The following is a 72,089-nucleotide window of genomic DNA, read 5'->3' as shown; positions in this document are numbered from 1 at the left end:
GGCCTAGCGAGCTTTTGACTTTTGCCTATTTATTTTTGCCTAGAACCGCCTCCTTAGGTTTTCGGTCTAGCAGGCTACTCTCTAACTTTTGCTTGGAATCGCCCACCCTTGTGGTTTTCGACCCAACGAGCATCTCTCAGGGATAGTAACGCTTGAGTTGATCCAGGTTGACCAGGGTGCTGAATTCGTTGCCGTCGAGGTTGATGCTACACCTTTTATCAAAAAATGAATTCGACCATGCCACAAGATAAGATACTTCGAATAGCGCATTTGCTGAATTCGATTTAGACATTTCAATTCAATCAAGTGCTTAGCCCAAACTAGATCAATTTTCAAAGTGTTGACAAAGTCCACAAGATATGAATGACAAACTAAATTAAATTCATCAACACAAAGAAAATCAATTTGCTCCACATTTAAAACCTCTTGCGAAAATGGAGACTCAGAAGGAGGAGTGACACCATCTAAAGCCGAGAGTATTTGATTATTTAGGGCAATTATTGGGAATGACTCCTCAAAAACTATTGCCAATGACTCCTCAAAAGGCATATAGCCTTCACTAATGACAAGCGGCTCAATTTTCTCTTTTTCTCTTCCATCAGAATTCGTATCCTCAAAAAGTGGTTCTATTTCTTTTTTTTCCCTCGCATCAGAATTAATATCCTCAGGAAGCGGCTCTATTTCCTCTTTTTCCCTAGCATCAGAATCGGTATCCTCGGGAAGCTGCTCTATTTCCTCTCTTTCTCTAGCATCAAAATTGGTATCTTCAGAACTTTCGGTCAACTCACAAAATTGGAGCTTTTGGGTTAATTCATCTAAGAAATCCCAAGCATCTTCAGGGTTTTTATCCAGAAATTCATCAGTGTACCTAAAATCCACCTCGCATATCTTAGGATTTAAAGCATGGCAAAAGGTAGCCAGAAGACTGCCAATCTCACAATTAAAACTCGACCAAGAGAATACGACAAATTTAAATCGCTCCCAACACTGTGACAAAGACTCATCATCTTGTTGAGAGAAATCTGATAGTTCTTGTAAAAGCATATAAGTCTCATATGAGGGATTGAAATGATTGAAAAATTGTATTACAATCTCACCCCATGTCAATCTTGAACTCAAACAATTAAACCAATCTAGATCACTATCACGCAAAGATGCTGAAAATACATGTAAAAGAGCCACTTCATCGCTAGCAAAAGCTTCCTCAAGGTCATGAATATGCGAAAAAGAATTTTCTGAGGCCAAACCATAAAATATAGGCAGTGACACTGAATAATCAAATTGGTTTGCATAACCTCCATAGCGCCTTGCAAAATGAGCCATTTTTTTTGCTTTTGAACAATTTAAAAATAAATAAATAAATAAAATAAAGAACTAAAAAGAAAACAAATAAAAAAATAACTACCCGAATTCTTAACACACGTTACCGTCCCCGGCAACGGCGCCAAAAATGCTTGACGATTTCCTAATCCTAAATTAATGGGTTGCCCCAAGCGTAGGGCGGAGACCGTCGTAGCACAATATCCGGTAAGTCCGAAGTCGAATCCACAGAGATGGTGATGTGTGTTGACTAAAAATTCGGGTTGTTACTATTAAAAACAGGCTCTTAGGTAGCCACCCCTTGTCGGTTGTTTGAAATTAACTAAAACCTAGAAAATTGAATGTGCTTTTTTAGAAAATTAAAAGGAGGTAAAATCGTAAGGTTCATAGCACTTGTAACTAATCCGGATTAACCTACTCTGTTTGGAGTTCTTAGAAACGTTTAATTTTAGACTGAAAAAGATACTCCGCAAGATGCGAGACCCTATGGTCGCAGTATACTCATGCGCAGCGAAGAATGAGTTTTGGACCCCCATTCCCCCGTTCATATGGGCTCTGACGATGCCCGGGTTCGTCCGCGAGAAGTATTTTCCAATCGAAAATCGTTTAATTTAATAGTTTAATAAAAGGAGCAGTGCCCGAATTAGCTACAGTGTGCTAATCACCTCACGACCCTACCTAAACGACTACTCACTAATCATTATGCAAGAAATAGAAGAAACCCTAATTTGATTCATACTTCTAATACTGGAGAAAGAAAATAAACACAAGATCTAAGTTAAACAAGAATCAATGAACAACTTTAATTAAAAGCAGAAATTAAAACGAGTTACCGAAGTGCAAGTAATTGAACAAGACATCAAAAACTTAAAAGGAAGAAAGAATACTAAACAATATTGCCGCAGCCCTATTCTTCGTTTCGTCCGTGGCATGCGTCCGTGCTTTTCTTTTTTTCTCCCAAAACCTGCTGATCAACAGTAGGGTAAATAAGGTTGGTTTTATAGGATTGAATGGATTAATCACATAGTGGTCCCTTGAATTTTGTCTAATATTAAATTGACCACCAAAATTCTAATGCATTTCGCACTTCAATCCAAAACTTTTGTTAACTTCCATCTTTACCCAAAAATCATTAAAATTGAGCTCGGGCAACCTGTAAACATAAAAACGCAAAATAAATACCAATTAACAAATATAAAAGACTAGTAAGTATAAATTGGAGGGCCAAAATATGTATATTTTGGCACTTATCAATCATGGATCGTCCTTTCTCTTAATTTACATTTCTGTCAATCACCCAAGCATGCTAATAACCAGTTTACTGCTTTCCGTGTTTAGAAATGCTTAGCTATAATGTTCAATACTTACTCCTTATCTGTTTAAAAGGGCCTTCGGGGATCCTTCTGGTCATGCTCCAGAGCCCAGATGATGCAAAGCCAAGCACGAGATTAAAGTCTAACTGGCGTACGGTCTCGTATGACTGGCGTACAGCAGTTTGTCCCAAGATCCAGTGGCTGTGGGCAAGCGGGCCCTTTTCCTTCTCTGGGAAAGGATTCCTTTCCCTTCCTGAAGAGGGATTGCCGGTTCGCGGGAGCGCTTTCAGCTGGACGACGAGCGCTCGCGAAAATACAGGGTCGCCACTCGGGTTTTGAAGGTCCGACACCCAAGGAACCGTATTTCGAAGCACTTGTCGCGCTATTTGATTTGAAAAAGTTAAGGAACCAGTCCGTCATAACCATATCTGGGTTCGGGAGGCAGGTTACGAGAGAGGAAGGGTTTTATGGCACCCCTCTCGCCCAATCCGGAGATCGGTCTCTACTTAGGCATTTACGAAAATGTTTGTTTGTGATTCTGTTTGATTAATCAATTTTTTAGCCAATTAGGGCAGGGGAACAGTTTAAGGGGATTAAAACTGTAACAGTTTGGAAGATGTGATAGATAGCATGGATGAGCAGTTAGTATAGGATGAGAACAGACTACTGTGGGAGTTTAAACAAACTGGGAAGCCCCTGTTTTGGAATGACGTGCGTAGGAAGAAACCAGCATGCACTGAACAAGTCACTGCATGCTGTTTATTCCTGTGTGCACAACTCCAAGACACGCGTGCGCCGGTGAGCTCAAACCCACAGCTCTTATTCTCAAACCATCTGGGCTCTGGAAGGACCAGTGCACACCCAGGACAAACCACGCAGTTTATAGCAGCATAGTATACAATTTAAAGGTTGTAAAGCCCTACAAATTAATAAAACATCCCATAACAGTGTGGAGACAAAATAATGACCTAAAACTAAGCTACCCGTGCAAAGCCACTCATTGGTCAGAGGCATACTATCGCGCGACGGAGTCAGTCTGGCGCGCGAGGGTGCGCCCTGGCGCTCTGTCGCGCGACTGAGTGAGCTGGCGCGCGATGGTGCACCCCTGACGCACTGTCGCGTGATGAAGTCAGTCCGGCGCGCGATGGTGCGCCCTGGCGCGGGATTGTCGCGCCCTGGCACAACCAGACCAGTGCTTGATTTACACATTTCTGGGCTCTGGGGCAGGTCCAGAATGATCCCAGGAGTACTCCAAAATAGCAGAAATACAAATTAACTACATACTAGCAGTTTCTAACAAAGGAAAGCAGTAAACAGATTTTTAACATGCTTAACAGCAATCTATATGAAATAAAAGCATAAAACAGTAGGAAACCAATCCCCACGCGGTCCATCGCGCGCTGGACTGAGACAGTCGCGCGCGAGTGTGGGACCGTCGCGCGTTGGTTCCTACCTCGACGGTTTTTGAAACCTTGCCAGCTTTAGGACCTGGACTAGTATTGATTACCAGCCTTGGCCCTGCCAACCCCCCTCAGAGATCAGAACAGAAAATAGAACAAAGGTAAGCTATACCTTTGGTTTTTGAGTTTGAAAGGTGTTGAGCTTTGATGTGTTTGAGGCTTGATTGAGGTGTTTAAGTGTTTTGAGGAATGTAAATTTGGAAGAAAAGCACTAGAGCTTGTGCTTAGCCTTTCAATTTTTTGGAACCCTTTGAATGAAAGACCCATGGGGGTATAAATAGGGAGAGGGGGTGAATCTGGTTGGAAACAGAGGAGTTCAGGCAGTCCACGAGGTCTGGCTGAGGTTGCATTGGTGGCCAACTGTCCTCCTTCAAAAAGGTTGGTGGTAGGTTGAACTGTTGCGCGACAGAGTGAGTCTGGCGCGCGATGGTGCGCCCTGGCGCACTGTCGCGCGATGGAGTGAGTTGGCGTGCGATGGAGTGCCCTGGCGCATTGTCGCGCGATGTAGCTAGTCGGGCGCGCGATGGTGCGCCCCGGCGCGGGATGGTTGCGCCCCGGCGCGGACCAGTAGGGTTTTTGGTTTTTGAAGTGGCTTAGGCTAGGTTAGGTTCAAGGGTTTTGCAAACACTCAAAGCTCAAACATGCTATCATTCCCAGGGTGTTCTTGATCCATTTCATCATTGGGGAATCAAAAACCATAAGTAAACTAATCTGGAAGCCCAGATTTGGGTGTCTATAGTAGCCCCTCTTTGACGGCACTTGAAGCACCATCGACTTGGTGCAAGTAACGTCAAAGAATTCTAGACACCCTTCAAGGCAATCCAGAGCAAAGCATACTAGCAAAGTAGACAAGTAAACTTAAGGAACCTGATTGGTGGAATGGACTGGACGGTCCATTGCCGGGGATGGAAGTAGAAGTGGAAGAGCAAATCGACGCTTGTTGATCGAATTTGGACAGGACAAGCTGTCGTTGCAGATTTGGACGGGACAGGCCGTCGTTGCTGGGGATCAAGCTATCCTCGGCACAAAGTATTCCAACAAACACGGGTAGGTCGTGTCAGGCAGGTTGAATTCCATCTGTTAGGAATCAGAGCCAATCTCCTTATCAAAGACCATCCGAGACAGAGCAATAAGCCTGCTGGAAGATGCACTTGCAGCTAGACTGAGGGTGATTGTTGTTCGGGACAGGCCAAGACGGACTCTCCTGGGGAACAATCAGTTGCGGATGAACGGACCATCGAATGATGTTCTGGTCGTTATTTATGGATTTGACAGGACTGGCTGTCGTGAAGGCGGACGGAGAGATCAATGTGCCGAATGATTAAACCGTTGGGGAACTGTGACAAGAGACGGGCTGATCAGTGTACCGAAAGATCAAGCCATTGGGGGATTTGACAGGACTAGCTGTCATGAATGCGAACGAAGAGATCAATGTGCCGAATGATCAAACCGTTGGGGAAATGTGACAAGAGACGGGCTGATCAGTGTACCGAAAGATCAAGCTGTTGGGGGATTTGACAGGACCAACTGTCGTGAATGCGGACGGAGAGATCAATGTGCCGAATGATCAAACCGTTGCAGACAGGATGGAAGGATCATCAGTATAAATGATCGAACCATTGAAGTCTGGATGGGAGGATTATCAGTATAAATGACCGAGCCGTTGCAGACATGATGGAAGGATCATCAGTATAAATGATCTAATCGTTGAGATTTGGACAAGACCAGCTGTCGTTGATTTGAGATGGGCAGATCAGTATACAAAATGATCGAGCTGTTGAACATTGGGATAGGACCGGTTGTCGTTGAATTGAAAAGGCGTATCACTATACAAAATGATCGAGCCATTGAGAATTGGACAGGACCAGCTGTCGTTGATTTGGATGGGCGGATCACTATACAAAATGATCGAGCCGTTGAACATTGGGACAGGACCGGCTGTTGTTGAATTGAAAGGGCGAATCACTATACAAAATGATCGAGCCGTTGAGATTTGGACAGGACCGGCTGTCGTTGATTTAAAAAGGGCGGATCACTATACAAAATGATTAAGCCGTTGAGATTTGGACAGGACCGGCTGTCGTTGATTTGAAAAGGGAAGATCAGTGCACAGAATGATCATGCCATTGTGAAATGGATAGGACCGACTGTCGTTGATTTGAGATTGGCAGATCAGTGTGCAGAATAATCCAGCAGTTGAGAAATGAACAGGACCGGCTGTCGTTGATTTGAGACGGGCAGATCAGTGTGCAAAATGATCGAGCCGTTGAACATTGGGACAGGACCGGCTGTCGTTGATTTGAAAAGGGCGAATCATTATACAAAATGATTGAGCCGTTGAGATTTGGACAGGACCGGCTGTCGTTGATTTGAAAAGGGCGGATCACTATACAAAATGATTGAGCCGTTGAGATTTGGACAGGACCAGCTGTCGTTGATTTGAAAAGGGAAGATCAGTGTGCAGAATGATCATGCCATTGAGAAATGGACAGGACCGGCTGTCGTTGATTTGAAAGAGCGGATCACTATACAAAATGATCGAGCCGTTGAACATTGGGACAGGACTGGCTGTCATTGATTTGAGACGTGAAGATCAGTGTGCAGAATGATCATGCCATTGAGATTTGGACAGGACCGGCTGTCGTTGATTTGAGATTGGCATATCAGTGTGCAGAATGATCATGTCGTTGTGGATTAGGTTGATTTTTGATCCCCCAAAGTGCATTCGCAGTGCCAGCAGAGTAGGATAGCGAGGTTGTGTGCTTGACGGTTGCCATGGCAAATAAGATAAGGAAAGTGGCGTGTGGCATTCCCCCGTACTTGCACTATCCCACATAAGCGATTCCAGCATAGAATTTTCCTGCTTTAAACTTTTGATACACACAATATGAGATGATATGTATACAATACGAATGCACAAATTGAAAATGCAGACACAAGCTAAGGGCGGCTCCTAGGAGGACAACGATGCTTAAGGGCTATCACTGAGCCCCAGTACTTTACTGTCTTTTGCTTCTGAGATGCGCATCCAGATAGAGAGACGCTTGAGCGGGCCGGCGTGCCCAGTTGACATACAGTGGTGTGGCATTGGGCCTGCATGCCCTTTCTTCGATGCTAGGGCGGATAAGCCCCAGAGATATGCTTTGCTTGGCCTTGGGCTAACGCGCCCTTGCCGTCCATAAGATCCCACAGCTTGTGGATTACAGAAGCAAGGGTAGCAATGTAAAAATTGCATTTTTCCAGTTTATTGACATATAAACCATGCGCTAATATCTAATTTGCATTGACAAGTGAATTGAGTCAACACACAGACACACGTTCATGTACAAACGTGCCTAGCTCGAACAAAAAGGGAGAAAGACCCCAGGATACAATGAGGATCCTTAGACATATGGAAAATAATGAAATTTTGGGTATTAACGTGCCAAAACTCACAATATCCCTTTAAACAGGTGAAACTGACACTTGTAAGGTCAAACATATGTACGGTGACCTAGACGAACAAATAGAACTGAGACTAGCATCTCGACATGACAATGGATTGAAATCTAGAAAAATGCCACAAAAACGGACATAAGACACAGATAAAGACACATATAGGCCCGGACTGAAACCGACACCCCTGTGCAGTCACATTAGGTGTGCACAGCATGACAAAACTTGGTAAAAGCCCCTTGAACAGGACTCGAAGGCAGTAGCTGACTGCTATTGATCGCTGCGCGAATTGAAAAAGCGCGCATGAGGTTGAGACCAACGCACATAACCACAAATAAGTGCGCGTGAACCTCAAACTAGCGCACATGACTGCAAAGCTACTGCAACTGCTCACACCAGACTTCGCTGAACTTAGAATAAACTGTGAGCCGTTAGGCCTCGCCAGCATTTCATTCTGTTTTTGATGCTTAAAATCTTTTAAGGCTTTATGCTCAGCTTTGAAATTGAATTAATAGTTTGCAATAAAACTGAAAGACAAAAGGTTTTCCCCCTTTCAGACGCCTCCCATGCAGCTTGATCTTCGATCCTTTTCGACCTTTGATGTGTACCAAACGTCAACCATGGATCCAATTGATAGATTGTGACCGAGTCTCAAAGAGAGACTGTAACGCCCCGAGCAGACCACTGGCCCAGTACCCTGATTTTGATCCACAGGCCACACCACATGGCCCAAAAGCTTAAGCACAAGGTACTAGTAGTAGCCCACAAGGTTTGTTATATGCCCAAGATCATCCATGTAGACTTCCGATGTGGGACGGGGTGTTACAGAGACTGCCTACGTATCCCAAGCTAGGGAATCAGGTCAAAACGTAGTTCAGGCCAAGGTTCACTCGAGTATTTTACCTTACCTTTTACGCTCTAACTTTTGCCTAGAATCGCCCATTCGGGTTTTCAGTCTAGCAAGCTTTCAAATGTTGCCTTTACTTTTGCTTAGACCTCCTTCATAGGTTCTTGGTCTAGCAGGTTGCTCTAACTTTTGCTTGGAACCGCCCACGCTTGGGGTTTTCAGCCCAACGAGCTTCTCTCAGGGAAAAGACTTTTGAATTGATCCATGCTGACCAAGGTATTGAATTTATTGTTGTTGAGGTCGATAATATGGCCGCAGCCCCAGATACAATGGCTTTGATGACGCAGGGTCAATAGTGCTTCAGCTGACATGCCCTGCTCCAGACCACTTTTGAATTTTTCCAACTTACGTTTGGCGGAACGCTGTTCCTGCAAACTTGAACATGGTATGAGGCACTGGACCTTCTGAGCTTTGCTTTACATGGTTTAGCACCTGATAGCAACAAGATTTGATGTTCCTTTATATCAGGGTCTACGTTAGGCATGTCATTTGAGAGACCATGCCAAAACATTGATGAACTCTTCGAGCCGGCCTGACCAGGCGCAATGCTCCTCTAGGGACAGTGTTGAACCAGTTTGAACCATTTGGAGGTCTACTTCATCTTTCAAGTTTATTTGAAAACTACTATTTCAATTAATAGGCTGAGCATGCCTTTTGTCTTCCCTTTCGGCGAGGGAACACATTTCCTTGGGGATGATCCCATCAAAATCTATCCTTTCGTCGTCAGGGTCGACACAGTTTGTTCAAGAGCCAGCAAAGTACTTAGAAGCAAGATAATGCATATCATAAAGAAAGTCCCTCGGGGTTGCCAAGTACAGCAAAAGACTCGAATAAAAGCTACGACATGGAGGGCCAAGAGGCACAACCTCCGACTCAGAGCTAGACTTAGACAACTTGACAGATACTGTGTCAGACTCAGACAAAATGCCAATGCAAACTAGACGCGGTTTGAAAATGCAACTTTTATAGCTACCCTTGACTTCCACAAAAAGAGGTAGGATCCAGCGGGTGTCAGGCCCAAGCAACAGCACTTCGGCTTCCTTAGCTTCTTTGACCAAACCTACTTGGTGCTCCCATGAGCAATGGACCTCAACCGGCCAGTCCGCTCCTTTGTAAGCTCCTCATTACTGTCAATCCAGGTGTCGGCAGTGAAGACCTCAATTGCCCAACCTACAGCCATCATGTTAATCTCCGATTCGAACGGGATGGGTACGATTGGTTTGGGTTGGCTCTCTGGGACGATATAGTGGCTGGGGTTGAATATGGTGGAGCTCGGGTTGATTTGAGTGGAAGTGATAGATATCTGACCAACCAGAGGGTCAGAGTTGTGTTGAGGTAAGGAGTTGGAAATGACGTTGGGCTTTGGTGGTACTTGAACCGTGCCATTGTCAATGAGATCTTGAATCTCATGTTGAAGACGATAGCATGCGTTAGTGGGATGGCCAGGCATTTGGTGGAAGGCACAGAAGAGGTGAGGTTTGTAACCAGAAGGTAGAACTTTTGGGGTCAAAGGTTTGAGATGCCCAGACTTGATGAGTTTTTCCATCACTGCGGACAGAGATGCCTCGAAGACAGAGAAATTCCGAGGCTGGGTTCGGGCCTGGTAGCTTTGGGCATTTTGAACCTGGTTGACATCGGCAGCACGATTGGAGTCAAAAGTCGAAGGATCGCTCCCACTTATAGCTGTGTCAGAGTAGTTGCTATCACCAAAAAGTATGCTACTATTTCCAGAATAGGTCCGCGGCTTCGCTTTCTGTGAGAAGGACTCTCCCCTAGGCAGAATTCCACTCTGCAGTGCATCCTCAATGGCCAAACCAGATTCGAAGAAAGTCTCAAAGTTTGCAGATGCTTGAACCAACACAAGGTGCTTGGCGAAGTCAGGCTGGAGATTGCGGGAGATGATGCGAAGTTGATCCCTCTCGCTCGGGCGATCAGTCATCAATGCGGCTTTGGCTCTCCACCTCTTAACAAAATCCGCAAAGGACTCATTTGCTTCCATTTTGGTGGACTCCAACTCACGAGTAGTCATCTTGAGCTAAGAGTTATAATTGTACTGCGAGACAACGGCAGCCCCTATGTTTTCCCAAGTTCTTCTTTTGGAGATGTCAAGCGATAGAAACCAATGGAAGGCAGGCCCAGAGAGAGTCTGTGGGAAAAGCTGAGACATGGCCTCACTTTCCACACCCAACAGCTTCATGGCAGCATGGTAGCCAAGGAGATGAGTCTTGGGATCACCGCTCCCATCGAACTTAACCAAGTCGGGCATCTTGAATTTGTCAGGAAGCCTAGCATTAGGGTACAGGCAGAAATGATCTAGGTCAATTCCTCCTGCGCTGATCTTCTCAGATTTTGAAATAGCTTCTTCCAACTTAGCCATTTTGGCCATAAGAGCAGCTATGTCAGGGTCTTGAACAGGCCTAACAACAGCGGGATTTGGAGTAAGCACACGAGCCTCTCTAAAAGTGGGCTGAACGATAAGCCGACCTTCACGGTTTGGATCCTCAACAAAGACGGGTTCCACATGAACATCCTCATCGTCCTTGCCTTCCTCTTTGGCCACTGGTGGAAGACGAGTGTTGATAAGGTCATTTAGGCGAGTGATGTTAGCATCTGTCTGAGTGGCCCTCTGTTGCATAGCAGTGATACTATTCTGGAGGTTCATGAGCATGGTTTCTAGAGTGAGCGGTTGATCTGTCATTGTAGGTTTTTCAATGGAGCTTGATGAAGAAGCTGAAGATGGGGAAGCCGGCAGCGTGACTTTTTGCAAAATGGATGGCGAACCTGACTGTAGGGCGGCCAACAGTGATCCTGGAGAAGCCTCCGTTGTGACTGACTGGGAATCTAGCCTAACAAGTCTTTGAACCGGATTCTGAAGACGTTCCCAAGTAGGTTTGGCTCTTCCTTTCGGTACTCTCTTGTTCGGTGCAATGGTTCCAAACTAGACAACGAAGTAATTGAAAGCTCACTGACATTCCTACAGCAAACTATGTACAAGAATAATGCAATGTATGTGTCGTTGTCGGTGTCAACCCTAGACTCTAGAAGTAGAGACAAGTCTGTCTCATGATGTTCGGACGCTACCAGAATCCTCAGAATTCTTTTTGAGGGTGTATCTTTTGAATAGATCAAACTGATCCTAAGAGATGTCAAAACAGACTAAGTCTTCGACTAGTCCCATTTGAAGATTCAATTTTGAATTAGAAACAACTCGGTATTGACGGCGTGACACCTTAACCGGGGTGGCGTGAGCAACGCTGTGCTTTAGCCGAGGTGGTTGCAAGTGACAAGGCACTTGTGACCTGAATGATATCAATGTCACGACATCAATACTTTGTGGTTCCTTATTGTCGGTTGAATCCTTAATCGGGCATGAGCCAAGGACTTAATAAGGTTTGATTTCTCAAAGTCTCGCTGATGTAAGGACTTTGAAAAAAATTAACAACGTGCACCATCGAAATGCACGACTCTTCATCGGGTCTAGCAGCGTCCTAATAAGCATAAGACAGACTTGAAAGAGAGAGACAACCTAGAAGTCGCCCTAAACATGCTCCTACGCAAAACAGAATGTATGTATGTACAGTTCCAGAGACGAGTTTGCCTCACGAGTTTCAGACGTTGCCGGAATCCTCAGAATTCTTTTTGGCGATGTGTCCTTGGGTAAATCGACAGATCCTAAAAGAAGTCAAAATAGACTAAATCTTTGGCTAGTCCCTTTTGAAGATTCAACTTCGAACTTGGAATAACTCGGTGGTGATGACATGGCACCTTAACCTTGAACATGGCGGTGTATAGTGACTTCGCACTTCAACCTGGGTGGCGCCAGTAACATGGCATCGCTACTTTTATTGTTCCATATTTTCGGTTGAATCCTCAATCGGGCATGAGCCAAGGATGTAGTAAATTTTGATTTTTCAAAGTCTCATCGAACTAAGGACTTTGCGATTGATAACGAACATTCAACAGAATGAACGACTCCTCATCGGGTCCAATAACATCTTTAGACAGCGTAAGACAAACTCGAAAGACAAAACAACCTTAAGCATGCTCCTATGGATGTACAGTACATGCGATAGGGAAAGTAGTAACACGTAGACAGTATATGGGGGTTAGATGTAAATAGATCTTACCCTGTAGGTACCTGTTCTATTTTGGAGAGTTCTAATGCTTTGTATATGCAAAGGCTGGTTTTGGCTTGTAATGGGTTCCTCGGACTAGGGCCAAAGATATACCTCCCATTGCCCGCGTAACCGCAGAGCAACAGTCGAACGGTAGAATGACCCATCATCGTCGGAGGTTGTTGGTCATTCGGGGTCCTCGAGCTCCGGTAAACCGTGCCGGATTGCCAAAACGATCCAACGAGGCTTATCCCACATCGATGCAAATGAGAATGCTAAAGAAATTGATTAATGAAATGGAATCGCAAATTCGCAAATGCCGTTTCAAATTAGGCTCTCTTTATTTAATCAATACTCAGAGAAAACTACACGAGAAAACAATCGGAAAAAGTCCCAGATCGGATGGCCGGACACGAGGTCCTATTAAATCACCAATCCTTTCTTTAGCAGCGCGAAGCTCACTATTTTGACAGACTTTTGTGTGATTGTTCTCAAGCGTATTAAAATCTAAGTATAGACCAATATTGATTCGATCCCCAGCAGAGTCGCCACTGTGGGCATGCGGCCCTTTTTCTTCTCTGGGAAAGGATTCCTTTCCCTTCCTGAAGAGGGATTGCCGGTTCGCGGGAGCGCTTTCAGCTGGACGACGAGCGCTCGCAAAAATACAGAGTCGCCACTCGGGTTTTGAAGGTCCGACACCCAAGGAACCGTATTTCGAAGCACTTGTCGCGCTATTTGATTTGAAAAAGTTAAAGAACCAGTCCATCATAACCATATCTGGGTTCGGGAGGCAGGTTACGAGAGAGGAAGGGTTTTATGGCACCCCTCTTGCCCAATCCGGAGATCGATCTCTACTTTGGCATTTACGAAAATGTTTGTTTGCGATTCTGTTTGATTAATCAATTTTTTAGCCAATTAGGGCGGGGGAACAGTTTAAGGGGATTAAAACTGTAACAGTTTGCAAGATGTGATAGATAACATGGATGAGCAGTTAGTATAGGATGAGAACAGACTACTGTGGGAGTTTAAACAAACTGGGAAGCCCCTGTTTTGGAATGACGTGCGCAGAAAAAAACCAGCATGCACTGAACAAGTCACTGCATGCTGTTTATTCCTGCGCGCACAACTCCAAGACACGCGCGCTCCGGTGAGCTCAAACCCACAGCTCTTATTCTCAAACCATCTAGGCTCTGGAAGGACCAGTGCACACCCAGGACAAATCACGCAGTTTATAGCAGCATAGTATATAGTTTAAAGGTTGTAAAGCCCTACAAATTAATAAAACATCCCATAAACAGTGTGGGGACAAAATAATGACCTAAAACTAAGGGGCTGTTTGATAAAACTGAAAACTGAAATTGAAAGCTGAAAAATTAAGTACTGAAAACTGAATGCTGAAATTTTTAAGTTGAAAAGCTGTTTGATAAATGTATTAAGTACTGAATTAAAAAAATAATGAATTAATTTTGTTCCAATTCTTTCTTAATTTACTAATAGTCACAATATACCTATGGTAATGGTGGAGGAGGGGTGGTGGTGAAGGTGGTGGTGATGGTGGTGGTGGTGGTTGTGGTAGGGTGGTAGAGTGGTGGTGGTGGTGGTGGAGTGGTATGTGGGAATGGTGGTGGAGTGGCGGTGGTGGTGATGATGGTGGTAGAGTGGTGGAGGTGGTGAAGTAGTGGTAGGAGCGTTGGTGGTGGTATAGTGATGGTGGTGGTGATGTGGTGGTGGTGGAGTGGTGTAGGTGGTGGTTGTGGAGGAGTGGCGTAGGTGGTGGAAGTGGTGGTGGTGGTGGTGGTAGGAGCGGTGGTGGTGGAGCTGGTGGTGGTGGTACTAGAGGAAGGGGTGGTGGTGGAGCGGTGGAGGTGGTGGTGGTGGTGGTGGAGGTGGTGGTGGTTAGTGCTGGTAGTGTTGGTGGTGGAGTGGTGGTTGAATGGAAGTACACAAAAATTCAGCCAGAATTAAGTAGCTCAAAGCTACTTAATTTTTTTCAACTTTTTAGCATGTATTTTAAGTGGTACTTAATTGGTTAAGTAATATAAAATGTGATTATCAAACCTACTCAATCACTTATTACTTAATTGATTCAGTTTTAAGTGCCGAATTTAGGTTATCAAACAAGCCCTAAGCTACCCGTGCAAGGCCACTCACTGGTCAAAGGCATACTATCGCGCGACGGAGTCAGTCTGGCGCGCGAGGGTGCGCCCTGGCGCTCTGTCGTGCGACTAAGTGAGTCTGTCGCGCGATGGTGCGCCCTGGCGCACTGTCGCGCGATGAAGTCAGTCCGGCGCGCGATGGTGCGCCCTGGCGCGGGATTGTCGCGCCCTGGCGCAACCAGACTAGTGCTTGGTTTACACATTTCTGGGCTCTGGGGCAGGTCCAGAATGATCCCAGGGGTATTCCAAAATAACAGAAATACAAATTAACTACATACTAGCAGTTTCTAACAAAGGAAAGCAGTAAACAGATTTTTAACATGCTTAACAGCGATCTACATGAAATAAAAGCATAAAACAGTAGGAAACCAATCCCCATGCGGTCCATCGCGCGCTGGACTGAGACAGTCGCGCGCGAGTGTGGGACCGTCGCACGTTGGTTCCTACCTCGACGGTTTTTGAAAACTTGCCAGCTTTAGGACCAGAACTGGTATTGATTACCAGCCTTGGCCCTGCCAACCCCCCTCAGAGATCAGAACAGAAAATAGAACAAAGGTAAGCTATACCTTTGGTTTTTGAGTTTGAAAGGTGTTGAGCTTTGATGTGTTTAAGGCTTGATTGAGGTGTTTAAGTGTTTTGAGGAATGTGAATTTGGAAGAAAAGCACTAGAGCTTGTGCTTAGCCTTTCAATTTTTTGGAACCCTTTGAATGAAAGACCCATGGGGGTATAAATAGGGAAAGGGGGTGAATCTGGTTGGAAACAGAAGAGTTCAGGCAGTCCACGATGTCTGGCTGAGGTTGCATTGGTGGCCAACTGTCCTCCTTCAGAAAGGTTGGTGGTAGGTTGGACTATCGCGCGACAGAGTGAGTCTGGCGAGCGATGGTGCGCCCTGGCGCACTGTCGCGCGATGGAGTGAGTTTGGCGCGGGATGGTTGCGCCCTGGTGCGGACCAGTAGGATTTTTGGTTTTTGAAGTGGCTTAGGCTAGGTTAGGTTCAAGGGTTTTGCAAACACTCAAAGCTCAAACATGCTATCATTCCCAGGGTGTTCTTGATCCATTTCATTATTGGGGAATCAAAAACCGTAAGTAAACTAATCTGGAAGCCCAGATTGGGGTGTCTACAGTGGCTGGCCCTTGCATCTTAGCTTAATCTTGGCCTATTTCCTGTCCCCACACTGTTTTTGGGGTATTCTGCTGCCTTTCGTGGCTTGAAGCCATTTCTTATGTCTGTAACTGTATATATTCTGTTCTATTAAACTGCGTGGTTTGTCATAGGTGTGCGCTGGTCCCTTTCCAGAGCCCAGAGGATTGCAAACAAAGACTGAGAAACTAAACAACTGGAGTACGCCAGCTTGATGGTGGCGTGCGCAGGTCTTATCAGTATGCACTGGTTCGGCCAGTGCATGCGAGTGTGGAGCCTGTTCACGTTCTTTCAAACACAGTATACTCCAACTTATTCGGGTTGCTCGGTGCTTGTTCTCAATCTATATTTATCATTGCAAGCAAGTCATCCATAAATATTTTATTACATAAATGCAACTTGTTACAGTGTTTTAATCCCCATTATCTGTTCCCCCGCCCTAACTGGCAAAAAATGATCAAATGAGAGAAAAATGCAAATGTTTTATAAAACAAAATGCCTGAGTAGAGACCGATCTCCGGATTGGGCGAGAGGGGTGCCATAAAACCCTTCCTCTCTCGTAACTTGGCTCCCGAACCTCAGATATCGAAGGTGACGACGGACCAGTCCATGCCTTTTTCAAAATCAAACAAACGTGGCAAACGTATTCGAGTTCGGTTCCTTGGGTATTCCACTGCTAAAACCCGAGTGGCGACTCTGAATCGAGGCATTCCGCCGCGTTTTTCCAAAAAAGGGCCGCACCCAAATTTTTCATAATAAAAATTTTTCGGGGCGTGTGCCCACAAATACCAGGTACCGTTTCGGATTTATCGCAACTATAATATATATAACAATTATATAAAATTATAATTTAAAAAAATTCCCCATACCATGCAATTCATCATAAAATACCTACGTTTTTGCAATTCATCATAAATACATATTAAAAATTCAATACATATATGTATATAAATATCATTTACCTAACAATTATATATACTGTATTTATCATAATAGTACTACTAACCTTCATTAAATAAAAGGACAACAGTGATAAATAAAGAGTGGTTTTGAATGGATGTAAGCTACCGCATGATGTATCAAATACACTGAATAATCTCCAAAAAAGGCTGGACCCCAATAAAGCTTGTTCTGCTTTCAGTCGTCCTTTTACTATCTCAGATCTGGAGAAGACTTGAAGGAAAATGCCAGGAATCAACTGAATAGTGAAGAGGCGTGGAGAAGACGACAGAGAAGTTCATCGGAAGGTCTCTAGAAGACTAGATCTGAACAGCAATTAGTTACAGAAATACTTCTCTGTTCTCCATAACTTTATGTCTTCTTCCCCTTCTTTCTATTTTTCTATTTCTCCTGTTTTCGCAATGATACGTAACGCCGGTACTTGTCGGTAAGGCTGGAACTCGCCGGAACAGGCTGAAATTACAAACGGCCAAGCTTTGCAAAATACCGGCCGAAATTTCCGGTAATACCATCTCACCCGATATTGTCCGAAATTTCCGATACCGACCGGTAAGGTCCAGTATTGAGACCGGAACGGTATTGTATGATTAGAGTACCGGTTTCTCACCAAACCGGTACGTAGTACGTACCGCTCCGTATCGGCCAGTACGGAACGGTATTAACAACATTGCCGGCAGTATAAATATTTGTTTCCAACTTAATTGTACTGTAAATATTGAAAAGAGAGTGCTAGAATCATCATTTCAAGAAACTACTAACTGGCCTTTGAAAAAAAAAGGAAAGTAATTTTGCCATTCTCTTTTTTGTTAACGTCACTCCCCTGCAAGTGTATTTTCGCACCAAAATTACATTTGCAGGGGAGTGACTTTAACAAAAAAAAAAAGTGGCAAAATGAACGACCCAAAAAAAAGTACTCCTAACTAGGTGGTGGACAATATTTTCTGAATGAGTCCAAGATAACTGAGACCAGGTTTAGCTTTCGCTTTGTTCCTATTTCCGGAAACAAAAACAAAATGCACCATGCACTCTCTCAAACTTGGAAGAGCAAATTGTAAATTATTTATCCAGAACTTATTTAAGTTTATTTTTAACTTTTAGTAGTTTTTATTTGGCTTTTCCTGGTAATTATTGGGGTTAATTGTTTGTCTCGACGACGTAAATCGAAAATGTATAAAAATATGAAACGATGTTGGAAAAAGTCCATATAATAGAATAATTTAGACAAAAAAGACAGATGATTGATACTTTTTTCGTTTTTAATGAACTTTTTTTTGTCTTTTGATCCTAATTTTTTTACTTTTCAAACTCTTCTAGTCAAAACAGATAATTAATCCAAAACATATGGAGTAACAAAAATTCAAAAACGATGTATAAAACACACAAAAAGAAGACAAAAATTTAAATTTACAGGAACTCGGCCTTAATATCATAAGAAGGTAAAAAAGGAGTGTGAAAATCCCTAAACAAAAATTCTGAAAAGACAACTAAAACACACAAAACGAAGACAAAAAATTAAATTTACAAGAACTCAACCTTAATATCATGAGAAGGGAAAAAAAAAGTGTGAAAATTACTACCCAATGAAAATTAGGAAAAGTAACCCACGTTGTTAACGTTGGGAAATTGTTTTTTTTTTTTTTTTACAGGGATTGAAGAAATAGTATTGAAATGCGTTACGAGTGCATAAAATTAATGTGTGAAAATGCATTAAAAATGTGAAACTAGTGTTGGAGTATATGTTTTTTTTTTCCTTGCGTTGTTCCTGTTTCCAGGAAAAAAGAAACACGTGATGTGTTTGGCTTGCAGCCTTGGACTTTCGAGTGTTAAAGGTGTCTTTTCAACACTTTTCAATTAAAAATATTTACTCATTTTCCAAAAGCACATGCTTTTTATGCATTTGAAAATTAATAAGCTAAATGAAAGTCTGCTAACATGATTATTTGGAGTCTGAGTGGGACAGGGTGTGCTTGGAACTTTTTCTTCTTTTTTTTTTTTTGTGGGTATTGTTGTTATTTCTCTATTAAAATTTTCCGTTTTCGAGTCATTCTTGCGTCGTACTTTTTGAATTTAATCATTCGTCTCGATTAGGGACAGAACCAAGATTTCATATTCATATGGGCCTCAACACGAACAACAAAATTATAACATTTCAAGGTTCAAGAATCTAAAACATTTTTAAATGACTGAAAAATACCCAATACGAAAAACTATATCCATAAATGCTTTTAACAAACCAAAAACAAATACTCCCTCCGTCCCTTATTTACAGTCCAGTATTCCATTTTGGGCTGTCCCTTAATAAGTGTCCATTTGTAAAGTTAGTGGGTAAAAGTTTGTGCATTGTCTATTTTGTCTTTAAAAGTATATTCCATTTTGAAAAGTTAGTGAGTAAAGGTGTAATGATGATGGGTAAGTAGGGAAAGTGAAGAAAAAAGTTGATGTGAAAGATATAATGATGATATTTTTTTAATAAGTTGGAGTTACGAAGCAGGACATTTAATGGGACGGAGGGAGTAATAAAATGGGGGCCATCATGTAAAGTTTTAAGTAGTATTTTAAAAAATACCGGATGATACTATAATTTTCAATTGGTGGTGGCCACCATAAGTGCTAATTTTCAGTTGGTTTTCAATGTGGACCGTCTAAAACACTTTTGGACGTACGAGATTGGGCTCTGAAAAAAGGTTTTTATGAATATATACACTCCATATTACTGTTACAGGTCAAAATTAATTTTCAATCTGGACCATTCAGGACGAGCAAGATTGGGCTCCATAAAACGTATTTTACAGAGCCCTCCGTAAAATGGTTTTTCCAAATATATCCACTCCATCCGTTTTATATTGTCTGTCCATTATGAATTTCTGGAGGGGACATGGAATTAACGAATGCCTAAGGAATTTGGGGATGTTTTTACTAATTTTTAAGTTGTAGAGTACAATTTTTTCCTTTTGTTTTCTTTTACGTTTTTTTCGCATTGATTAGTTTTGAGTCAATTTTTTTTTCACATTTGTTAAGGTCGAGGCACTTCCACATAAGGAAGTCATACACCATTCTAGGAAAAAATGAAGAAAAATTGAATAGCAACATGCCTTATCCAGCATTTTTTTTCTTGGGTAAGATAAGATTTTATTAGAAAACCCACAGTATACAGCACAAGGGCATGCCCCAGAAACAACAAAAAGCAAAGCTTGAGTCTAGATCATTAAGCAACAGAACAAGCCAACAAAGCTAACAACAGGCTTACACATACAGCCAAACACCCTAATTGGGATTATTCCACGAGGAACACAAAGCAAGCGTATAGGTACATTCAAACACCCTAACAATATAAAATAGTTAGCGGAGGTTAGTGGAAAGTTAATCAACGAAGGGACTCAAAGGCTATTCATAACCTTAAAATCCCAAACATGGTTTCCACGAAGAGGAGACATAAGCAAATCATCTCACCAAACATGATTTCTCAACAACATGCTTTATCCGCATTAAATACTCATGCTTTATCCACCCCTAAGAGAGGAATGGTGGAGGAAAAACATGGTAGGTGCAGTCAATTAGAAGCTAAACCTAACACAAACACATGAGTACTCGTACTTGAATTTAGGGGATGGAGTCAGGCTTGCTCCACACGAACCCAAAACCCAAAAATTATACTCCCTCCGTCCCTTTATTACAGTCCAGTATTTCATTTTGGGCTGTCCCTTAATAAGTGTCCATTTTGTAAAGTTAGTGGGTAAAAGTTGGTGAATTGTCTATTTTATCCCTAAAAGTAGATTCCATTTTGAAAAGTTAGTGAATAAAAGTGTAATGATGATGGGTAAGTAGGGAAAGTGGAGGAAAAAGTTGATGTGAAAGGTATAATGATGATGTTTTTTTAATAAGTTGGAGTTACGAAGCAGGACATTTAAAAAGGGACGGAGGGAGTATGTAACTAGGGCTCCGTTTGTTTTGATGTATTCATGTAAAATATTTTTTTGATAAAACGAACTTATAAACTTTTATTTTTCAGTGCTTAGTTGGCTCATGAAAAATATTTTCTAAAACAATGGTAGATTGCTGGTTTAGAAATATTTTAATCGAGTAACCTATCTTTCCCCTCCTCTCTCTTGTTTTGAATCTAGGCTCCGTTTGGTTGAATGTAAAATATTTTACATGAAAAACAAGTTTTACATGAATGAAATTGGTGTGTGCAGGAAGAGGAGAGAGAGAGAGAGAGAGAGAGAGAGAGAGAGAGAGAGAGAGAGAGAGAGAGAGATATTTCACATGGAATGAGAATCTGGTTCAAAAAAAGAAAAGAAAAGAATGAGAAGTGGCCGTGGAATGGAGGACCAATGCCTGGACAAAAATTGGAAAACAACTTATGGGGTTTTATGAGGTAAATCATTTTACCACCAAGGATGCAAAAGATTTTCCCAAAAAAATCACTTTCCAGCAATTTCAACAACCAGACACCGGAAATTATGTAAATATTTTTGGCAAAAATATTTTACATCCAAACAAACGGAGCCGAACTCACTAATTTGTGGTAACTTCGCATGCACCAAGGAAAAGAAATCCCTTAATTTATTTATTTTTCAAAATGGTAGAAACGTTCATGATAGAAAGAGCTCAATACATCAAAAGATGGTTATCTTTCTCAAGGGAATACAATAACCAAGTAGGAGGCCTAGATTCATAAGTTTTTACTCTAGAACCTCGCAAACAAAAAGCCAAACGCCGGCCAACTACACAACTAACCCCAACGACGGTGAGCACCGCCATTACCCACCGGATCTGGAGAAACCCAAACTAGGATAATATAACCCTAAGGGAACACCCAAACCACAATAGAAAAGAAAACAAACCACTCTTCTCCTGATGCACCGCCGTCAGAAATCCTGACACTCGTCACCTCAGAATCGACTGGTGAAGCTAGGAGAGGTGGAAATTGAGCTCCGATCATGGCCTCAAGTCTTCCAATCTTCAAATCTACAGTTTTCAAACCAACTTCACTTGCATGCGTGGTCGAAGAGGGAGAAGGAAAGCCGATGAAAGAGAGGTTGTAGCCGTCTAAGAGAGGAGGGGCTAAGAAGTGGCAGAGATTGAGGAAAGACGTAGAAAAATGCCGACCTTGCAGCGAGAAAGCAGAAAGAGGAAAAGAAAGGGGGAGAAAACAAGAACAAGAGAGAAAATCATCTGAACGGCAGCAAAACCCTCGTCTCGTCTCTATCACGTGTCCCAAACTTGATCTGCGTATAGTTCGATCAATCTAAACTTCTCTTACAAAACAATAAATAAGATGATTTCCGATTTCCCACTTAATTCCTACATATTGGATTGAGGCATGTGCAAAAACAAGTTATGCGTTACTAAGTTCAATTCAGTTGCTAAGAAATAACAAGGATTGAATCAGAACGCTTTCTTAATAGGTCTTCGGCATTACCCAAACTGGGGGAGGCCAAAACATCTTTTTGTCCATAACCTGGCACATCTAATTACTCGATCATCCCATCATCTAGGTTGTAGATACCCATATCGAAATTTACTCCTTCAAATTCCGCTTCATGGATCTCGCGATTGTCATCAGTGAAGTAAATGCAATTTCCTTTACACAGCCAGGAAAATTAACCAACGAAATCGACCATGACGAGTTCTTCCCAAAACAATGAATCTCCGCCCAGGTCTCTCACCTCTAACCAAGAGGAACGGCTGACATCTAGCTTGTAAACTTTGAACCCACAAGTTCGATCTATTTGTTATGTACGAGGGTGCAAACTGTAAGTGGACACTGCGGTCCTCAGAAAATATTTTTTTCAACCATTAGAAGCCCGCCAGAATACTCTACCAAGTACTGTCGCACCGTTTCAGTTCTTGGTGTAACTATTGCCATGATCTTATCTTCGTTATTTTCGGGCGAGCTCTAACTTCACAAATCAAAAGGCGTCCCTTCGTATCCAAAGCATATAGTTCCCCCACAGAGAATATGATATCCGCATAAACTAATCGATCCCCATGCAAGTGAACCCATTTTTTATAGTACGATTGGCTATCGTTTTATTGCGAAGGGTTTGTGTAGTATGAACAACAAAACCATTCTATTAGAAGGGCTCGTGTTTTTTAGCTTGCTGTGGTAACAATAGTAACTGAAGACCTTTGTTTTCAATTTTTTTTTTTGTTTGTTTGTTGTTGTCGTAATACTTGTGATGTGGATAGACGTTGCAGGGTTTCCATGTGTGTTTCTTGTTTGCTCAGTATGCCTTTACCAATAGAAGCTAAAATATCTTTGTTACTCCATTTTGATTCACACTTCTCGCATGGGGATACAAGATCTTGCTTTGCCTCAACTTTCAAAACTATACCACTTAAGTCTTTACAATTTATATTAAGTTTCTGTATGTTTTTGTCATAGACTTGCATTCTTCCCACAAGATTCATCGAGAAAGATTTCTCTCTCTCTCTCTCTCTCTCTCTCTCTCTCTCTGATGTAGAACACGTAGAGACCCAATTCCATGATCAGTTGGACCGAGCTAAGTCCCGAAAGTCCAAACGGTGTTTAATTTCAGATTATCCAAATTGGCTAAATTCGGACGAGCTCAAAATAGGCTCAAACTTGGTGGGCTAACTTATTTTTGCACTCCGGTCAATACTCATCAATCCTAAAGGTTGATGATGAATGGTGTTTTTCGGCCTAATTCTTTCGTTTAGGCTTTCTATTGCGTTATTTTGCCGTTTTAAAAAAGATTTGTTTCGTTAATAACTCTTAGATCGTAATTCCTTTTAAGTTGATTCTTTTTGGAAAAGTCTTGTTTTTCTTTCCCTTTTTCAAATTTAGGAAAAACCCCAAATTATGGGACTTTTTAATTTCCAAGTTTATTTTTAAGGTTTCTAGGGTTTCGGTCTATATAAAGGTTTGTAACTTAGGATTTATGTAGCTTTTTGATTAATAATATTGCAGAGATTTTCTCTTTCTTTCATGTGCACAATAATTGTGCATTGTGACGAGTTGTTTATCTCGTTTGAACTAGTACGCTAACTAGTCTCTCGTGCATTCCGCTGCGTCTCTCTCTCTCTCTCTCTCTCTCTCTCTCTCTCTCTCTCTCTCTCTCTCTCTCTCTCTCTCTCTCTCAACCCCACACCGTTTGGTTGGAAGCTAAAGCTTAATTTTTTTTATTTTTCCTATCATAAGGAAGTTCATTTAGACATCTTGTCATCATCCATGGTGCTTTTGTTAGATCTTGTCCCACATTCTTTATTTAGAACCTCCAAAACTAGAATATGAGTTCGGCGGTCTCTTCACTCATTGCCAATTGGTTTTGAGCTGGATGCTTAATAGTTTTCTTCTTTGAGGGTGGCATCTGAGGTTGTGAATTGCTTATTTGGGGCAATTGTATTTCTTAAAATTTTGTCCTGCTGTTTGTTTCTATGGTTATAACAAAAAGGCAATTTCAAAGGAAAGAGGCAAATTTGAAGGGAAAAAAGAGACTGATGGAAACCTTTTTGGAGCCTTCTTATGAGATGTCAAGCTCTCTTGTTGAACAGTTTTCCACAACTTCAAAGCTTAAAAGCTGGCATCTGCATTTTGATGAGCATTTTAGTTTATATTCCTAATTTGTGTCGTTCTGTTTCAGTTATTATTCAATCGCAAACATAATAAAGAGCGCTCCATGTCCCGTCCTTCATTACATCTATGGATCATTGACGCTTATTGAAGATCTCCAAGAGTTTATTATCTTCTTCAACCTATGTGAGAAAAGCCCTAGGATGAGAACCTAGGCAATACAAAGTCTTTCAGTGGATCTTCGGGAGGCAAACGGAAGGTTTGTGGATTCAAGGCGGCAGCAGTCAAGCACCGGATATGGTGAACGAGGATTCAGGAAGTAGAATTTAGGGTGATTAGTGAGGATTCATAATTGTCAGTAAGTTTTCTTGTAACTACATAATGAGTATAGTGTTTTGATTCAATTGTTACTCGTTTTGGGATTTTCCTCGTATATCATTGTGTTTTGTGATTGTCTGCTTTCTGCTTGTGCGATTGGTTAGAATATTGATTGGAGGGTTCCCGATTAAGAGTTCGTACATAGTAAAAATTTATATACCTTGGTGATCTAGGGTTTCCAGAAACAACTCTAGTAGGTGAGTAAATTGAGTTATTCAAATTCTGTGTGTATGTCTATTCCACAAGCGTATACGTGTATTCTTGATCAATTGTTTCTAGATCAATTGAAGAGAAAATAACAAGCAAGAAGGAAAAGTTTGACAATTAAAAACAGGGCCCATTGACAGAAAACAACGAAAATGAAGACCATGGTTTTAAATAGCAGTAGCGGAGTACCCGAGGTTCAATGGGACAGCATGCTATCCCTGTCCCTAAGGGACAACATGCTACCCTAATTTGGTAGCGGACTCCGTAACGGTAGCGGGAGTAGCGGGAATATCGAATGATACGTAGGAGCAAAAAACCGGATACAAATTGATAATACATAACGGATTAGCGGGAGCCACGATGAGGGTGTACATTTTGGGTAGCACTGGTATAGCGGGATGAAGCCAAACCAGATGTCCGAAAAATGCTAGTATGTGACGGCCAATACACTACGTAGTGGCCGGTTTTTAAATCCATGGAGAGCCTAATGAATACTCCTCTTAAAGTGAAAATGTGGAGACTTCTGGAACGAATACGAATGGGGCAGCTACAGGTTCAGTTGAGAGACGGAAGAAGCCCCGTCTAAGGATGGATGAAAGTTTATTTTGATGGGGGCCTGGACTTGCATATGAAGTGTGGGGGCTTGGGTGTTGTAATTCGGGACTCGGACGGGGTTTTTAGGGCAGCAAGAGCCATACATCTGAGCACGGCAGTGGAGCCGTTGATGGTGGAGGCTACGGCGGCAAGGGAAGGACTGGTTTTCGCTCACGAGCTTGGGTTCCAAACGGTCCAGAATATTGAAGGTGATTGTCAGCGGGTTATCTCAATGATGCAAAGAGGAATGGATGTCAATTTGATTTCGGACAATAATCATTTTAGGCATTGTTTTGATGAGTTGGAGGTGAGTTTTGTGAGAAGGAGTGGCAATTCTGTGGCTTATGGTGTGGCCAAGAATGCAGTATGAGGGAGTGAATGTCGCACTCCATGTAATATCTTCTGACCTTAGGCCAAAAAAAAAAAAAAAAGAGTGAAAATGTACTGGTAAAATGTAAAGCAGAGTAGCATGTGCGTCTTTGGGAGTTAAAAATTGGTGTGCGGGGCATATATTCTTTGTTTTTGGGTCCTGCGGCTGGCATATAGGTCACTTACCTGTCATTGCCATTGTAGGAATGCCTGGGCTAGGCATGACAACTCTTGCTCAAGTAGTTTACAAGCAAGCGGAAGTTACGAACCATTTCAATGAGAGAATGTGGATTTGTGTGTCTGATGATTTCAAGATAGAAAGGTTATTGAATGAGATGGTTGAATCTCTTACTAAAAAAAACTCTAATATACATAACAGGGAAGGAGTTCTAGGAAAGCTTAAAGAAAAACTAAAGGGAAAAAAATACTTGCTTGTATTAGATGACGTCTGGAATACGAAGCCACATCTTTGGGTAGACCTAAGAAATTGTTTGCTAGGACTAGAAGGTTCTACGGAGAGCAAAATTTTAGTTACTACCCGTAGTAAGGAAGTTATATCCGCAATGCAAAATTTCCTGTCTTGCACCCATGAGTTGACACAATTGTCGAAGGATGATTGTTGGACAATGTTTTGGAAAAGAGCAGCTGCCCATAGAGAACCAAGTGAAAGTCAAACTCTAGAGGGTATTGCTAGGAGAATGGTAGAAAAGTGTAAGGGTTTGCCATTAGCTATAAACACATTAGGAGGTTTACTATACTCGAAGCAGAATGAACAAGAATGGGATTTCATTGAGAAGAGTGAACTATGGAATTCTCCAGACGGTAAAGATGGAATTCTACCAGTATTAAGGTTGAATTTCAACCATTTAGCATCACCATCTTTGAAACTATGTTTTGCATACTGTTCTACCTTTCCAAAAGATAAAGTCCTTGAAAAGGATGAGTTGATTCAACTTTGAATGGCTCTTTGATATCTTCAACCTCCTTCAAGAAGCAAGGTAGAAATGGAAGAGTTACGTAATGAGTATTTTGTTACTTTATTGCGCAATTCCTTATTCCAGGAAGTGGAATCCGATGAGTACAACAATATCACAAGTTGCAAGATGCACAATCTTGCACTTGACGTCTCACAAGGTAATTGTTATACATCAGAAGATAGTGAGGTGAAGATTAATCTCGATGATCAACATTTGCAGTTATTTCATAGTGGAGAAACATGGTTTGATATTTCAAAAGAAAATGTAAGAAAATTGAGGACACTATTATTAGAAGGAAAGGTCCCCCAAAAAAACCAAAGATTTTAAATGTATTCGTGCCTTGCGTTTGGAAAAATCAGAGTTGCCAACTTTAGAAAGTTGCAAGTCCATACATTTAAGGTTTCTTGACATCTCTCGGTCCTATATTATGAATGTCCCAAATTTTATCACAAAACTCTACAATTTGGAAACATTAAAGCTGCCAGAGTGTGTGGAAAAGCTTCCAAAAGATTTCCACAACTTGGTTAGCTTAAGACATTTTTATCTTGAAGATAGAGATCAGAACAGGAAATTGATGCCAATGAAGATAGGGCAGTTGACATCTTTGCAAACATTACCATTTTTTGTTGTGGGCGAGAAGAGTGGCCACAAAATTGAAGAGTTGGGTAGCTTAAGCAAGCTAAGAGGTAGATTACAGGTTTACAATCTACAGAATATGAAAGACAAGGACGAAGCAGAGAAGGCTAAGTTATTAGAAAAATCAGACATTCAAGAGTTGCGATTGAGATGGGACAAAGACCTTGGAGAGTCCAACAATAACCATGAGGCTGTGTTGGAAGGACTCAAACCTCACCGGAATGTTAAAGGATTAATACTTGAAAATTTTGGAGGAAGAAGATTGGTGTCATGGATGAGTAGAGATGCCCGCTTGCTTCAAAATTTGGTGAAGATCGAATTCAAAGACTGCATGTTATGTGAGCAAGTCCCTGCGCTCGGACACCTTCCACATCTTGTAACTATCAGAATGGATGGTTTGTATAATTTGAAGCGTATTGGTTTTGAATTGTATGGATTGGATGAACGGATTATTGGTGATTGTAGTAGTAGTGGTGGGGCAGTAACAATAGTATTTCCTGCATTGAGGATATTCAACCTTAATAATATGCCCCAGCTGGAAGAATGGTCAGACGTATCATCACTGCCACATGTTGCAGCGAGTAGAATGGAGTTCTTCCCTCGTCTCCAGGAGTTACATATCTGGAAGTGCCCCAAGTTGATTACCATTCCAGGTTATTTGTTATTCATTCAGCAATTACTTATTACATTGTTTCATACCCAATATAATTACAAATAAATTAGGTATAGCTCTTCCCTGCTCATACATGAAGATGTGGATTTCGATTTTTTTTTTTTACTTTAGGCTCCGTTTGTGTCTATGTAAAATATTTTTCACCAAAATTACTTTTATGTAAACTTTTTACATTTGAAATAATTTAATGAATTTCATTTGTATTGTTTGGTTGCACGCCATAAGATTAAGTTCGAACAGAAATTGTGTAAAATTTATGGTACGAGATAGGTGTTGTCTAAAGAATAAGTTGATGTCAGGGCCTGAGGTCCACGAAGTTTATGAGATGGGATAGCAACCTAGTTTATCCTTAAGATGGGAAGACGAAATTTAACATACGGATTTTTGCTGTCTAAGTCATTTTCCTCCCATGGAGCTAACACATTTTACCTTAAAAATTATTCTACTCCCAGTTTATGTAACCAAGTCCTGAGATCTCTTTGGAAGAACCTCTGCCCTCCTAAGGTGGAAATATTTGCGTGGATAGCAATTCAGGAGAGGATACCAACTAGATCAGTGCTTTCTAACAGGAATATCATTCCAGAGGGTCAATCGGTTTCCTGCCCTTTGTGCTCCTTGCATCTTGAAACGCCAGACCATCTGTTATTGCAATGTCAATTTTCTTGGAAGACCTAGTCTCTTATTTTGGATTGGTGGCATGTGACGTGGGTATGTCTGAAATCGTTATCAGATTTGGCTTTGTGGTGGTTTGACACCAGGTTTAGGAATCTGGAGAAAAGTGTGTGGGTAGTGTCTTTTTATGCCACACTGTGCTCTTTGTGGCTGGCTCGAAATGACTATGTGTTTAATAACGCTACTACGAGTTTTGAAGAGGTGGGAGAATTGGTAAAATCTAGAGTTGAAATGCGGATGAAGACCAAGTTCGCAATCAAGATTTATTCGGTGGAGGAGTTTAAGGTGTACCTTGATGGCATTTGTAAGCTTAAGTTGTAGTTCGTGTTGAGGTGTTGTGTCTGTCCAACATTGTGTTGAATGGGCTAGTTATGTCTGCTTTCTTTTATTTCTCCCTCGATGTACCCTTTCGAGTTTTTATAAAATAGTTTCGTTTGGCGAGAAAAAAAAAATTTATTGTACTTAATACTCTATTTTTCCATTTTGTCTTCTCTTTCCTCTCAAACCAAACAAGGGGAAGAGAAATTTGTTTTCACTCTCCCATCCTTTCTCCACATTCCAAATAAAGAGAGATATGGAAATAGCGGAAATGGACACCAAACCAGCTACAAAACCTAGAGGGTTTCTTGAGAAGTTAGAAATGTATCGTTTTCATAATCTGATGGGTCCATTTGACAAAACAGAAGCAGCATTCAGAGGCTCGACATCCCTACAACGACTTTGGATCACCGATTGCCCGGAGTTGAAACGTGTAGACACCCTATTCTGGACTGTCCAGATAACGTTATTTGTCGATCTTTTACTTCCCCCAATGATGATTAAAGTCGAGAATAGTTTGAGGACGGTGGTGTGTTTGAGCTTTGAGCGTTCCGAACCTCCTTTCAAACCCATTTCAAACCAGAGCCAAACAGCCCCAGCAAAACCCAACTGGCTTGCGCCAGTGCCTTGACGACGTACGCCAGTCAGCTGCCACGTGTCAGTCATCGATCGGTGACCCAGCTCCTACTGGCGCACGCCGGTCCATATATGGCGCACGCCAGTCAAATCAACTTTATTCAGCCACATGGACGAGACTTTTGTGCCACCCTGACGTCGGCCATAGTATTCCTGATGATTACTCTCGGCATAGACGCTCCCTCTCTCTCCTACACCCCCCATCAAGGCAAGTCCCATGCATTTAATGCATGGGAGGCTCCCTTCCTCTTCCAACCAGCCAAACAGCCCTCAACCCCAACTGATCTCAGTCCCTCTCTCCTCTATAAATACCCCCCTTGCATTCATTTGCAAGGGGTTAGACACATTAAGAAGCAAAAGGCCTTCTTCTCCTTCTCTTCTTGCTCTCTACCTCTCTTCTTCCATTGAAAGAAAAAGGAAGGCAACCCACTTCTATACACCCACTGATGTTCAGTCACCATACAACCTCCATCTTCAACTTCTAAAGCTCAATACCACCTCCAAACCTCAATACAAAAAGGTATACCACCTTTACGTCCCTTTCTGTTTTCAGCTCCTGAGGAGGACCAGTAAGGCCCAGGCTGGTAAATAATACTAGTCATGGTCTTAAACTGGTAAAATACAAAGATCGTATGAAGTGAGACATGGCGCACGCCAGTATACTTATGCCATACGCCATTCATGGCAGTACGAGCACTACTGGCGTGGGGTTCATGAACCACCGTTTCTGTCATTTTACATTACAGTCAATCACCTCAGCATGCTAACAACCAGTCTACTACTTTTTGTGTTTAGTTCTGTTTAGACGTAATATCCATTGGCTTACTCTTCGGTTGTTTAAAAGGCCTCTGGGATCCTTCTGATCATGTTCCAGAGCCCAGATGATGCAAAGCCATGCACTGGATGATGGTCATACCTGCGTACGGCATCCAATGACTGGCGTACGGCAGTTGTCCCACGATCCAGTGACTGGCCCTTGCATCTTAGTGTAATCTTGGCCTATTTTCTGCCCCCACACTGTTTTTGGGGTATTATGCTGCTTTTCGTGGTTTGAACCCATTTCGTATGTCTGCGACTGTATGTACTTTACTCTGATAAACTGTGTGGTTTGTCCTGGGTGTGCGCTGGTCCCTTTCCAGAGCCCAGAGGATTGCAAACAAAGACTGTGAAGCCATATAAGTGGAGTACGCCAGTCTTACTGTGGCGTGCGCACGTCCAGTCGACATGTGCTGGATTGGCCAGTGCATGCTGGCGCAGGACCTGCTCACGCCCCCTGTAGGGCAGCGTACTCCAGCCTATTCGGGTTGCTCAGTGCTTGTTCTCAATCTATACTTAGCATTGCAATCAAGTCATCTATAAACATTTTGTCATATAAATGCAATTTGTTACAGTTTTAATCCGCATTAACTGTTCCCCCGCCCTAACTGGCTAAAAAAAATGATCAAAAGAGATAAAAATGCAAATGTTTTACAAAAATGCCTAAGTAGAGACCGATCTCCGGATTGGGTGAGAGGGGTGCCATAAAACCCTTCCCCTCTCGTAACCTGGCTCCCGAACCTCAGATATCGAAGGTGACGACGGTCCAGTCTACAAGCCTTTTTCAAAATCAAACAAACGTGACAAACATTTTCGAGTTCGGTTCCTTGGGTGCTTTCACCGCTAAAACCCGAGTGGCGGCTCTGAATCGAGGCATTTCGCCGCACTTTTCAAAAAGGGCCGCACCCAATCTTTTTAAGGAACACAAAAATCGAGCATTTTTGGGGCGCGTGCCCACAAAACGTTTGCCAGAAGAACTGCTACATCCGACCCTTGTAGAGCTCTGCCTATTATATGACTGTCCAGAGTTAAAAATGCCCTGTCCAGATTCATTACGCAGCCTCACATCCCTCAAGGAGCTGGTCATTGTATCATGTCCAACTTGGGGGAGTTGTTGGGAGGAGAGGCAGGTTTGCACCACCACCCTTCAATCGGTGGTCATGGGTGAGTTCGGAAACGAGTATAGATATTTCCCCTAGCCTTCCACAAGCGCTGCATCACCACCATGGAGCCATTTCTCCTCCCTGGAGGATCTTTCTTTATGGGGATGGCCAGAGGTCACGTCTCTGCCTGATCAACTTGAGCACCTCCCTGCCTTGAGAAATTTGCGAATTCAGAATTTCAGTGGGTTGGAATCTCTACCAGAGTGGCTGGGTAACCTTCATCTCTTCAAATTTTGAGCATACATAGCTGTCCCCTTCTTGAGAAAAGATGTGAGATGGGAACCGGTGAAGATTGGCCGAAGATTGCTCATATTCCATCCATTTGGATAGGTAACTTATTCTTCGAATTGCATTTGTCATTGACCTCTCTCTCTCTCTCTCTCTCTCTCTCTCTCTCTCTCTCTCTCTCTCGAATTTCGACACACTGCTGTGTCTTATCCATGTGCGTGTGTGAAATGATCCATGGAAAGTGTTATCTTACGTAATTCTTTGGTGTGATTATTGGGCTTTCAGGTAACAAGTTTATAGATAATAGGGAGGCCAACCTCGGAATGCAGACAAAGCATGAAAGTCGCCAATTATGTAATTAATTTCTCACTTTTTGCATTCTATTTTGTTTGCGTATTTCAAACTTGGTACTTTTTCAATGTCAATTAAGTGGTTCTATTTCAATCTTACGTATACACATCTAGCCGTTAGGATTTGTGAGACCTTCGATTCGCAACAATCAGGCCGCGTTCCGCTAAGGTTCTTACTTTTTAAGTACTTATTTTTGGCTTTACAAAACAGGTTATTCTCTCACAATACATCACATTTAATTCAATAAGTTCTTATTTTAGTTAGCAGAACAGGACCTCAATCAAGAAGGGGTTTGTGATAGAGGACTCCGTTAAAGAAAGTAGTATTTAGCTCCTTATGTATTTAAATCTTGGTGAGTGAAATGGTTTTAGTACCCTGTTTTTTGTTCACTGAGCACCGAGTGTAACAACTGAAGACACTCTATGTTAGGATGTCGAGCAAACTCCAACGTTGGAAGTACCTACGGGTATGTCAGAAAGGACTATGCTGTAATGTTCGATTGTTGTCCACACTATTTCGGACTCGATGAGAAGTATATTGCTAGCTCCTAGACAGCAGGGTACCATTTGAGACTACCAAAAGTTCTCCATTTCTTAACTTCTATAATCATTATTTCATTAGGGAAATGGAAACCTCGATTCAAGCAGACTTTGGAGTCCACCTCCGCAAGTGCCCAGTTTGTTGTTGAATGTGAAGAAAATTGAGTACCTAGACTTTGGAGGAGATAAACTAAGAGTTCAAGGTGATAGAATATTTGCTGGAAAGTGTTGAAGTTCTGAAGAGCATGACAAATGATTGTCAGCATCTAGATAGCCGGCGGGTCTTAGCACGATTTCCTTGGGCATCAAAGACTTATGAACTTAATCTCCATTGAACTTGTAAGTCATTATTCCAAATAGATTGTTCCCCTCTTGTTTGTAAATTGTCAGTTACACTTCCCTGCTGCTGTTGACAAATTTCAAAAAACAAATTATGCTCTATTGGCCTTCTACTTAGTTGACTTAGTGGTAAGTCTGAAATACCCTTCATCATATTAAATAAGAGTATCTACGCTTTTGCCCTTGGGGTATGCCCTACCTTGGATCCCTCTGATGCTGAATCCCCTTGTGTTTGTTACCCAACTGTGACAGATCCCAGTCCAGTGAATCCACTGAAGTGTTTGTTTACATATGTCTGAGAAATATCTGAACAAGTTTAGGACTACTCCTACCTTGAAGAAAAAGGAATTCAAAGATAGTGTAAGGAGGATCATGATGTCAATGTGCTTGGGATGCAGGCTTATCAAGCTATGAGTGAAGCTCGAAGATGATTGAAGGGACCTTGGCTCAACAATATAGCAAACTGTAACACGCCTTCTTTGCACATTCAATTCAATTCTCTTTCTTTCATATATATTGTAATGATTTCTATATTCTTTGTAGATAAAGAGGAGGTTAAACATATTTATGGGATCTCGGGGAGATTCAATAGATGGGAGAGTGGTGCAGCAAGTGGGATGGAGCCATCACAGCCGACACAAGCTAGCCAGCAAAGCCTGTCCTCAAGGTCTAGCCTGAGCCTTCCAAAGAGGCATGCGCCAGTCCATGCCATCATGCCAAACCATGCTTTCAAGAGAGCTAGACAAAAGACTCAGAAGAATTAGTAGAGCTCTAAGGAGTGTCAAATTTACATTTTGTTGTTTGGAACGATATGGTTGTATAACTCGAAAAGTATGTGATTTTGTGGATGGGTTATGTAATCTGTAGCATGTACTCTCTTTTGACAATGGTTACAGGTATGGTTTTAGCCGGACTATGTGATCTTGGTTTACTTATTGATTTCTGTATGGTTGCATTTCTTACTTTTTTGGTATGCAATTGCTTATGGGGTAAATTGCTTATGGAAGTTGCAATTGCATGTCTGGATTTTACGCATCAGCATGAAAGATCTTTTAAATTTCTTGGTTTTACACTTTAGTACTTCCAATTGCTTATGGAAGCTACAACAATTGGAAAAGAGAGAGTGGGGAAATTGCGAACACATTACATTACAAGCCTATTATAGTTCATTGATAGCACTAAAATACATATGAACAATAATTACTGAATTACAAAGTATCCATTGATGGGAATTCGAATTTGATCTCTAGCCATACCACACAAGCAGCAGATAGTTCATACTCCATTAACCAGCCTCACAGATAATTTCATTACCCTCACGAGCAAGATCACGTCCTCTGCCTGTTACCCCAAACACATTACATATACCACCGCAAAAATACCTACGTAACCAGAAATACTAATAATCTAAAACTGCAATAAAGTGGATTGTTGCAAATAGAACACCTAGCTGCTGCTCCTTCCTCTTTTTATTTTTTATATGCTTCCAACAAAACCTCAAGCTTGCAACCTCGTTTGGCAAATCGTCCCTTAGAAGCATATTTTTCCATCAACTCTTGCGACACCCTTCTTCATCGAACACAAATTGGAGGATCATACCAAATGAAAAACGAACAAGCTCCCATCCTCTACACAAAAAGAAACAACAGAAATTATGTGAACAAGATAGGGATGATTCAAAAGATTAAATAGAAATGACCGAAAATTTATCCCATGGTGTGAACAACCAATCCGCCTCCTATAAGGATTTAATAAAGTGTTGGAGGTGTAGACCCGCTTTCTTTATCCGCATAGACATATGTTTTAATCCCCTTACCTCACTCATTTTCACTCCACACAGAGAAATTCAATTTTTTATGATTTGTATACCGTAATTAAGGGATTCCCTTATTTATTTTTTTGTTTATGATATTTTTAACTTTCGAAATGGGATCTTCTTGAAACTATATGGTTTTAGTTGCACAAATTAAAAACCTAGGGTTCAATTTGCGAAACAGGTAAAACTCTGGGTTTCTTTTTCTAATTTTCCCATCTAGTAGCCCGAGATGTCCAATACCATACATACTTGTCATTTCATTCCTGGTACAGCGAACCAGAAAAATCTTGTGTTGAATGATGAATTCCATCAATCTGGAGCCAAAAAGGTGAGCAAATTTTCAAACAAAACCTAATCAAGAATTAGGGTTTTGTTTCCTACATAGGGAATCTTCTGTCATTTGTTGAAAATTGCAGAATTTGGAAGTTATTCGATTGAATTCTGAAGAACCCAACTCCCAGCTTGGTGGTATGAGATATTGAAATGTCAAGATTTTTCATTTGAAAGGTAATATTTTGATCACTGGTTTGTAGGTGTAGATTTGGATCTCTGTTGGACCTGGAGATTCTTGAGTTTGGTTTCTGGGTTTTTGGCTTTGTGTGATCTAGATTTTGGATTTTGGATTTTTTTTTTTTTATAACTCGGGTGTCCGGGCCCAGCTTTCACGCACCTCGACTAATCTTGAGAACTAATCCCAGAATTTTGGATTTTCGATTGTTGCTGTTAGTAGAAATTGGAGTTTTAAGTGTTTGCTTAATTTGGTTGAGACATACTGGAGATTTTGGAGAAGGGTTTTACATGGGGAAGCCACTGTTTTATGAGATCTTGGAAAAACCTGCTACTAGTTGTGTTATAGGAATATGCAGTGCAATTTGGTTCTACATACAGAAGAAAAATATAGGGTATTCACATGTGGGACTAAGTTATGAAACCGCTGTTGAAGGACACCATTGGAGGATTATAACGTCTGCTTTTTCCCATATCAGCATCCTTCATCTTGTTTTCAATATGAGTGCACTTTGGAGCCTTGGAGTCGTCGAACAGTTAGGGCCGATGGGACTAGGGGTCGAGTTTTATCTTCATTACACGCTAGTACTCGTAGTGTTATCAGGGTTGGTAGTGTTGGGAGCTTACCATGTTTTGATTTCAAATTTCAAGATAGAGTATTTCCGGAGAGTGACAGCTGTTGGGTATTCGTGTGTGGTTTTTGGCTGGATGACGATTCTTTCAGTGAAGCAACCATCGTCCAAGCTAAACCTTTTAGGGCTTCTTTCTCTGCCAATCAGTTTTGCACCGTTTGAGTCGCTTATATTTACCTCAATAATAGTTCCACAAGCAAGTTTTGTTGGCCACTTATCCGGCATTATTGTTGGTTATGCTATTGGTTGGGGTCTGATCCGTGGGATGAATAACTATTGGGCAGTTTCTATGTTGGGATGGATTGTAGTTGTGTTTGTGTTGAGTTTGAAGCACTCTGGTTTATTTGATTTCCACTTTCTTGAGATTGAATCCGTTACAGATCCCTCCTTGCCTTCTGTGCGGATTTTGGCTTCAGGAAATGGTAGGAATCTGCAAATAAGTTCGCTGCCAGTTGTCGGTGCAGATGTTGTGTAGCTTACAGTTGAGCCATGATATTCTTTGTGGGAAGTACTGCACTCAGATTAGGGCAAGCTTTTATTTACCTTGTACACCAGGCCTCGTTTGATTCGCGGATTAACTGCATGGGATAGGACTAACTGTACAATCCTGAGTTATCCCCCGTTTGGTTCCCGAAATGACTGTCCGGATTATTAATCCTTGTATTATTGTTCTCAGGTGCTTCATTTACCTGCAAGAGAAGAGTTTTTTCTGGTCTTTAAGATCTTGCTGTCCTTTCTCTTCCATTCAATTGTTTTTTCCACTAAATGAAATGTCAATGTTAATGGGTTTGTTACAGAAACAATTCTGACATGGCCTCATAGAACAAAAGATGGGATGAATTTGATTACTATGTTAATTTACTCGTTTTCTTTTGTCTTTTTTTCTTGGTTGCATTTAAGAAGCTGCATACAAGTTGGTGACATTTGGGGTATGATGCTCATAACATTTGACTATCATAAAACAAAAAGAAGTTATCTGTGAATTGGTTCTCTTGCTTCTCATGGTTTTTAATTTGGGGATGTCATTGTCATACTCCACTTTAGGCCTCTCAACGCGCATTGGAAAACCCACCACAAGTTGTGCTATCGGAATATGACTGCAGTTTGGCTCAACGCACAGACCTAAAACTACCAATGTTTACACTTATTGGAGGTTTATAACATCAGCATTTCCCACATGATCATCCTTACAGCTTGTTTTCAACACGTGTGCAGGGGCCGTCGGACTAGGGGTCGTGTTTAATCTTTGTTACACACTAGTATGGATGGTATTATCAGGCGTTCTAGGTCTGGGGGCTTACCATGTTTTGATTTCATAATATCTTAGTAAGTATTTCTGGAGCTGATCACTGGTTAAGTAGCTTTTGGTTGGATGACAATTCTCTCAGTGAGGCGACCATCATCCAAGTTGGACCTCTTTGAGTTTCTTTCTATGCCAATCAGTTTTCCACCATTTTAGCCGCTTGTATCTACTTCAGTAAATTAGTAACAACCAAATTTGTTGGCTGTTGATGGGGTACAATTGCCGGTCACAATATTGCTTGGAGTTTGAGCCGTGGCATGAATAACCATTCTTTCTTTGTTGAGATGAATTCTACATGGGTTCGTTTTGAGTTTAAAGAGCGATCCGGTGCTTCCGATTTCAACTTTCTTGAGATTGAATCAGCTACAGATGCATCCTTGCTTTCTGTGTGGCTTCTTGTTTTGGGAAATTATGAAACCTAAGAAGGATTGACGTTTCTAAGAAGGTGATCAGGTGTTGAGTCGGGCACCAACACTGTGAGACGGATGCCCGTCCAATTTGTTCATTGTATTGGAACCAACCACTTGGGGGATTCACATTTCCATCACTTAGACACATGAAACAACATTAGTTTGGAAAGCATAACTAGTTAGTTATAAAATGAGAACTATGATGGGTATACCTGTTATCAATCTCTCATTCATTAGACTTGCTAATGTTAGGGATGTTGTCTGGATCTTAGTAGTAGGGGTGCAGCCGTACCGAGCCGAGCTTCATAGTGTTCAAGTTCATCTCGTTTACTAAACGAGCCGAAAACCTGAGCTTGACGAAGAATAGATTCAACAAGTCGAGCCCTTAATAACGAGCCGAGCCTTACTCATGTTTAACGAGCATCTTTAAACGAGCCGAGCTACATATTATTCGAGCTCATCTCGATTACTGAACGAGCCCAAAACCTGAGCTTGACTGAGTAATATATTCAACAAGTCGAGCCCTTAATAATGAGCCGAGCCTCACTCATGTTTAATGAGCCTCTTTAAACGAGCCGAGCTTCATAGTGTTCGAGCTCATCTCGTTTACTAAACAAGCCCAAAACCTAAGCTTGATTGAGTAATTTATTCAACGAGCCGAGCCTCACTCATATGTTTAACGAGCCTCTTTAAACGAGCCGAACTACTCTTTTAGTAAAACCTGGGAAAAAAATTCACTTAAATAACATGAGGTTTAATCCACCGAAGTTGTCAGGTAGGAGCCAGATAAAGCCTCCAAATTTGGGGGCAGGATGAGAAAGCACGACTGCTGCACGAGAACAATCTATGTATTACTCGTGGAGGGTGAAGAAACAAATAACTGTCATAAATCAACAAATGATGCTTACAATTGGATTCGGAATTGAACACAACTTTACAGCAATTTTTTGTACACTGTACATATGGACACAGAAAACGTTCAAATGTCATTGGTTCGGATACCAGGATAAAACATCATCTCGGAGAGTGCACAAATCGGACAAAGAGGAGATCCACGGCTGCTTGAATCCCCCGGATAAAAATAAATGAAAGACAAGTGAGTCATATCTGAAAGTCGACAACCAATTCTGCAAAAACTGGATGCCCCCTTCGATAAATAAATTTACAAATCTTCAATGGCTAGATCAACTTCTCTGATTATGATACATGAATGGTGGCACCAACTTGATCTGCACAATATATGGCATGCTGAGAAACTGTCAATCTATACAATACAAAACAAGTTTTGAATCAACGTTTTAGAATTACCCAACTATGCTTTCTAGATTATACCAGTCAAAGGTTTCATGCAAGTTTATTTTTTAACTGGGCAGATAAAAGGGTAGGAGAGGGTGATCAACAATAGCTTCGACGCGTTAGGGATCGATTTAAAATAGGATTTTTATATATCTTAGGTACATATATGTCTATTCAACAAACAAAAACATGGTTTCCATCAACATGCAATAATCAGTCCAAAAAACAAATCAGCATGCAATAAAAAACATGGATACTGAAAACCTTCCGAAGATATTCCAACATCACCACTTCAAGAACCAAGTATCCATGGCAATTTAGACCCACCCCAAAATGTTAAATCGCATTTTGACCAAAACGTCTTCCGCAGCATGTCCCTAGCATTTCCCCAGTGAGCCCCCATTGTGCCTGTCTACACAAATGTAAGAAACAATTTGGGCACATACTCATAAGCGTCCGGACTGTGTCCATATCTGGCACTTGTTGGACAAGGATACCTGAGGCCATTAGATGTGTCCATTGTTCTTCTTTTTTATAAGAAAAAGAAGTCCTCTCTTCATTGACCACGGAATCCCCTTCCACTGGAGGCCCGGAACTCGAGGCGGACCAAATTAGACAGAGAAGAGGAATAGTCTAATGCCATCCCCACCAGAGGAAGTGGGAACAGAGGAAATGTGGGAAACACATCACCCACAATCAAAAAACAGAGCCACTAGCTCACGAAACAAAACGGAAGTAAGACTCGACAAATATACCAATAATTTTCTACCATCTTTAACTGTGGTACAATTTCCAAGACCACCAAATTCACAAAAGATGGACAAACACCTAATGCTGAAGAACTGCATACAATATCAATATAAGTTGGCAGAGGATAGAAATACTTTTTTGACTAAATATTCAAAAAGGCGGTACAAAATTAGAAGAACAATGTTCGTATCGTTTTATATCACAGATGGAAACTGCTAACAAAGTCTACTCGGGAGTGGATTAAAAAAAGGTAAGAGAGTAGCTCGAAACTCAAAATCTAAACTGTCAAGAGTGGTAGAGCATGCTTCCATGTGGTATCAACACACACACACACACACATACAAATATGTATATCAGTCCACTTCTTATAAGGGCGCTCTTACCGTATTACGGTAAGAGCTTCCCCTTTTCTCCCCTTCCTTGTCCCGACTAAATTTCGATGATTCGAGCCGCTCAATGTGTTCAGAACGTGATTTTAAGGGTACCCGCAAGAAATCAACAAAAACAAAGACCGGGAAGGGTTTGATTTGAGCAGTTTTTATTTGAACCGTTCGATAAAATACAAACAAAAACTGCTCGGATCAAGCCCTTTTCGGTCTTTTTTTTTTGCTGATTTCTCGCGAGTACCCTTAAAATCACGTTCTGAACACATTGAGCGGCTCGGATCATCGCAAATTGGTCGGGAAAGGGACGTCCTTACCGTAATACGGTAAGGGCGCCCTTATAAGAAGTTTTGTGTGTGTGTGTGTGTGTGTGTGTGTGTGTGTGTATAGTGGGGAAACTAGGTGGCACAAGTCCAGTTTGATGAAAGATAGAAACACAAGTAGCTATGTACCAACCATGTCCAATAAGCACATTCCATCCAAATTCCAAGTCTGTAATGGTCAATATATTATTTATGCATAAGTATGTGTTACTTGCCAACCCCTTTGCATCATAGGATGCACCCTGGTACAACATTTTAGAGACCATGGAGTTTTATCAACACAAGTGTGGATCTCATCAAACAGAAAACAGGTAGAAGCCAGAGTTCTAAAACTGACACACAAACAATGCAGGCCAAATTGTTGGAGGTCTCATTATCATCAATCATCATATTGGGAAACGGCTACAAAATTAGTAATACGTACCATTCCTGTACCTCCTTTCCACCATGTTCAGGATCAACAGCTCCATTGACATGTGATGAGCTAGATACAGAGTTGCTCTCGTGAGCACCTGAAACAAGAAAGTTGGAGAAGCCCTGCCCAATGGAATTCCAAAACCGCGTTGGTAGGGATGACTGAGAATTAGCAGCACTTCCATCAGATGATAGCTCAACTGGCCTAGCCGCGGCAGCATTCAGCTCAGAAAATCTTACTGCTCCTAAAATTCGTTCCGGAAGCTCTGCGTCTGTTTGGCTCTCTATTAGAAAAGCTAGATCAACAGTAAGTGTTGTTAGGTAACCAAAAGCCAGATGAACAATTGCACTTGCAACCATAGAAGATCCAATATCAATATCTACTTCTATGAAATTGTCCGCTACATAGTACTGGCAAGTAAGTGCTCGTCCAATTATACATATAGCTTGCTCCCCTACTGCTTTTCTAACTAACCAAGGTCCTTTGACAATATTAGCAATCAATTTAAGCCTTGATTTCCTAAACCCATCATCCCCCTTCAAGAACTGGTCCATCAAAGATCCATCTGGAATCGGCTCTGTGGCTACGAAATATGCAATCGCACTATAATTATCCTTGCTTGGGACTTGTAGATTGAATGCCCATACACAAGGCTTATTACCAGTTGGAAATTCATCATCAAGAGCCTTCCTGACGCGGTTTTTCGGATTTTTTAAGACCTCTGAAATCTTTGTGGGACCTTTGATCCAATCAAATCCAAGTGGCTTCAAAAGATACTCACCACCAGGAATTTTAACTTTTGTCAAGAAGTACTCTGGACCACGAACCCGAAAAATGTCTCCGGGAGGAGAAGCCCAGCCATTTGGACAGTTTTCTGGTTCAAGAAGTGGAACAGCTCCTTCTTCCTTCACTCTCTCTATCCATCCATTCTCATTTTCACTATCGGGGTTGGCCATAAAAAATCAAAGTCACCTGTTCAGAAAAAAGTTCATTATACTACCAGTTTTATGGAAGGAGCGCACACAAATACTACTCTGAATGCTCAAATATAAGCCTTCAACGTTTTGTTTGACAACCAGCCCAAAACCTTTTGCACTGAAGGAGGAGAATGGGCCACAACTGATACCATAGTAAGAAAATACTAGAAAGAGCAAAATAAATGCAACACAGAAGCATTTTGTCTCCATCACAAAGCCTCCACGCAGAAAGCATGACACTTTCAAGAGATGCTAAGAAGAACACACAGCAATGTCAAACAAATGGGAACACAGACATGAGAGGAGGCACAATAAAAATTAAAGAAACGCATATATTACATGTAGTTTCAGTTATTCTCAATATGAATATTACACTTGTTGGAGTATGTCCCCGGTTAATTATCTCCTCCAAAACCAGTATATGAGCCAGGACAGCCTCTCCACTTATTGTCAATTGATTTTAAGTTGGATGCTTTAACATGGTATGAAAGCTAGGGTTTCATAGAATTTGTTTTCCCTTGTTTGTGCCATAAGTGCACCATTGTTTGTTGTGATCCATGTGTAATGAATCATTTGTTTACCTCTCCACATGCGAGTCAGAGGTCAAACGTTCAGGGGAGTGTTGGAGTTCGTCCCACATCAGTTAATTATCTCTTCCATGAAAATTGGAAAATTTAACAATTTAGCAAAAAATTTCATGATTACCGAAAATTGGAAAATTAGTTATGATTCTTCATGATTAACAAAAGATTCATTAAAAAGACAAATCATAAGGCACAAGTGACTAGTTTATCAAAATTTAATAAGCGAACCCCACGGTGTCCTCATGTGTCAGTCTTGAGACACTTGTCCCCACTTAAAATACAATAACATCAACAGGGAAGTGTCCCGTACGTATACCGTCGTGTCTCCAAAGTATCCTTGTCCCGGCGTGACTGACACTAATGTGGGACCGCATAGGTGTCTCAGTACTTCACTGATTAAAATAGGCCATGCTTTCTACAAGAGATGATTGAGAAACAAAAAGATAAACAATTGGCTAAATAATATCATTGACTCATTGTTCTAGAGATGACGGCAGAAGCTCTTTCCTTGATCATGTCAACACCTACTAAGAGTCTGTTTTCTAGTTCTCCTTAATTAAACACCATCAGCTTCCTTTCCCCTCTCTCCAATAGTAAACATAAGAAAGTCTGCCAGGTATAACGAGGGAAGAGCAGTCAACTTGCGTAATTGATCTTAAACTACAAGCCTGAGTCCCACTTTAACTACGGAAGCTTCTGGTGATATCAGTGCATCATCGCTGCGATCACCCAACACACACAAGCATCCAATCCATCCCCAAAACAACAGAAACTGATTGCAAAGGAATCCCATGAATCACCTGCGCTATTTGGTTGCTAAAACGGTTACAGAGGTTTTTTCCTCCGTAACATATTTCCAAGCAAAAATTCTTTCCATACAAAAAAAAATATTTCAAAGAAAAAAAATTCAACAAATATGAAACAGCTTCTTCTCCAGAGATCTGCGTAAGGACCCTACTCTAAGCGAGAACATCATCCACGGGATCGCCCTAATCACACTTTATCAAATAGCAGCAAATTGGACCCAACTCAATTCAACTTATATCCTCAGTTATTCCCTCAAAACCCTGGAAAAAAAAATCCTGCCAATCCGACCTATGCATTCAGTTATGATTCCTCTTCGGACTCTGACCGCCAATAGGGAACCCGATCACGGGTAAACAAATATTCCCACTCGAACAAGTCATATTTTATTCCCTCAGAACCCTAAAAGGATTCTCGCCAATCTGGGTTAAATAAATATGTTTCCACTCGAACAACTCATGTTCAAATTTTCCATTTCCACTAACAACTAAAATTATTCGAGATCATTAACACAAATCGATATAGATAAACGTACGAATCAACCAAATGAACCACTATACAGAATAAACCAAAGAAAGAAAATCAATAAACGATGACAATTAATCAAGCTATCAAGATTAAAAAACCTTTACCTTTCTCTCTCTAGGAAAACCGGAGTGATGTTGTGGAAGATAGTAGAACAACGGTGGTTTTGTGCTTGCCCCTCAAGATGTATAATACTACGTAAATAGGTGCATATGACGCAATTAAGCTTTAAAGTGAGTCGGCTCTTTCCTTGTTCTTCAATCTTGGAAGATTAGTGGGTTTCGAAAATCTCGATTTTAGGCTCTCCTCTCTGCCTGGGAATTCGGGTCAACTTACATTTATCTTATTCGTGTCCGGTTCAATCAAAGGTAAGATGGCAGAGGATCCTGTTCAGTTTTGCTTCCAACTAATTTAGTCCACTTTTAGACCGGACCTTCCCGGGTTGATCATAATGATTGGAATTATTTACTTTTTTAGGGTTCGTCGAGACCATTGACCAAGCCAAAATTATTTTGATCGGATATCGTTTGATATAATATCGAAATGCATTAAGTTTATAAGAAAAAAATGCACAACACTAGATTGCAAACCATTTGGCACAATTATTGAAGATCAATACATTTCAATATCCAATTAATAAGATTTTTATTGTTGTCAATGTTCTTGACGAGTTCTGAAAAGTAAACGATTTTTTATCATTATCTTGGGCCCATGGCCTTAAGATGGACCGGACTGGTTAGAAACAAAACTTGACGGGATCCTCCCCAGGCAGGTTATCAACGCAAGAACTAAAGAATTCACTTAAACAATTTTGCTAGAACCACAAACACATTGACATAAGTACTCATAACATCCATTGACACAAACATGTGTTGTGAGTATTTGTGTCAATGTGTTTGTAGTTTAGAGTTTTTATCATTAAAAAAATTATGAGTTGATATCCACACTCCTTCTTTTATTATCCACACTTTTTTTTCATCTTTTTGCAACAAAAAAAAAAAAGCATGCACTTTTAACATTAAAAAACAAAACAACCGTTATGTAAAACACAAAACACAATTAATCTCTATCCGTCAATTGTTATAATAAATTGTCAGAATTTGCTTAAACTCTTATCCGGAAAAGTTAAACTTTTCCCTAAAAGATTTTTTTTAAAATCTAAACCGTCTAAACACATCTAAATTACCCGAATTAGTTACACAATCAACACAACAATTATGAGCGTAACATTTTTGGAAAAAAAAACTCTGGTCAAGGACATGTCATCTCTCTATACTTTACTTCGTTGTTTCGTTTGGCAAAGCAACCCGTTCAAAGCAAGCACGAGATGTCCGTTAGACGTGGAGTACATTTTCCTAAAGGAATTGGATTCTGTCAATGGACCCTTTCCTTTCCTGAATCACTCCGATAAGGGAATTGTTTATGCCTTGTTTGGATCACTTGAAAAAAAAAATTCAACTCAAAAAACACTTATTGCTCATATTTTCAATTATTATTCTCATTTCTTTCTTTACTCTTCGATCATTATTCTTATTTCTCTCCACTCATTACCCCTATCTCCAATCATTACCTAATTTCTCTCTCTAATCATTACCTAATTTCTCTCTCCATTCATTACCAAAAAACCCCAAACTCAAAAAATTTCAAAATATCATCTAAACAAGACATTCTTTTGAGCTCCACTATAGGTACCAACGAAATGGTACCGCTAGTGTACCGACAAGGTTGCGGGGCCCTATTTGAAATTTGATGGAGCTAATTTTACACTAAGGTCACTCGAAACAATATATTTTAGAATTAATGCAAGACTCCGAGGGAGGTCCCACATTCTAGTCGGCACATTAGTGGTACCATTCCATCAGTACCTATAGTTTTTTCGTTAATTTTTATATGTAGCGTAGCGCGTGAGTTTAAACATTGTTTGATTACTTGATATACTTTCGGAGCAGGTGTACATTTTAGAAATACGAGTTTAATCCAATGTTAAAATATATTATTTTTTTCAAAATACACATATTTTAAAATTATATCAAACGATATTTGATTAATATAAATTTTGCCGCAACAGATATTCTCGACGAGATTCCACGCATATCCACACATTGTTATATTGGCTTCCTGGCTCTTTTCGCCAAAAAGAAAAATAACGAAGTCATTGTTTGTACTATCAAATTTGCAAAATCGACTTATCAAAAAAAATTTGCAAAATCTGTATCATCATCTAAGCCATTAGATCTCTAATGAAAATAATATGGTTTTAAAATTCAATCCAATGAACAGGAGTAGAGATTGTACCAAAATGATAGTATCAAAGAGGTGCAATAATATTATCATTTTTTTTTTTGGGTGGGGGGGGGGGGTTGGGATTTTCAACCCTATAGCAAGCTGGAAAAAATGACTTTGACGAAGTCACATTTTGAACCAACGAGTTGTCTTGATTTAAAAATGAACGATCATCAGAATAGCCAATAGACCCAAAAAAAAAAAGAAGCAACAGTGCTAACTACAGTTAGAGTCCTGCTACAAACAGCAGATCTGTGCACAGATTTCGTTGTGGAGCCCACCACGGATCCCACGCAAGTCATCCGAGCCGTTTATTAAATGTAAAACATTTTTTCAAAGGTCTCCGTAAAAAATAACCTCAATCTGATACCTATAGGTGCTTCATCCAACCAACTAACTTTTCATTCAGATTTCTAGATAATGAAAAGTTATATGGTGAGATCGAGCATCTATAAGTATCGGATTGAGCTCATTTTTTACGGGGATTCTTGAAAAAATATTTTACATTTAATGAACAGCTCAGATGATTTGTGTGGGATCCGTGGTGGGCCTCCCAACGAAATCCGTGCACAGATCTGCTGTGTGTGTAGACTTACTCACACAGATAATAGTGCATAAATTGTGTACGGATTTTATTGTGGATCCACCACGGGTTTCACACAAACGATCCGAGCCGTTCATTAAATGTAAAATATTTTTTCAAGTGTCTTTTCATAAAATCAGCTCAATAAGATACCTATAGGTGCTCAATCTATCATCTAATTTTTCATTCAGATTTCTAAATCATAAAAAATTAAATGATTGAATCAAACACCTATAGTTATCGAATTAAGTTACTTTTTGGTAAAAATACTTGAAAAAATATTTTACATTTAATAAATAATTCGGATCATTTGTATGAGACCCGTGATGGCTACACAACAAAATCTGTGTACAATTTATCTGTGTAGATAGACTTAAAAACGAACGGACATGACTATCCCGTTGTTCTGTGGGTCCGTAGTCTACGGACCGTAGAGGATCTAATGTCTTTCTTAAACTCAAAATGGAATTTTAGTATTTCAACCAGTCCAAGGACACACAGACATACTTTGAAGTGTGTGCCGCTAACATTATTGATTATTGTAATACTAGTAATTCTTCGTGTCTGCGCAATGCTTTCTAAACATACTTTAAATGAAGTATCAAACCCTATTTTTTTGAATTTTTTTGGATACAATCGTTGTTTTTAACGTCATCTGATCACATGAGGTAAGTCTCAGAAATACGTACGGTCTCACCTCATCCGAGAATATCATTACAAATAGTCGTGAATTAGAAAAAAATTCCTTCTCCCAACTAAATCTATTTCTTAGAAATTTTCCTTTTAAGAATAAGTTTCAAATATAATCTATCTAACCAAGTTCATAAAATAGTCTAACACAACAAATATTACCAAATCTGTTTAATTTTGTTAGTTGCATTAGAGATAGCATCAGAGATATTAAGAGCATCTCCAGCTTTGACCCATTTTAAGACTCAAATTTAAAAATGAGGCAAAAACCACAAAAATCTCTCTCCAATCTTTGACCCAAACCCTTCCCCATTTTGGGTTTTACTCATTTCTTTGCCCATATTTAGGACAACTTTTGCCTTGACCCATTTCTCCAACGGCTAGTTAGAGAGAGAGAGAGGGAGGAGGGAAAGAGAGAACCTCGTCGGCAGTGGCGGCAGGCCGAGGGCCGGCGGTCTGAGAGGTGATGTAGAAAGTGGCAGTGGCTTTGTGACCTCTAAGCCGTCTTGGGTCCCCGAGAGTTGTCGTTATCTTCTGGCCTCCGATGATTGATGAACGAGTTTCAGAGTTGTCTTTTGTCGTTGTGTCCGGTTTTGGATTTTGTGTGAAAAAAAAATTGTGTTTGATTCTCGGGGAGAGAGAGGCGGAGATGGAGAGAGAAAAATACCAGACCTCTTCATTTTGGATTTGATTGTTTTACCTTATTTACCATTATGCCATTAAGAATAAAATGTATATATATTTGGGTAAAATTTGGGTTTGATGGCTGGAGATGTGTCTACCCAAAATGGGTTTTTCTTCAAAATTTGACTCAAATTTGAGAAAAAATATGGATGAAGGCTGGAGATGCTCTAAGAATGTATAATCATACGATATTCCAACTCGAATTCAATTTTCTGAACGTTCATTCACTTAAAAGTGACACCCCTATCACACTTATTTCTTTAACTGGCCTAGAAAAATAGAAAAGAAAAATAGTTTCAAGATTACATATAATCAAATAAGGAGTAGAGTTTGAAACTCTGTCTACCCAAAAGAGTTCAACAATAAACCTACAATATTCAATCCCAAATAGATCATGAAACTCTAAATCATCTAAACTAATAATTCAAATTATATTGAGCAACAATTTTGTTCTCTTAGCTAATAGTTAAAAAGAAAAAGGAATCTGACATGAAGAATTATTATTGGCCGCACAAAATTACTTCTAACCGCGAATAATTACTCTTGCCGCAAAAAATTACTCTTGGCCGCGAATAATTAGTCTTGGCCGCAATGAATTACTTGTGGCCACAATGAATTACTCCCGACTGCGAAGCATTACTCGTGGCCGCGATGAATTACTTTTGGCCTTAAAGAATTACTCCTAATCGCAAAGAATTATATTTGGCCGCGAAGAATGACTTATGGTCTCGCAATTCTTCACGTCCATGAGTAATTCTTCAAGGTAAGGAATAATTCTGTGTGGTCAAAAGTAATTCTGTGCAGTCAAAAGTAATTATTTGCGCCCTCTGAGGATTTTTGAGGACCTCTAGCTTGTTGGAGATGATGGAAGAGCACACGACGCCGGTGAGGGCGGCGATTCTGGAGCTATTTTGATTTTTTGAGCCCTCTGAGGAGATGCCGCCGTTTGGAGTTTTTTCAAATGGCAAGATGGCGAGATCAGACCAAGAAAAAGAAAACCACAACCTCTTCTCGACCGCACACCGCCAAAATGCGCAACACCCATTGGAGAACTCAGTCACGAGTTTTTGGTCCTAACCCTGCAAAATGGAAATGGAAATGGAGGGGGGTGTTTAAATGGTTTTCCCGAAATTAGAGGAATTTGTTAGCGGTGATTATTGTAAAATTATGCTAGAGGATCTTCAAAATTAGCTTTTAGTCCCAAAAATCACTACTTACATATACACATCTTTTCTATTATAAAACAGAAGGGTGTGAGGATAAGTTGTTGCAATGACTCAGATTTGTTTGATCCAAGGGTTTATGTATGTTCTCTCTTAGGAAAGTGCCCACAATCTTTCAAATATTTCACAAAATATCATCTCTTCTTTTAACCATTTTTTGTCGTTGGCATAATAAAAAAAATATTCTAGCTCCTATCGTTTGGTTCCCCCCCCCCCCCCCCGCTCTCTCTCCTTCCTGTCATCTTTCGAATCTCTACCAAGATTTACAAATCCCGTCGGGAATTAGGCCAAGAAACATTCCTTTCAATTATCAAAACAAAAAAAAATTATTCCTTTGAGATTTTTAATTTATTCCGACAAAGCTGATTGAAGAAAGCTGATTGAAAGCTAAGCCAAGAAAGCTCAGTGAAAGCAAATGTAATAGGTCTAACAAAGAAACTATTTTTTGAAAGTTGTGTGAAACATTTATTTGAGATTTTTTTTTGGAGTTTTTGGTGTCTGTTTCTTTCCAGGATGCAAGTAGTATTTAAATTTCAATCTAGCTACTGTTCCGAGTGGAATTTATGCCTATTCCGAGTGTTTAAGACATTTGGGTGAATTTTTTTGTGTGGGTGGGTGGGTGTGTTGTTAAATGTTACATATAATGGAGTTTTATTATTTTGATTCCTATTGACGTTCTGTTTTGAATGATAGTTTAATAGTGTAATCCGTGCCCAGGTCCATGTATTTTCAGACTCTTCTTTTTCTTTTTCTCCCTTCATTTTTTTGTTATCATCGGGTTGCCCGTGCCTATATGGGTAAAAATTGATGCAAGTCTTTGCAGAAATTGAATTCAGAATAGTAACTCCATGGGTATATAATTTTCAGCAAATTGAGCCAACTCTCTTAAGAAAGTACCCACACTTTCTTAAGAGAATTGGAGAGCACACATCAACCATTGGATCAAACAATTCTGATCTATTGCAACAACTTATCTCCATACCCTTCTGTTTGATAATGGACACTAATGCTTACCCATGCCTATGGTACTACGCACCCCCGTTGGAATTATCTGTGTCTATGGCACTTGTTAGCTAGTGGCTCAAACACTAAATTAATTCATTAGTGTGTAATATGTGATTCTCTTTTTAGTGGCACGAAAGAGAATTACTCGTACTTACGACACTCCCCCAACTAAACTTTTAAGCTAGCTACAAAGAACTGTCAATTTGCTTTTGAAATCCCAGTAAATGCCAAATAAAAAAGTTAAAATAGCACTATTATGGATTCCCCACCACATACATTAAACTCATTTGCAGAAATGAAAGAACATATTAAAATTCAGAAATCAAAAACCTCAATGTAACTTCAATCACTAATAGTTATCAAACGTCATAAACTAACCATATAAATAGTAAAAAATAATTAGTTCGGACCGCGAGAAAAAAATGGGCTATCAAAAAAAGCTATAGAGAACTCAGGCTTTAGTTGAAATACCTCAGTGTAAACGATCATCGAAGGCATAGTGTTTACCCGTGCCTACGGCACTACCTACCCCGATTGGAATTGGCTCAATTTGCTGAAAATTATGTACCCATAGAGTTACTAATCTGAAATTCAATTTCTGTCAAGACTTACATCAATTTCTACACATGTAGGCATGGACAATCCGATGATAACAGAAAAAGGAAGGAAGAAAGAAAAATAAAAAGAAGTGTCTGAAAACACATGGACGTGGGTGCGGACTATACTACTAAACTATCATTCAAAACGGAATGTCAAAAAAGAGTCAAAATAATAAAACTCGATTATGTGTAACATTTAACAACACACTCACCCACCCACACACAAAAAAAAAATCACCCAAATTTCTTAAACACTCGGAATAGGCACAAATTCCACCCAAAACAACAGCTAGATTGAGATTTAAACATCATTAGCACCTTGGAAGAGAAAGACACCAAAAACTCTCAAAAAAAATCCCAAAGGAATATTTCACTCGGTTTTCAAAAATGGTTTCTTTGTTAGACCCATTACCTTTGCTTTTACTGAACTTTCTTGGCCCAACTTTCAAACAGCTTTCTTCAACCAGCTTCATCGGAATAAATTAAAAATCCTAAAGGAATATTTCTTCTTTTTTTGATAATCGGAAAGAATGTTTCTTGGCCTAGCTCCCGACGGGATTTGTAAATCTCGGTGGGGATTCTAAAGATGATAGGAGAGAGAGAGAGAGAGAGAGAGAGAGAGGCGAGGAGGACCCGAAAGACAGGAGTTGAATTTTTTTTTTTTTATTATGCCAACGACAAAAGCTGGTTTAAAGAAGAGATGGCATTTTGTAAAATATTTGAAAGATTGTGGGCACTTTCTTAAGAGAGTTGGAGAGCATACATCAACCATTGGATCAAACAAATTTGAACCATTGCAACAACTTGTCCCTACACCATTCTGTTTTATAATAGAGATTGGACAGTGAAGGACAAGAATAATTTTATTTTTTAGGGAAAACAAGAACATCATATATCATTATTTAGTGGGGGTTAGACAAGTTCGCCCAAGATCCTCTGTACCAAAAAATAGTATACCCCTATGTCGAGTGCATTTTTCGACCGTGAATCATACAAAATTTTTAAAACATAAAAAAACTCAAACAATCTAATAGCCCAAATACACTCGACATAGGAGCACACCGTTTTTCGGCACAAAGGACGTCGGGCCAGAAAAGTTGGACCTAGTCAGACTAAAGGAAGTTAGAGCAAACCACCCAAGTGGCTTGCAAGTTCGTCCAAGCATAAATTTGGTTGAGTCTATCTAGTTGTGTGGGAAGCATTAAGTGATGTATAGTTTTCATTGGGTCGATGCCACTTATTTTTTGAGCTACAGAACAAAACGGGTTTACAGCTTATGTACAGTGTGGACTTTGGACAAGTGGATTACAGATTGGACGAAATGCCCTTTGAAATTACTCCTCTTCGGTGAGAACATGGGAATTGAAATGGCATTTAGGAGAAAAAGGACCAATTTGTAAATGAGAGAGAGAGAGAGAGAGAGAGAGAGAGAGAGAGAGAGAGGAAGGAAAATGCTTTGCGTGTCAAAAACCTTATTTATGATTACATGGGGTCTATGACAATGAGCACCGTGTGGAGCTCACCATAGGCATAGCAATGAAAAAGGAAAAGGAGCTGAGGGACAGGCTGGACTGGGTTGGGAGGTGCAGCTGCACAAAAACCGTGAAAATGATGCGCTCTATTCCAGAGCTAGATGTTGATATCTTAATAAATGACTGGTTCGGATTAAAAATGATGCTCTCTATAATGAGTATCTCAGCCACAATCAACGGTTCGGATTTAAAATAAAATCTAATAGGGAATAGTTATTTTCTTTTGTAGAAGAGTTATTTTCCTTAAACATTTGCGGACGGCTGAAATTGCTCACTAAAATTCTGTAGTGACTTTGTTCACTGCAGGATTCCGGATCCATAATATGCCTTCATTTCCTGGAATTTGAATATGTGGGACACAATTCCTTTTTTTCTTTTCTTTTTTTTCACAAATCTTCCATGGTAAATTTTACTAACATCTACCTTCTCTGCGGTTTCCGACGAATACAGAGACTTCCCTTGAGGTTTCTAAAATGACATTGACTCCCTTGCTTTTGAAACTATTACATAGATTCTCCCTTCCGTTACCTAAATCACTAACACTGTGAAATTAAATTCTTAAAAAACAAAAAAATTCCCTTCTAAATAGATTATGTTTTGAGTCTTTTTGTTTTATCCTCATCGCAATTATAATTTTATTTAGCAACAAATATAAATTACTAGTATTTTATTAGTTAAGGGGCGTTTCCACTAACAAAAAACAGTAAAAAATTTAATGCATTTTACCATCTCGTTTTTCCTAACCAAAAAGTTTCAGTATTTTACCATCTCATTTTCACTTTTAAAAAAAATTGTCAACAAAAACTTTTTTTGCTACAGTAACTTTACTCATAAACCCATCAACAGCTTGTTCACTATCGGAAACAACTGGACATTTTTCAACAATTTATTCACTACCAGAAACATCTAACAACTTTTCAACTACATATAAAAATCTACAAATTTTTCACTACCGGAAACACCCCCTTAGTTATGGATGATTTAGATTAACTTATCAATTTCATCTTATTTGTTATTTATTTTTGAATTTTCATTAATTTTGCATCAAATATACTTTGATTATTTATTTGCGATAGTGAGAGAAACAACAAAGTAAAAAAATTATGAACCAAACTTGGAACGAGATTAGAAAGACAAACATAACTTCATTAAATAACATGGATCAAACGTTTAGTGAAACTTAAGCTTAAGGAGTTAGATGTTTAAAAAAGAAGAAGCATAGAATGTTTAGAAAATTATTCTTATTTAAACTTTGTTAGTTTTAAGATTTCAAATATTAAGTATAAAAATAGCTCAGACTAGTGAGTTCAAGTAACGGCTATGGCTTCTAACTCTAAGGGGAAAGAGGTCAATGCCTTTTGTGGTGGGTTAAGATTGGTTTAATATGAATGCTTCTATCATAGATTCATATGCACAAAATTACAATGTGAGCTTCTTTTTCAATTATTGTCAAAAAGCTTATGATTCAAGTGTCTTGGCTGGATGAGGGACTTCTGAAAGCACTCACTTAGCGATTCGAAGCTTTTGTCGTAGTTTTATACACATTAAAATCATATCCTAATGAAACAAAACTTAATATTTGTCGGTACATAAAATGTAAACTAGAGATTACGAAAAAAACTCGACCAGCTGTTCCAAGAAACAGCCGACTACATCATCCTCCTCAAGGACCCAGGTCTTGATTTTGTAGAGACTAGTCGATTTCTCTGTGTACGAAGATTTGTGGGTTTTGATAAAACAAAAAATTGTGGTTTTGATTTTCTCTGTATTCTGGTATATAGATGTTTCTCCACAAAAGTGCAAAAACGGGATCGGCTTGTGTTGCGGGCATGCCAGGACAAGATCGCTGTCCGAGTTGTTTTTAAGGCCTTCATGCCTCAAAACCTGACTTCTTTCAAGTGATTGTGCTTGGCCCAAAGGGTAAGGCCTCGTGATGGTTCGTTGGTTCCTTTGCGAGCTAAGGACTTAAAACTTTCTAATCGTTGCTAGAACAATGGAAAGAAAGATAAAATGAAGCTAAACTTGGATCAAACGAACTCCATTAATGGTTTAATGAAGCGTGGGTACAAGAAAAGTGATGAAAACTTAAACTACTTTGAAGTGAGAACAAGTAATGCTTGAAAGAAATGAAAATGTAGGTGCATAACCTGTGAGCTCTTGAGGTCGTGGACCTTGGCCAAGGCCTTCAAAACTGTGATTTATAGGCATGAGCCTCAGGCTTTCAGCTGCTTCAAAATGCTTCAATGCATGGCCGCCATGTGGCCCTCTTGAGCTTCTTCGAAATGCTCCAATGAGAGGCTTTTCTTTTAACCAAAACGTGCCTTTTACTCCAAGAGAAGTGGCCAAGGCCTGGAAAATCCTTCTTGCTTGCATAAAAATTTGCAAAAGGGCAAAAGGAATTTCGGCTCTGCCAGAATCCAGGCCTCTTTGAGTTGCTTCAACACTCAAGCTATTGCCTGAATGGGCACCTTTTGGGCCCACCAAAGCTGAAGACCGAACCTCCTTCAGGCCTTCCCACCATTATATTGGACCTTGCATCTCTTGTGGACCCTCAAAATTCTCTAAGTCTGATCCCTTATGGAAGAAGAATCAAGAAACAAAGGATCAACCAGACCTGAGTGAGCTGCTTATGAGCAGCTTGCTTAGGTTTGTATGAGTCATTGACCAGCAGCTCCAAGGGCTGCATGTATGTCACCTGTCCTTGGCCTTGCTCTATGCTGGAGGATGGTGGCCACTCAGGCCTTGAGCTGCTTGTAAGCAGCTTGTCCAGATCTAGAATGCAAGAACATTCTAGGCCATTGAGCTGCTTGTAAGCAGCTGGTCCAGATCTGGAATGCAAGAACATTCTAGGCCATTGAGCTGCTCGTGAGCAACTTTGAGGCCTTTTCTAGCCAATTAACAAACCATAAGTAACATTTTTAAGAAAGTAAGACCATCTATCAATTGAGCCTGAACTTAAGGTGAATCATGGACCTCCGTTTCTTTGTAAGCCTCATGAGCCCAATTTTGGAATGAAAACTTGGGCTTTAACTGATTTGGACCTATTTCGAAGACCTATATTATTTCTTAAGAAACTGGCTCAAGCCTGGATAAAGTGTTTGGGCCTAGTGGGATCAACCCACGTCTTTGGCCTGCCTTGAGCTTAACTCTGTGATAATTCAATTCGACCCAATCCTTTGAAGGACTTAATTCGATCAATGGCTTCCAAACTAGCCCTATTTCTTAGGCAACTGGTTATAAGGTTTTTTCAAGGCCGTAGATTGATTTTCAAGGCCCATAAATCCATTTTCTGATTTTTGGTTTAAAATGGGTGTAAACAATAAATTAAACATTTGTGGCTTTGTGGCTTTTAATGAATGATGAGCATCTAATATTGTAGATATTTGGTGCGACTAGCCCCATTTTATATTGTTTTAACTTTCATTTATTTAACTTTTATAGCGATATTGCATGTAAGGTGTATTTTTAGTGTTTTCGGGTTATTCATATAAATAAGGTGCGTTTGAATGCCAATGAATGCTCCGGGTGAAACCAAGTACTCAAGGCCACGTGCCACCACATTGTGGCGCCCGAAGAATGATGAAGAGATGGTTTGGATGTTGCTCGGGTGGCCCAAGGATCAAGGGAATTGAAGGAGAAGTGAGGGTAGAATTGTAATAACTTTTTAGATACAAAGTTGTTTTGATCCAAATCACTTGGGTTAGAAAGTAGACTCGACAAGCTTTCCAACGGTCCAAAGAACACCCAAATTCGAGTTCGGGAGTGTCTGGAGCGAGCCTGTGAAATTTGCCCAAAAATCTGTTAAGCGGGTACCGGTACTGGCCAACTCCCAGTACCGGTGCTGGGTGTCCAGAGATCAATTTTTCCAGCCCGTTGAAGCCTTGTACCGGTACTGAGGCATTTCTAGTACCGATACTACATGGAAAAATCTGCAGATTTTTATAACTTTTTCAACCTTCCATTTATGAAAAATTTCCACTTGTAGAATATTTTTGAGATATTTTGAGGGACTTTTGGTCCTTGGTAACTTAACTTTAGAGCCCTATAAATAGGCTTGTATGCCTATTATGGAAAGGATGGTCATTTCTAGTCTTTTTTAGGCCTAAGTCTTTCTTTTGCTTTCTAGGAACTCCATTGTTAGTCTTTCAAGTTTTTGAGTGTATTTCTTTCAAGAACTCCTTAAGGTAATTGTCATATGTTATTTTCTCGTCTGTTAATGTTGTAGCTACTTGTTGGATCTTCTATAAAATCAAGTTTATTTCCGTTTTTATCGGTTAATTCTCATGTCTCTTTTTAGCTTTATGCCTTGCTCTTTTACTATGTATGAGTAGTCACCTAGGTTTGGTCGTGGGGTGATATATTTCCCATGGCTTAGTTGTTTTAATGGTTTTTCTATGACTTGATCATGATTTTGGTAAGGAAAGGGCTTAATCCCTAATCTTTGGCCAAACCAAAGGGCTAATACCTTTTTTGACCGTGTGTTGCCCGAAGTTTTACCCGAAGTTTTAACCTTTGTTTTGCACACAGGGCTTGGGGCTTTTAACGCTTCCGGCGTTTGAGTTAAATGTCTTCTAAACGAGATTAAGTCATTTCCGAGCTTGAACCATGATTATGCTCGGCTTTTAACGTTGAGTACTTCGGGTTAAGATTGTCTACGTCTTGGCTTGGAGTTGTTAGAAAGAAATGGTTAAAATGGCCAAGTCATCAGGTGATTTGAGCTTTTGGAGTTGTTACAAAAAAATTCCACCTTTTAAAGCGAAACCAAGTTGGTTGTCTCAAACGCCGAAATCCACCATATAAAACTTACAATCCGATTAAGCTATTTTCGAGCTCCCTATGGATCGACTCGGATTTCCTCACTATACTATGCAAATCTTTAGTTGTAGTCCAGTTAATAAATAATTGAATTTGACGGCCGTTTGGTAAACTACAATGACTACCGAATGGGCACATCAATGAAAACAAAATTGTAGTTTTGATTTTCTCCGTATACTAACATTTTTGTTTTGTTCTGGTATATAGATCAAAGATTTTTGGGTTTTGATTTTCTATTTGATTTGTAGTGATGATTGTCTGGAATTTTATGTATGAACCCTATTCTTGATTTGTTTCGATATGTGTTTCATGGTAATTTTGCAAAAAAAATTCATGAAAAAATATGGTCGATTTGTTCCAATTTATGATTTTCATGGTAGATTATGGTTGTATTTATTAAGCCTCAATTTTCATGGTCGATTTGCAAAAAAAAAAACATGAAAAACATTGTTGATATGAATATCCACTATGTTCCAAAATATATTTCATGGTAATTTTGCAAAAAAATAATGGATGAGAAATATGGTCTATTTGTAATAATCCATGAGAAACATGGTCTATTTGTAATAATCCATGAGAAACATGATCTATTTGTATATCAACCATGTCCCGAAATATATTTTAGGTGCATTTGTTGAAATCGTCATGTGTGTGAAATCGATTTCATGTTTTTGAACTTTCATGTTTAAGAGATCGATTCATGGTGGAATTATGAAATCTACCATGTGTGGGATACTTGGACCGAGTTATGAAATATTTTATGTTTTTGAGGTTCGAATTTAAATCTGTGAAAAATAAAATTTGAAATTCTTTTTTCTAATTATCTCCCGTAATTATTGTGATTGCATCCCACTAAATTAGGAAATAATTGAATCAAACTAAATTAGAAAATAATTGAATCCTCCTAATTTAGGAAGGCAATATACGTACATATGAAATCTTATTAAAAAGGGTAAGATAGATAATTCACCATCTGAAGGATGAAAACATAACTGTTCAAAATAACCAGGATAGATACTTATGTGGGATTGAGTTTGATGATGAATATTTAAATCTCCCTTCAATTTTAAGTTAAAGGAAACACACCTACCAAACACTTTTCGAACCAAAATTTTGAATCAATAAAAGTATAACAATTTGTATAATGAGCAAACAAATTAGAACGCGGATAAAAAAAAAAAATACTCCGTACAAATTAGAACGGCAAAGGACATGGGTCGGTACCCGAGAGTTTGGTTGGAGAAATTTGTTTTTTTTTTTTATGAAAGTCAAGAAGGTAATTTCACTTACCAACTCACTTAGACAATTGCTGACTAGGGAGAGGCTCAGTGAACCTTTTAAACACACACACCCAAACTCCCAATGTAGGAGCTTAAGAGAGTGTCCGGTGGATAGCTTACCCGGGAATTTGGTTGGAGAAATTTGTTGAACAGACAGAAAAGTAAGTTGTTCGGCTAAATAAGCCAAGTGGTTTATTTTTTTGTCTTTATTCAATTTTTTTCGCATTTGTTAGTTTTTCGTCAATTTTTTGGGGATTATTGCTTCGTCATGACGCAAGGAATCTAAAAAATAAAAAATTACGATCGAAACCTAATTTTTTTGAATAAAGATAAAAATAAGCAAATAAGCCAATTTTTTTTGTTTTTATTCAAAAAAAATTAGATTTCAATAGTAATTTTTTACTTTTTAAATTCCTCTTGTCATGAAGAAGCAATAATCTCCAAAAAAATTGACAAAAAGCTAACAAATACAAAAAAAAATTGAATAAAAAAAAAAAAAAGGCCAAATAGCTTATTTAGCCAAACTTCTCAGATGAACCGGGTGGATAGTAGGGGTGTGGACGGGTCGGGTTCGGCCCCGAACCCGAACCGAAGGAGTGGGGGTAACCGTCCGGGTGCCCGATTTTTTGTCGGGTCGGGTCGGGTCCGACCAAAACCGAAGTAAACTATATGAATTCATTGCCTTTTTTGTCGGGTTTGGTCGGGTCGGGTCGAGTAAGAAAAAAAACAGCACTCCGAGCCCCGAACCGGAAACTGATTTTTTTGAAAGAAAATATCCGTACCCGACCGAACCACGTGTTTGGCCCCACCCGAAACCCTTCGAGTCGGGGCTCGGTTTTTTTGCACACCCCTAGTGGATAGCTTTCCTTCCAGGCTCCAGCTTTAAAGAAGACGCGTATCAGTGAGTGTCCCACACCACCGCTCTCTCTCTCTCCCTCTCTCTCTCTCCATCCATTTTACAGCTACTCTCCATTTTACAGCTAGGGATAGTAAAGTTTCTGGCCTCATTTCTCAGCAGCTTCAAACATAACGCACATCCATACCAATTCCAACCCTGTATAAATAGCCTGCTACTACGCCTCCATTCCACACCACCAACATAAACTACTACTAAACAGAACCCAACTGATCAGAGCTCTACTCATTTCCCTTCTCTCTCTCTCTCTCTACCCATTTCCTCCTTAAGATCAAAACATGGCTTACTTCGTTCCACAACTCCTAATCTTAATCTCTCTCTTCCAACTCTCACTCGCAGCCAGAAAACTCACCGAGTTAGTCCAAGATCAACCCAATACACTAATGCATTACCACAACGGCCCTCTTCTTTCCGGCAAAATGCCAGTCAACCTCATTTGGTACGGCAAATTCACTCCTTCCCAACGAGCCATAGTCTCCGACTTTGTCACCTCGCTGTCTTCTCCCCCACCTCAAACCCAACCATCGGTCGCCGCCTGGTGGAAAACCACCGAGAAATACTACAAACTAGCCAAATCGAAAAAACCCTCGTCACTTTCTTTGTCCCTGGGCAAACAAATACTCGACGAGAATTACTCGCTGGGAAAATCCCTCACGCAGAAACAGATCGTGCAGTTGGCATCGAAGGGCGATCAGATGAACGCAATCAACGTTGTACTGACATCCGCCGACGTCACCGTGGACGGGTTCTGTATGAGCCGGTGCGGGACGCACGGGTCTTCCAAGGGTAATGTCCAAGCAAAAGGGGAAAATTACAAGTTCGCTTATATTTGGGTCGGTAACTCAGAGACTCAGTGCCCGGGTCAATGCGCTTGGCCGTACCACCAACCTATTTACGGACCACAGAACCCACCTTTGGTCGCACCCAACCAAGATGTGGGTATGGATGGGATGGTGATCAACCTGGCTAGCCTATTGGCCGGGACCGCTACGAACCCATTTGGAAATGGCTACTACCAGGGTCCGGCCGATGCTCCGCTAGAGGCTGCATCGGGTTGTCCCGGGGTGTACGCTAAAGGAGCTTTCCCTGGATACGCAGGGGACCTTTTGGTGGACCGTACCACGGGTGCTAGCTATAACGCGAATGGTGCTAATGGGAGGAAGTATTTGGTTCCCGCTTTGTTTGATCCGACTACATTGACTTGTTCCACTTTGGTTTAATGAGTTTGATCAAACTATGTAGAAAGGCGGTGAAAAAAGAGAGGAAAAAAAGACACAATTGTACACTTAATCATTCATTTATTTGTTTCAATTTTAAAATTAAATTACATAAGATTTGATTCCGAATATTCGACCATTTGCTTCCAAGTTGTGTATTTTCTTCAATTTTGTGGGTTGACACTCTCTGTAGTATCAAGCTTAGGAAATTTTTGCAAACGTGCCAGCAAAATCTTTCGAGGTAAGTTCCAAATTTCGGTTCATGCCGAAAGGTGTAAGAAAATTGGTCAAGAGACCATGCATGAATTGGATTTTTTTTTGAGTCGAGCTATTGGTACCTATGGGTACCATACTGAAAAGAGAAAATTCATTATATATTACCCATTTAATTTTGAAGTGGGACAATTTTTTTTATCTAAAAAAAGTGCTAATTGGAACCAAAGAAAGAATGATGACAGAAGAAGTATTTATTTAAATTTGTAGTAATCACGAATACTAGTCGAGTGAACCTACAAATTTAAATTTGTATTTATTCCCGCTGTGGCGCGGATCATCTTCCCCGCTCACCGTCGTGGGGAAACTACCAATTTAAGAGATATGCAAAACCCTCCTATCCTCTGAAATTCCTGTTTTGCTACCCGACCAATTAAAGCAAGAGAAATAGGAATTGAAAAATAACGATAAATACCAGATATACGTGGAAAAACTCTAAATGGGCAAAAACCACGAGAAAGAATCAAGCACTATAAAAAATATTGTACGGTTACAATTGAACTTACTACAGAATTGAGAATCCTCACAATTGGCTCAAGAACAATAGCCGAATCCTCGTTTACCGTACCCAGTGCTTGATTGCCGCCGCCTCGAATCCTCAAGTCTTTCAAAAAAATCCTTCGGAAATCCACCGAAGAGCGAAACTATTTTTGTTGAGATAAAAACCGTGAGCAATACCTCTGGGAGTTTGAATAGAGCTTCAACTTTCGACCAATCGGATTGCAACTCCCAGATTCATGCTAGACATCTTCTCGTTTGTGAAAACCCAAAGCAGCTTGTTCTTTCAAAACCCAAAGCCCTTAATGTTTTGACTGCTGTGTTTTCTATGTCGTGCCCTAGCTGAAAAGAAAATTCCCTTTTTATATTAATAGCCTTCCAGTCGATCGGTGTATCGATCCGTCACTCCATCTGCTTTTATTTCATTCGTCTGCCACAATTGATCAGTTGACCCCGATGGATGCAAGTTTGATAAGCCGATCAATCCGCTCCAGTAATAATAAAAAACACTCACTCGCAATTACAAAAAAAAATAATTCATTCCACTCTAATCCTATACAACTCGCAGCGAAGGTAAAAATAAAAAATTACAACTCGATAAAAAATAGGATACAAAGGAATATGTTTTTTGTCAATGGAATTGCCAACCAAAAAATAACGCTGCTTTTTGAAGCTAACATCCTCTCTGACCGTCCCCCGTCTTCTACCAATAGTGAGATTCACAACTAGATACGCCATCGTCAGGTAAAAACTGAACCCTAGATCTTTGTGACATTTTGGGTCATAATCGGAATTATATCTTTGATTGCAAATAGTTATTTTATGCGTTTCTTTTTCGGTATATATTGTAGATTTTTCTGTGCTTGGGGAACTTGCATTCATTCACAAATAAGTTCTTCCCAGGATTCGTAGTAAGAATGTAGGTTAATGCTTTGTTTTTTTTTTTTTTTGCAAAAGGTGAGAAAATTGTTATTCATTTGATATGCAAAGCCTAAACATCAGAGAGATGAGAATCCCATGGGAGTAAAATGGACGTTCACAAACCGGACATGCCATTGGGAAGGGCTTTTTGAGCATAACAGTGCGCAGCCCTATTACATTCACGTTTAACAAAACCAAAACCACAGGAAGTGAAAGATTTATTCAAGACTAAACAATCATGAATAACTACTACTATATCGGAGGAGGGGTCTTGATCATCACTGCAACTCCCCACAATCGCCTCCGCATCCGATTAAATATGCACCTTAGGACACTTTAAAGCAGTCCCCAGTTTTAACCATTACGAATGGCCAAAGCTTCAGCAATTCTGAACGAGTTGATCCCATCATGAATAGCTAGAAAAATACCTATAACCTGACCGTTATCCCTTTGAGCCACTGCCCTTGTGCCAATAGTATTTGAGCTCCTGCAAACCACCGCATCGACGTTTATCTTCAACAAATTCATCTCAGGTCGCTGCCACACCAAGGTCCCCATCAAAGAGGAACTCAAGGGGGGATGGGGGACCTTAGTGTAAGCGTCCTGAAACTCATAAAAATTACCTTGCGCTTTCCTACTAACAAGTTAATGCTATGTGAAAACCCTTTTTTTTTTTTTTGGTAACCGGGTGTTAGGGCAGCTTGCAAAAAAAGCCCTATAATGTTGAAACTGCCCTTCATTCGGAACTTTTCCGTTAGTTTGGAAGCAAATGTTATCTATTGGACCTAATAGGTACTTGAACCAAACTTCAGGGCTAAATGCGTTGGAATCGATACTAGGGGGAGAAACTGAGACTTGGTTGAAACTAAAAAAGACCATTTTGAACATTTACCCTTAAACTTTCTCTTTCTTTCTACGTCTTTCGCCAAGTTCCAAAAGGAGTTTAGGGTTAAAATTGTCCTCATAGTGATTTATGTAGGATAAAATTGTCAGATAAACAATGTTACATTTAGCGGGGCTAGAAAGAAGATTTTAGGATTCAAATAGAATCAATCTTATAAAAGAGGTGTGATTGTGACAAAATTCCCTTAAAAATTCGGAAACTAAAACGTTATCTCTAGTAATCATTATAGAAATGGTTAGATAGTTGGCAATGACCAACTCCTCGAATAGGAAATGGGGGTGGACTTTTATGTTTTTTAAAAACCAATACTATAAGGTTGGACTTGATATCCTGAAATTATCTTCTCCAGTATTTGTTGTTTTTTTTATATCTCAGAATATTCGAGTCACATTATGTCCACGTCAACAATTTTTTTGAACGACCAATCCCAACGTCAGGACAAAGTCTTGTATGAACTGACTAAAAAAAATCATCAACAACTCCTTGGTTCATGCCTAAAATCTTAATTGGAGACAAAGTTTTAAGTTTAAATTGAAGTGAACCACCCTTAGTTCTTTGAAATTGAAAGGCCTTTCCTACCATAGAAACTATTATGCAATTTTCACCTGTTGTTATTTCAACAAGCAAAATCTCACCAAGCCCAAAGAACAAGTCCTCTCTCTGAAACCTAGTTGACGGTGGAAAGTATCATAGATAGGGCTGCAAACGAACCGAGCCGCTCGCAGCTTGGCTCATTAGTGGCTCGTTCAAGCTCGGCTCAGAAGCTAAACGAACGAGCTCAAGCCGATTTTTTCAGCTCGTTTTGTAAACGAGCCGAGCTCGAGCTAAGATAAGCTCGGCTCGAGTCAGCTCGCGAGCCGGGGTATATATATACTTAAGTTTAGGATTTTTATTGTTATTTCATAATTTGTTCTTTCCGTTTTCACTTTTTAGTCAACTAAGAGAGGCTAGAGCACACGCACGCCAGTACACCCCTGCTCCATAGGAAAATGAAAGATATATACTTTTACAATCAAAATATTTTTGGTTGTATTAGGCCTATGCGAAGATATGCGAAGATATATTTACATTTTTCGTTAGTTCGTTGAGGCTCGTGAACAAGCTCGAGCTCGAGTCAAGCCAAGTCCTGCTCGGCTCGAGCTCGACTCGTTAAGTTTTCACTGAGCTCGAGCTCGAGCTCTTGTTCGTTAAAAACTTAATAAACAAGCTTGAACACCGTAAAACTCGGCTCGGCTCGGCTCGTTTGCAGCCCTAATCATAGATGTCATTTTTGTGGAAATGAACTGGAATCAGCAGACCAAATCTCTTCTGTTGTGCTTTGATGGAAACTTCAAAAGCCTGCTCAACCTGCTTCAAATGCTGGGGAACACAGTTGGACTTCTCCAATATCTCAAAGGGGGGATCTCTTTGAATGGGGGAAAAACTCTATCCCTTGTGTGTTTCATGGTCTTTACGAACTCTCACTAATAGCGCATTTTGCAAGAGGAGAATCCAGCCTGGAATGAAGTCAATTAACTCATGAAAATCGGACTTTCTTTTCTTGGTTGAAGATGAAGTCTGGTCTCTTTGACATACTTTGAGTAAGTCATTACATACAATTTGCAAAGTGCTCTGGAATGTTATGGTGCTATACTACTACTTGGTTGCTTTCTTAGGTTTCTTGTTGATGCTGCAGCTTTTGGGAAGAAAATATGACTCTTTTTCATCTACTGGCTTGCTTGTTGCTGTTGCTGTGCATTTGTCTTAGTTTTTCCTTTTGATCAGCTCTTAAGCAATTATGCTATTCTACTATCCCTTTCCATGTGTACGTGTCTTCTTTTTTGAGTTAAAAAATATTTATTTCTTGATTAAAAAGTGTTTTTTTCTTGTTGATCAAAAAATTTATGTTCTTTTCTTTTCTTTTATTTTTTTGGGAGAAATTCGCAGATGCATATATATGCACTACGAAAACATAGATAGCAAACCTTAAGCACGGGCAATGTGGTGGAATCGCTTAGTACCTTTTTTCATTTTTTTTGTTACTCAATAGATGTGAATCGCTCAGTACGTACCTTAGCCTGGTGAAAATTTCAATTCCAACACCAGTGCAAGGCTTCCAAGTTCCAAATTAACATGCCAAATAGTCCACATGCAGTGGTGAACAGGCTTGGAGAGCTAAGCTTCTTTTTTATCAAACCATATCCATCTTGTCTCGTAATATAACTCATGCCATGCCGCACCCGCCTTCCGAGACTGGGGATGCCGTGCACCATCCATTTTTGCCTAGACCATTTGCAAGACATAGATTGTTCGATGAGGTATTCGATAGCCCTTCTGATAGAATTGAGATACCTCTCCAACTCCTCTTCCTCTGGGTTTACACTGGTTGTTGATGGGAATGGAAGCTCTGATCTCATTCACTAAAGCAATTATATCTCCAGCCTAATGAAGGTAGTTTTCCAAAATGTGCTTCGTTCTATGTACCCCAATAGACCACAATGATATATACCAAATTATCCTCATCTGCATATTGCGCATGCCATGCACAATATAGGAACAAGGACTACTCACGCCTTTTTCTTTTTGCTCGCGCCTACGTGGTGGAAAAAAGTGGGAAAAAACAGCATGCTAACTGCTAAGATCCAATTTGAAAATCCAAATTCTGATATGACCCCCCTCAAAACTTGCACCAAATGCCCACACAGAAAACAGAGACGTTCAAATTTTGAGTAATCTCCTTCCAAAAACGTTACCAAGAACAAATAGGATCCGCAGCCACCCCTCTATGACTCAATGCAGACTTCACTGGGACAAATTCCATGACAAAGCTTTGCTTTGCCGGTGGTTGGAGCAGGTTTAGACTTGGGTTTGTTTTGGTACTTGATTTGGGCCAGGCCATGTGGTTTTGGGCTGTATTGTTTGGGGTCTGGCCCTTTGAGTGTGTTTGGGCTTAGTTCCAACTGTTTTTTCTTTTTTCATCCATCTTTTGATTGGATTCTCCTTTCCCTTTCCCCTACTCGATGTGCCATTTGTCGAGTTTCTAATAAAATTTTATTGTCTATCAAAATTTTAAAAAAAACATGACGAAGCTTTCAAATAAAAAAGGCCGAATTTTTAAGGAAATCTCAAATTCTAAATCTTCACCCGTATCGGTTTGGAGGAACTTTTGTGTTTAGTTATCTTTGGGGAGTAATTATTATTACTTGCAACCCTGTTCTTTCACCATTTTTAACTTACACCCCCTCTATTACACTATTGGATACATATACCACTTGAACTATAGAGGAAAGTGAGACCGTTAACTTTTCGGTTGAAACAAACAGAAAAGTGACATTAGGAAATGGTCATATTGCCCGTACCAACAATTTGGGAATCTCATTTGAGTCCCTTCAACTCTAATAATAAGGCTGAGTTTCCCTAAAAAAGCCACCTTGACTTTTTGTGTCTGCACTTAATTTTTTTTTCGCGTTTGTTAATGCGCTAAATTTTTATGAATTATTGATTTTGTGTTGAAGATAATATGGAAAAAGAAAAATTCATTACCAAAATTCAAATTTTGTTCAAAAATCCAAGAAAAAGTTCTGAAGGGACTCTGGGGAACTTGTTTCAAATCAAATTTTGTTGGACCTTGTCGAACCGTCTCTGCAGGCCCTTGTTGGAAGTTGAGGCCTGGCCTCTGAACCCAAAATTCCAGTGTGTCTGGCTTAAACCAGAGCCTTATGATGCATTCAAATGAGGGTCTGAAATGGATTGATTACCTTTTTGGTTTGAAACAAGGTCCCCTGAGTCCCTTCCAATCCCGTCCAATTTCTAACTCTCAATTATGCGTTGCAGATCATCCTCATCGAGTCCCCCAAACGAGACATGAGGGTCTCTTCAGTTTTTTCAACAGCAAACTCTATCGCTTCTTGCAAATGATTGCTTCACAACCTTTTGGAAAAGGCCATGAGAATTGGTTCGAATTGGGGGAATCATCCCGCACGAATTAATAACTATGGGGAACCGTTTGACCTCAATCTCGGAATCAAGAATATTTGCCCAGGCCCATACCTCCTCTGAGCTTTTGCCATGTAGCTCACATGCATCTAACTGTTTTTCATCCAATCTTGTTTGAATGTTGGGTTCCCTCCTTAGTGGAAGCCCAATATTTGTTAGCCCAATAATAATATGTTTTGGCCCAAAAGAGAATTTGTTTGGTGGACTTGGATAGAAGTTTCTACATTTATTATTTTGGAGCACATGACTTGCACATGCTTGGTAAGCTTCTCTGGGAAGCTAAATTAGTTTTGTCTCTTGGGAAATAAAATACATTTTCATAGCATCTGGAACAGGAGAGAAAGGGGATTTCGTTCTTCTCTGAAAAAAAAAAAAAAAAAGGAAAAACGGTGAGTGCTTCAGTGTGCATGTGTGTATTCGGTGGAGGAAGAAAAAGCACTTGTGCATCCACTTTGTTCTCCTACTCTACGGCAGATTATTCGGATCTTTGGGACAGATTACTTCCAGTTAGTAGCTCTCCATTTCAGCTCTGTTTTCGAGGGTTTTGTTCATTTAATTTGGTGAGGTCTGTTGTTTGTGAGATCTTTGAATCTCTTTTAAACCCATTTGTAAGAACCTTTGTTGATAGTGGAATCGGACTCCGGTCCTGTGGACGTACCTTACACTTTAGAGGAACCACGTAAAAATTCCTTGTGTTCCTTTGGTTTGTGGTTTGAACATTTCAGATTTACGTTCGCTGCATTTACATTGTTTCTTTCGTGATTTACTTGTGAGAAATTCCGCATATTTTTCCTAAGAGTTTAATCTTCAAGGCCTTCTACTAGCAAAGGCTTGGCCCAATTATGGTTTGTCCAATGACCTCAACAAAGAAAATAAGACCGGGCCTTTGTTAATCGAACCCAAATCGAATTCAAACAGCCCAAGCATTCTAGGCCTAACGGTTATGGTAAAAAAAAAAAGGGGTACAAACAGATTCATAATAAGAATGTAGGCTAGTGCTTTGTGAAAATTGAAAACGTAAGTACCCAGATATAGAAAAGGAGTCTAGTCTAATTCACTTCGAAATTAGTTCTCTGCTCTTTGCCGTCTAGTTTTACAGCACTTCTCATAATCAGCTAGCAGTGCATCATATTTTGAGAGGTTCTTTTATGTTGAGAAACTCCCAAATTCGATCTCTTTGATCTTATTACCTAGACCAACAAATCTAATGAAAAATCACCTACCACAACCACTATTATGGGCAAAATAGTAAGCAATTTGGTGGGTGTGGAGGTGGAGGTGGAATGATCTTTGCAATTTACTTCCTCGTACATTTTATGCTGCACCAAACGGTTTGTCTTGATGACGATTTAAAGCCAATAGTTAACTAGAGTTATCTATCTTAGTTTGTGCATGCTACTTCTTTTAACACGACACTTTAGGAGGGAGCAAACTCTAAGTCGAAGGCCACGTCGACAGTGGAATACTTGGATTGGTGCATCCGCTATTTCGCCGCATATTCTGGGTTGTTACTGGTCGGACCGTCGTGATTGCTTCTCTGCTCTACATTCTGGTTAGTTGATCCTTAGGGTTATTATTTTTTTGATTTGGGTAATGGAGAAATAGCCCCATGTTGGAAATCCAGTCTTCAGAATGATGAAAGTAATGGGATCGTCTCTTCAAAATCTGGAAACAAAAGAAATTATTCGAGTTGCATTGAAGAACGTTGTCCTAAAGACAGTATTTGCCCCCACCAGAAGGTGTGCACCGGGTTACAGCAAATCTACCTTCAAGATAAATCGAATCCAAACTCTAGGTTCTTTCTGTTTGCGTTTGCACAAACGAAGATAGACGGAATATCCACTTAGCGAACGTAAAATAACCAAGGACTGATATTCTATTTTTGTGGAATAATAGAATATTGATTTGTCATTTTAGGAAGAGAATGTGTAGAGAGAAATAGAGCAATTCAGTATGGAATTTTCCGATCCGTCAAACGACTTAACCAATGTCCTATTTATAGACTTATAGGCACCCTTGTATAAAAAGTTGTGTCTCTAATAAACAACCATAAGGAATGGTCATGTCCTTTGAAGACATCAGTTAGGAAGGATCATATCTTTGAAAGACAATTAATAGAAAGGAACATGCCTATTAGTAGGCATCCTTTAAACAATTAATTAGGAAGGGTCATGCCTCTTGGAGGCACCCCCATGTTTCACATCCTTTCCCAAATGAACACATCCTAACTTAATGGGTGTTACAACCATTTAGTGAAAAGGTGTAGCAATCTTTCACAAAAACCTCTCAGTACCTTTCCAAATATTCCAAACTAAAATATATCCAATTTTATTTTGAAAATCTCCAACACCCCACAGGCCACTAGATGGACCTGATTGCGGAAACCCAAGCTTCTAGAGGAGTTAGCGCAACTACACCAGTCACGGTCCTCCACGTACCTCACAGTACTCACCCGATTAGGGAATTGAATCCCAGACTCCACCTAGTCCGTACATACTACATCTTTTAACCTGACACTTTAGGAGGAAGCAAACTCTAAGTCGAAGGCCACGTCGGCAGTGGAATACTTGGATTGGTGCGTCCGCGATTTTGCCGCGTATCTGGGTTGTTACCGGCCAGACCGTTGTTATTGCTTCTCTGCTCTACATTCTGGTTAGTTGATGTTTGGCGTTATTATTTTTTTGATTTAGGTAATGGAGGAATAGCCCTACAGGCCACTAGATGGACCCGATTGCGCAACTCAAACTTCTGGGGGAGTTAGCGCGGCCACACCAGTTACGGTTATCCACTTACTTCATAGTACTCACTCGGTGGGGAATCAAAATCCCAGACCTTGAGGAGTACTTCCAAAGCCTGAGCATCCGCCCGAACCGCTGAGCAACCCCTGAGTGTGTAAATCTCAAATCTTTGATTGATAGGAATTGGAAATCTCAAATCTTTGATCCCTGGCCTTGGCGTTTGTTTGTCTACTATCTGTTTCGTTTTGTTGTTGGGTAGGTTTTTGTTGATGCTAAAGTATTTGTTCCATTTTTTGGGTCATGATTGAAACTAACGTGGTTTTCACAACCACCGCACCCACTTCATGAACGGTGAAACAACGATTACGAATTAAAAATAAGTCTGGGTATTTTACCCCTACAGAGTCTTGATGCAATTAAAATAACCATAAAGGCGGAACAACAATAAAAGAAATAAATCCCAAATCATGAGACAACGCATTTCTTACTAGCAAATCAGCACAACGGTTAGCCTCCCGGTAGTCATACTTGAGGCTCACCGCCGCGAATCCCTCCAACAGAAACCTGCAATCAGTAATCAAATTACTCGAAGGATGAGCATTTGCTTGAGCCTAGGTCTTGAAGCACATTGGTCACTGTAATAGCATCAGTACACACAATAATATTGGAATAATTGCAATCTTTCGCTAACTTAAGACCATCCCTTAAGGCTTAAGCCCCAAAGCCCTGCTGCCAAAACTGAACAAGTCCCAATCTTTTTTTGGAAACCCAGAATAAAAACCCCGATGTGGTCTCGAATAAGACCTCCACAAACTGCATTCCAATGTGCATCCACTAAACCATCCGTATTAATCATTAACGCGCCATCTGAATTCTGTAGATACTACTAGGCTTTTGACCCAATTTATGGATCTGGATACTGCACATAATACTGCCTTTTCTTTGTTTAATTTTTTGTTTTTTGTTTTTCATTTTGCTTTTTGTTTAGTTTACGATCAAGTTCGGAAAATGCTAATTTTGCGAGCAAAGGCTAACATGAGAAAAGCAGCTCTATCTATGTATACCACCAAGCTATTGATCAATTATTCGGTTCCACAATCAATTGTTCAACTTTTATGTTGAAAAGCTAGAAAATGAGCTAGATTGTTTCTAACATGCCACACTTAGAAGCTAAAGAATGACCTAAAATTTCATTCATTGAGAAGCTCGGTTTAGGGTGCTTTTCGATCAGATTTTGAATTCTAAGTAAGTAATTTGATTTTGGCACTCTATTTTTTGAGAACCGCACTCCACTATCTGTGCTTTAGTATTCAAAATACACATGACATGCAACCACATTATAATTTAAAAGACAAATATTGGAATGTGATTATCAAAAAGTGAAGTGCCGAAATCATTGCCCTTCTAAGTATTCCAAAAGCTAATTTTCAACTTCTTATACTAGTAAACATTACATAATCTATAATCTGAATTTGAAACTATAATGTAAAATTTGTATACATAGTTATCATACACACCCAACATGTCAGCCCCGAACTTGTCGTCGTGTGGGGTGAGGCTTGTGGGTAATAGAGAAAGGATAGGGTTTCTAGGGTTTGAGAGTTTGTAGGTTGGATGATTTGTTGGGTTATGAAGAAACCCTGAAGAGGGTTTAAAGCTACCATAGTCATCATGTTTCCAACCCAAAACCTTCATTCGAGCCATTAAATCCAAGATTGAATTTGAATTCCGCTGTCATAGAACCACCGCCACCACCTGTTTTTGAGAATTCGTAGCTTGGGTGAAAGGAAGAATGTAAGACAGAGAGGGTGAAAGGAAGGATGCAGCCCCTTTTTTTCCAAGAAAAAAAAAAGAGGCATTTCAATGTTTATTTCGCTATCTCAGCATCCAAACATGCCATATGCTCAATTTCCGTTAGCAAATGACCGAAATTGACACTGGGTGCCCAATTTAATAACGGCAGATTAGTTCATGTGTTTCATTGAAA

General features: G+C 40.1%; 4 protein-coding genes across 9 annotated transcripts; 3 read left to right on the top strand and 1 right to left on the bottom strand.

Moving 5' to 3' along the window:
- The first annotated feature begins 27,297 nt into the window (after positions 1–27,297).
- On the top strand, positions 27,298–34,158 carry LOC131301711 (putative disease resistance RPP13-like protein 1). 4 transcript variants are annotated; one of them, XM_058328101.1, is made up of 3 exons: positions 27,298–28,159; positions 33,640–33,706; positions 33,785–34,158. In XM_058328101.1, exons 1-2 carry the CDS (start codon positions 27,298–27,300, stop codon positions 33,657–33,659), a joined length of 882 nt encoding a protein of 293 aa, XP_058184084.1. In that variant the 3' UTR covers positions 33,660–33,706; positions 33,785–34,158. The 4 variants fall into 4 exon arrangements, 2 of the variants coding, with proteins under 2 accessions (XP_058184084.1, XP_058184083.1); XR_009191405.1 differs by lacking the exon at positions 27,298–28,159 and adding an exon at positions 31,587–32,114; XR_009191404.1 differs by lacking the exon at positions 27,298–28,159 and adding an exon at positions 32,568–33,241.
- A 1,168-nt stretch (positions 34,159–35,326) lies between these two features.
- On the top strand, positions 35,327–37,069 carry LOC131301513 (RHOMBOID-like protein 13). The gene is made up of 2 exons (XM_058327861.1): positions 35,327–35,385; positions 35,474–37,069. Exon 2 carries the CDS (start codon positions 35,856–35,858, stop codon positions 36,669–36,671), a length of 816 nt encoding a protein of 271 aa, XP_058183844.1. The 5' UTR covers positions 35,327–35,385; positions 35,474–35,855; the 3' UTR covers positions 36,672–37,069.
- Positions 37,070–38,774: 1,705 nt separating this feature from the next.
- On the bottom strand, positions 38,775–44,306 carry LOC131301426 (protein ENHANCED DISEASE RESISTANCE 2-like). Of its 3 annotated transcripts, none has more exons than XM_058327723.1 (4): positions 44,074–44,284; positions 42,635–43,437; positions 41,086–42,048; positions 38,775–39,138 (listed from the first exon to the last, which is right to left on the bottom strand). In XM_058327723.1, coding segments are annotated over exons 3-4 (948 nt in total). In that variant the 5' UTR covers positions 42,033–42,048; positions 42,635–43,437; positions 44,074–44,284; the 3' UTR covers positions 38,775–39,137. The 3 variants fall into 3 exon arrangements, with proteins under 3 accessions (XP_058183706.1, XP_058183707.1, XP_058183704.1); XM_058327724.1 differs by having other exon boundaries at positions 42,635–43,409; XM_058327721.1 differs by lacking the exon at positions 42,635–43,437 and having other exon boundaries at positions 44,074–44,306.
- Positions 44,307–59,752: 15,446 nt separating this feature from the next.
- LOC131301531 (protein PHOSPHATE-INDUCED 1-like) lies at positions 59,753–60,932 on the top strand. The gene has a single exon (XM_058327886.1). The coding sequence runs from the start codon at positions 59,855–59,857 to the stop codon at positions 60,794–60,796; it is 942 nt and encodes a 313-aa protein (XP_058183869.1). The 5' UTR covers positions 59,753–59,854; the 3' UTR covers positions 60,797–60,932.
- Positions 60,933–72,089: the final 11,157 nt, after the last annotated feature.

Source organism: Rhododendron vialii, chromosome 9a (genome assembly GCF_030253575.1).
Source record: "Rhododendron vialii isolate Sample 1 chromosome 9a, ASM3025357v1".
NCBI lineage: Eukaryota > Viridiplantae > Streptophyta > Magnoliopsida > Ericales > Ericaceae > Rhododendron > Rhododendron vialii.
Note: the sequence above shows the minus strand (reverse complement) of the source record. Positions and strands in the feature narration are given on the sequence as shown.

Bases quoted from the DNA above. Each gene is read 5' to 3' on its own strand.
- LOC131301711 (XM_058328101.1), top strand. From the start codon at position 27,298: ATGAATGTCCCAAATTTTATCACAAAACTCTACAATTTGGAAACATTA. The intron at 28,160-33,639 runs GTTATTTGTTAT...CTTGGGATGCAG, and splicing joins CAAGTTGATTACCATTCCAG to GCTTATCAAGCTATGAGTGA.
- LOC131301513 (XM_058327861.1), top strand. From the start codon at position 35,856: ATGGGGAAGCCACTGTTTTATGAGATCTTGGAAAAACCTGCTACTAGT.
- LOC131301426 (XM_058327721.1), bottom strand. From the start codon at position 42,032: ATGGCCAACCCCGATAGTGAAAATGAGAATGGATGGATAGAGAGAGTG.
- LOC131301531 (XM_058327886.1), top strand. From the start codon at position 59,855: ATGGCTTACTTCGTTCCACAACTCCTAATCTTAATCTCTCTCTTCCAA.